We start from the raw sequence: 72,089 nt of genomic DNA, 5'->3' as shown, positions 1-72,089 counted from the left end.
ATTATAAGTTAATGTTTTATGTTTAAAATGCATAAGACTCTACACTAATGTATAATATTGTGTTATTTGTATTGATTTAAATATTTGGTGTTAGACAATATTAGTATTGATTATGGTTATGCTTTAATTTTAGAAAAGAGTTGGTTCTTGTTATATTTTTAAGTGAATTTTACTATGTGAATTGTGAAATAAAGGTTGGAGATTAGGTGATTTTTATATGCTAAAGACCCGGCTTTCACCTGATTTTTACCCGATTTTTACCCGATCCGAATGTGCGTAGATTTCATCAGGTCTAAGATCGAGTTAGAATCCAAATATTAAGTCCGGTCTATATTTTGAATCGAGTCTGGATTAAGCCAAACCCAATGTAGTCCGACCCCTGTACACCCCTACCACCCAACTCCTATGCCATCTTCAATTAGACCTCTTTCAACTGCATCTATTGTTAAGCCTCCCACCTCTAAAATGAAATATCCCAAAAGAAACTTTAAGAAGTTTCCTCATTCATAACCTTTTTCATTTAGGCCACTTCCATCACAACCTTCTTCTCTAAAGCCATCACTAAAAACTAGTCTCATCCTATTGAAATTCTACCGACAATACAAAATGTAAGTAAGGGTGTGTGGTTCAAAGATTAAATTTTATTACTAAGTAATCTCATTTTTAGACATTATATTCCTATGAATGAGATTACTTAGAATATATAATTCTCATATTTGGTTGTAAAATTTAATACATTGGAATATTATGTAATAATTTTAAAAATGACTAAATTTTTGTTTGGTTGAGTTTAAATATCTTGGTCATATTATGTAATATGTCAAAATTATCCTTAATCATTCAAATTAAAATATTAATGAGTAAAAGTTAAATATTTTTTAAATTTACTAAATACCTCTAATAATAAATATTTTTAGTTAAAATTATTATTGATTCTAAATTTTTTTAAATTTACTAAAATACCCCTAATAACAAATATCTTTAGTTAAAATTATTATTGATTTTATTTTTTTTAAATTTACTAAAATATCCCTAATAACAAATATTTTTAGTTAAAATTATTATTGATTCTAAATTTTTTTAAATTTACTAAAATACCCCTAATAATAAACATGTTTAGTTAAATTATTATTGACTCTAAATGTTTTACTAAAATACCCCTAATAACAAATATGTTTAGTTAAATTATTATTGACTCTAAAATTTTTTAAATTTACTAAAATACCCCTAATAACAAATATCTTTAGTTAAAATTATTATTGACTCTAAATTTTCTTAAATGTACTAAAATACCCCTAATATCAAATATCTTTAGTTAAATTATTATTGATTCTAAATTTTTTAAATTTATTAAAATATCCCTAATAACAAATATCTTTAGTTAAATTATTATTGACTCTAAATTTTATCTCTACTAATAAATTTACTATAATATCCCTAATAACAAATGTTTAATTAAAATCAATTTTATCATAATTAAATTAGTGACTATGACAATGTAAAGGGAGCAGTGTTCATCTCAGATGATCCTCAACTAATTGAATAGGGACATCTCTATTCTCTTAACATTGTAATTACTTCCAAAGATGCAAAATCTGTGATCAATTATGCACAAAGCAACAAAAATCCAAAAGCCACCATCAATTTTCAACAAATATTTTTTGGAATTAAGCCATCACCAGTTGCTGCACATTATAGTTCAAGAGGAACTTTAGTTTTCCATGGATCTTAAAACCTGATATAATGACACTAGGAACTAGGATTTTAGCTGCTTATATTCTTCACAAAATAACAGCAATAATTGGCACAAATGTCTTCCTATCAAGTCACTATAATATTCAATAAAAATTCAAAAATAGCAATATTTAAAGCAATTTCTTCAAAAATAGCAAAAGTTCCTCTGGTTGAAGTTGGAACACCATGTCGATCAGATTATTGTCCCTTAAAATGCTAAGGTCAGCCTTCATTCTATCATCACCGCTAAAACCAGGAACATCTATCAATAGTGCCATTAGCTTCATTCTGCGCTTAACTCATTCTTTCTCATGTTTAAAACAAGAAACCATATCTACTAAAACAACTGTGTGTTCTTGATAAGCACCTTTCATATCTCTCATTGATTCTACTACTATGTCAATCACTTCCTCACTTTTGCTCTCTCTTTTTCGTTTATTCCTTTCTATATATGAAGCACTAGGAGCAGCAGAAGCACTAGGAGCAGCAGAAACACCGGGAGCAGCAGGAACACCAGGAGTTTGAGGCTCCTAAAAATTGAAAGCAACACCAGCAGAAACACCAGAAGATTATCCAATAATGATAGAAATGAAGAACAAGTAGCTTAACTGATTATACATGCTCTACGTTTGTATATACAAGCATTATCTTTACCTTGGCTAGCAAGACTAACAACATTAACTAACTAAACAGAACCTAATAGAATATTAATTATCCTGATTCTAATTCTGTTTGCATGATTACATTCATATCCTTTTTTTTCTTTGTTATTATACTCCACAAAAATGAAGATCAATATTTCTATCTAAATGCTCAACATGATGGGAATAGTTAAGGCTAGTCACAGGAACAGGTTAAAGTAAATGAACTAATGAAGAATCACTCCAAAATCCAAGAAAATACACAGCAGCAGGATCAACAATAAGTGAATTTATGTACATGAATTAGAGTCAAGTGCTTACGTACTTGAGAATCAGCTTCATATTCAATTTCGGTCTCTTCCAAATTTACTTGGGTGTTTTCATTCACTTGCCGATCACTCAAGGTTGCTTCGCGCTCAGCCTCCATTGTAGCAACTGCTTGAGTTACATTTTTTACATTGCCTCCTTGAGCCCTATCTCTACCAAATGTTATTTTCAACTCTTCAAAATGTGGAAATGGTTTATTATAGAGGCCATTAGCATTAGGATGGGACTAAAATTAAAAAAAAAGCAATTAATATTAAAAAGCTAAGATAAATAAACTTGTATTAAGAAAGTTATTTAGAATTTACACTCTTTCATTCATTGAAAATTTGTCGCTCCACTACAATCATTTTATCTTTGTCGTTCCAATCAAATCCACTCCCAGCCGTGTCCATCATTTCAACTATTGCAAAATATTGTCTTTTTAGCAATTTCACCCTTGATTCAATGTGTGGATTAGCCTAAACATAGCAAAATAATTTAGAATTATTACTACTCTGTATATGACACCACAATTCATCCAAATATAACTAAATATAGTGAATGTATGGAACAGTAATAATCATTTAGTTTTTGAATAACAACTTATTATAAATAAGGTAAAGTTTATATGTAAGTTGAATATAAAATTTCTTTATTTAATTCAACACTGCAATTTTAAGACTATATATATGAACCAATTCATAATAACACAACAACCCAACAACATAAAGATCACCAAAGTGCATCTATGAATTAAAATTATGCATTTATAAAAAAGTTGATGATCATATAATTTGAATCTAAATCAATGATGATAATATAATATAGTCGCATTCATAAATCATGCATGGTATCTAGTTCTGTAGGCATCCTTCTTAACATATCCTTGATTTTTCAATTTTGTCTAAATTATAATTTTTATATATTCAAACTAAATTCTTTCTGGTCCTTTCATCTCTATCCCATCATCATTTTAAAAATAAATGAGAGCACAATAGTAAAGCATCTCAATATAGAAGCATAAATATTTTGTAAATTATACAATTATAACACAAATATAAAATTATAAACAAAGAAAATAAGTATTATGTAAAAAAACTGTACCTTAAGATCACATCCAGGGATCTTTTTATGCAGCATTTTTTCTAAATATTTTCCATAATCGGATTTAAACGTACCATTGTCACACTTCCAAAAAGTAGTTGCAAGTTCTACCAAATACTCAACTAATTTTGCATTTTTGTGTGGCATCCATTGACACTTAGTTTACTTTGAATTAGGTCGAGTATTCTCTTTCATTTTCTATAGAAGCAGAAAATAACACAAGACAATTTTTCATTATCTTAAAACAAGGAATCACACAAGTATGAAAAGAACAGTAATCAAAGGCCAATCACAGAATCACTGCAATCCCATTTTCATCATCTTGAAACAAAGAATCACACAAGTATGAAAAGAACAGTAATTATAAAATAAAATAAAATAAAGATGTACTAGGTGGTCTTGTTTGTAGTATATATATTACATTTAAAGTGAAAATTATAATATTCTACAGTATCTTATAACGAGCATACAATAAATATGAAATGAATGAAGGGGAAAAGGAGAAGGAGGAGTTATGTTGATAATTAATGATGTAGAATATTAGCATAGGATGAATGTACAAGGTATAAGGTTGTCATATAGGACATCAATAACATAAAGAGCATAAAAAGGAGGGGAGAAAATTTGGAAAGTAAAAAATAAAATAAACATAGTTCAAACTTTAACTATTTTATTTTAATAGACAAAATTAATACTCAATGTCAAAATTTGGTAAAAAATTAGACAAATCAATCTCTATCTTTATTTGATATAGACTCTAAAGTTTTAAATATTTCAAACCAATCCTTTCACTTTTAAAATAATTTTGATGTAGGGATTTTGGTGATTAAAATTTGTTAAGAACTGGAATGCGCTACTAAAATTTTCTTATAGACTAATTTGGGATATTTTTCCAGACTAATCTTGCATGTATAATAAAAACCAGAACAAGCTTTTTATATTAACGTTTAAAAATGATTTTTTTTCTCACTTGTTTTAAAAACAGCAGGAAAGAGATACGAGCAATGGCTGCTAACAAATTGTGATACTCAAAAGGAGTTTAAATTCTGAAATTGTTTTGTGGAAACCAGTTATGCAAAAATGTGTACTAAAATAAAGATGCATCAGCAAAAATAAATCAAACAGAAAAACTATCATAAAAAATTGAAGTATATACAAACAGTGAAAATTGAAAAGTATAGAATTCAACCTAGAACACGATATAACAAGCATACATAGACATAGTGCTCCTCTCTTGCAAACAACGAAAATAACTGCACACATGGGAATAGGCCTAAACAGTATCTGCAATCCTCTTTCTCACCAAAAGTTACTACTTACTAAAATAAAGAAGACAAGATACATGAGACAAAGAACTAACTTAGTAAGTGCAAACTCTCTATTCACCAAAAGTTACTATTTACTACCTAATAATTCTATTTCTTCTTTTAGCTATGCTGCAACTTGGACAAATAACAAATATTAACAAATAGTTGTGTCAATTATAAAAGCTTCCAGCAAAACTAAACAATACCACAACCAATAACCTTTTACACCATGGAAACTCAATTTTCAATATGAAACTAATGGCAATGCCATGGCTAATCAAATGTTCTTGAAACATCAAAATAACAAAGATATTAGGCATCAGAACAAGACAAAGAAAGAAACATTAACAAATTTAAAAGATCAAAATTCAGCCATTATTATATAATATAAGATTCAAAGAAAAACAACAACAAATAGAAAGTGATCTTCAAGTTTTGATCAAGAGCTGAAACTATATGCACCACAACAATTTACAGATTAATATATGCTATAACACTATATGCACCACAATAATTAAAAAACCCTCAATTTATTTGAAAAATAAAATAAACATAGTTTAAATCAGAGTTTCAGCAAAAAAAATAAACAGAGTTCAATCCACAAAGTTCAGCAATTTATTTGAGAAATAAAATAAACATAGTTCAAATCACAGAGATAAGCAAATATTACTACTGAAAAAATAAATCAATATCTATATATCATGAAAAAGGAATTAGGATGTATCAATTAAAACAACAATTCAAAAACGTAAATAAACTCATTTTGAATGAACTAGTAGAAACCGAAAACTTCAGAAAATGTTGTAGCAATCGAGCTCAAATGGAGGAGAGAGACCAAACACGAGCACGCGACGCGAAGGATACGGGTAGAGGCACGGCAACGACGATGGCAAGCATACAGTGGCGGTGAACCGACGTGAACTGCGATGATGGAACACAAACGCAAACGAACGATTGAAGTGAATTTCCTTCTAGAATAAGGTGAAGGGTGGTCGTGCAAACTCAAATCGACGGCGAGACGGTGCTGACGCTGGTGGAGCCTCCATGAATTTGGGGAAGAAGCTCGGCTAGGTTTTAGTTTCGATGGAGAGGGGCTCTGCTAGGGTTTGGGTTTCTAGTCAAATGAGGAGTAAAAATCTGAAAAGAAGAGTTGGAGTGAAATTAACAAGGGTATTTTGGTCTTTTCACTTTATTATACACATTCCATTCCCATTGGATTTAAAGATAACCAGGGGGAGATGAGAATGAAATGGGTTGGATTTTGATTCTAGGAAATAAAACATACCCAAGAATAATTTTTTAAATCTTGAACCAAACATGGGAATAAGATATTCCCATATCAAAATTCCTGGGAATATACTTGTATTCCCTCCAACCACACACACCCTAAAAGATTTCAGTCCAAGTATATAGTCACTTCTACGGTTCAGACCACCAACTGCATTAACTTCTTTTATTGCCAACAAGAATAATGGAGGTTCAAGTTGCAATAGCAACTTTACTCCAATCATCTAGATAACGACTGTATATATGAATCTTGTTTAAATTAGATTTGATGTAATGAAAGAAACATATTAAATTTTTTTCTTATTAATATCAGTGGCTAAGAAAAGGGAAATAAATTTTGACTTCTTTTTATTTTATTTGATTAATCTTGGAATTAGATGGAATTTTTTAATTCTATAATGCTGTCTCAGGTGAAAAGTAAGAGATTATTTTATTTTGTCTCATGTCGAAAGAGGAGCCAAAATAGATACGTGCAAGGTGCATTACTGTGAAGTATAGCTAGATAGAATAATCAAGAGATAATTTTATTTTGTCTCCTAAAGTGTAGAGCTAGAAATAGAGAAGAGAAAGAGAAGTGACACAGCCATATATCCTGGTTCAGCTACTCAGTACAATATAACCTACATCCAGTCTTTCATTACAATAATGACAGAGTTTCACTATCTTTGAATAAGATTATACAAACACTAATTTCTATAGGATTCTACCTAATTCTATCTAAGACAAATCCAATTTCTAATCCAAACCATATTTGACTAAGAACTCACACTACCTTTTAAAGGGAATTCCCTCTGGAACATAACAACAAAACAGAAAAACTTACAAAGAATTTCTAAAATAAACATAGGCTTTTCTTCAAGTCTAATTCTCTTGCATTTTTTCACTTAATGACTTTTTTTTACATATCTCACTGTAATGCCTTTTACCATTAAAACAAAGAAAGACTAGACTAAGAAAATAGAATATTCAATAAGAACCATGAAGGAAAAGAATGGTAATAGTTCTATAAGCTATGGGAGCCCAAACGTTGTGCTCTCACTCTTTACTTTAACCCTTGGCCGTTCACCCTTTTAATAGATGAGTAAAGTTTCCAAAACTTGAAACGTTGCTTCAGCACGTTGGTCTTCTTCTCCCAAAAAATCAGTAGCAACAGCGGCATCATAGAGGAGAGATAGAGAAGAAGCAGTGACTTAACCACACATGCATCCATACCCTTTATCTTCTCTTTTATCCTTTTTCATCTAACTTCTTGAATCTGAGCCATGTATTTGAACTTTGGCCCTAATTTTTTTTTCTTTACCCTTGATTCACAGTAGAGCTCCATGATTTTCAAATCTTGAGCTTTTCAATTTGGTGCATACAAGGAGAAGGCTTCTTTACTGATCTTCAATGAAACACAAATGTGGAAACTCCTTTTTGTGATTTGCCTTTCGGATGTGATTTTGCCTTTAGTCCTAATTTCTTTGAGTTTTTCTTTTTGTTTGGGTTTGGTAACTTCTTTTTATTCTTTAATTTTACCCTAACTCAGAGCCTTTTTTTGCTTTTTTCTACTGAACTCTCACGTAGATGATAGAAGAGAGAGAAGAGAGAGTTTGGTTTTGGTGGTGTGGTGTTTAGTTAAAATGGGAATGAATTTCAATTTTCTAATTAGCCATTAAGTTAGAGAAGAAATAGATTTGGATCACCTAGTTGAGTTTGTGATTGTTCTTAAGGCAGATTCTTTTTTTCTTCTTCTTTGTGGACTATATACTCTTTTTTGGATTAAGCATGATGATATGAGTGCTTTGTTTAAAATGAATCAACTTTGAGCTTCATTAGTTTGTTGGGTCTATTTTCTTGATCCTTGGACCAGTGTTTATTAGTTAAATTTTTTGCATGCTAAACATACTAATTATACATATAATTAACTTTTTAATTCAACAACAATGATAATAATAATAATAATAATAATAATAATAATAATAATAATAATAATAATAATAATAATAATAATAATAATAATAATAATAATAATGTTTAGTCATCATCTATAGTATGTTGTTAGTTCTTCAAACTCAATACCTTCTTATTAATATTTTGTAATTTAGGGTGTTGTTAACTTTGTACAACTTGTTTTATCTTTTAATTATATGTTATATTTCTTTTGGTTGTTTCTGATTGTATGCGTACTCTGTAACTTATGACAATCTTGTTTTGAAATATCAATTATGAGATGTTGGTATAATAATGTCTCCAATTTTTAGTCTATTGATTTATTCTGAGTGTGTTGTTGGTTAAAATGCAAACAATTATTGTCAAATCATGATACTTTTATGGCTATTTTTGTCAAATTTTGTAGATAAATATGAGTAGATTTGATAATTTTTAAAATATTGGTGATTAGATTAGTCAAAAAAATTCGACAACACAAGAATTATGAAACTCCTTTAACACAGCAAGACATTTGAACCAAAACAAAAGTTACATGATGATACAAGTTGTTGCTACAAATTATCCACAAAATCGACCATAACTGATAACTAAATCTTCATTACTTGCAACATATTGAACCCTAGACCTTTAAGTAGACAACAAGTCACACCTAAATAGTTCTAATTTTTTTCTGATGAAGTTTTCCTATCTTTATCACAATCTTTTTGTTTGTCTCGCAAATCCCTCCTATATGAATAGTATCATTACGCATAGCACATAATAAATTATCATTGTTTTTTTCAATGAGGGCTCATGCTAAACCCTTCCAACCTCCATTGTCTACATCAGAAAGGAGAAGAATAAGAAAGCCTTTAAATAAGTTTTCATTAAAATAATTCAAAAATAAACATATTTTACATTTCATTAAGGACAATGAATGAATCATATTCCAAAATTTGTTAAGGTTTCAGGTTGTAGCAGTATCATATTCTGTCCACAGAAATATCTCTCAAAATAATTCATCTCTTGGTTTCTCATGGAAGCTTCCATTCGAGGGATAAGAGTTATATCTGTTGTGCTTAGACATGTTAGGATTTTTAATTTGTTATAGGTTGTTTGGTTTTCACACCAATACTTAGCTACCTTTTCTCTTTTCTGAGTGTGTATAAATTTACTGCAGTGTATTATTTATTTAAATAATAATCAAATCACATACTTCACAGTTTTGTTTTCTCTTTTACTCAATGATCTCTTTTCATCTTTCTCTTTATGCTATTTAAAGCCTTACTCTTGCAGACAAATTAATTCTTTATCATTCTTCTTTTCTTTTCTTTTCTTTTCTTTTTTTGTTTTTCATATCATGAACTGTTTAATGCGGTTTCCACAACTACTTGCAAAACTGTTTCTAATTTTGCACCTAGTCATGTTAATGAAAATCAATCACATCCCCTTCATCAATAACAATTGTATTGTTGTACTTGACATCTCTACTAATAATTTTTCAAGTCAGCAGTGTAGGTCATCTACCACTCCTCCTTCTTATACTTCACTTAAGTCTGCTACAAGCAGATCTAAGAATTCAATGACTGATAATCACTACTGATCAAAATCCAAGAGTTTCACACTATAAAACACCTACCTTGTCCACCTTTCACCAATACACATAATATGATAACAAGGTCTAAAACAACAAGTCTCAAACCAAAATCATTTATTACTACTAACACATTGGATTTGTTGACTCAGGTTCCTAAAAATGTGTCTCAAGCTCTCAGTTCTAGTCACTGGAAATCTATTATATATGGACCTTGAGTATAATGTTCTTTTAAAGTGCAACACATGGAATTTGGTTGAACCTCCATCCACAACCACCATAAATGGCTGCATGTGGATTTTTGCAATCAAGAAAAATGTTAAGGGAGAAATCCTTAGATACAAGGTGTTAATATTGTAAATGTGAGAAGTATATGAAGTTTGTCCCACATCAAAGTGAGAAGTTTATAAGATGAGAGACCCATTAACTTACTATCGTAAGGTTTTGAGTTTGATGTGGTGTCTTTTTCTCTTATGTTTGCCTCAAAGGAGTAGACTATGAATGACAAACCCCAATTTGACGGTTTGTTTTGCATTGAATTTAGAGTATTTTGATAACCTTTTGTCACAATTAGCCTAGGAATTAGCATGGTCTTGTTATCTCTCCCATATTTGTGCTTAAGTGTAAAAACATGCTTTTTAAGCCTTATTTTGATGAATTCTAGTTTCTCTTTGATTCCATAAGATGCCTTGATGTGTTTGCTAGTAATCTCAGGTTGAAATAGGCTAGGCATGGATCGAAGGAAGCAAGGAAGAAAGCATGCAAGTGGAGAGAAGCACGAAAAGCCAAAGAATTGATCTAGGCCATGCACGCGCACGCGCACAAGGCGCTCGCGCGCACATTGCGAAACAGGCCAAGGACGTGCACGCGTACCGTGCGCGCACGCGTCGATGAGGGCACATGACCTCACTAATGCAACACGTGCCTGGCGATTTGAGAGGGTTTCTGAACCCATTTTGGCGCCAAATACTAAGGAAGAGGAAGATAAGGATGGAGGATTAAGGGGAAGGCATCAAGGAATCAATTAGGCAATTTTACACACACATTAGGATTAGTTTAGAAGTAGTTTCTAGAGAGAGAAGCTCTCACTTCTCTCTAGGATTAGGATTAGTCCTTAGATCTAGGTTTTAATCTTTGCTTTCTTCTACTTCTATCCTCTTAATTCCTTGTTGTTACATTGATCTTCCTCTATTTTTTTTGTTGTAATTTCCTTTATGTTGTTCTTATACTTTGTTGTAGATCCACTTTTGTTCCTTCCTTTCTCTTTCAATTGAATTCAAAGTAAATCATAATAATTGTGTTTCTTTTGATTGTGTTGTTAATTCCTTTCAATAATTGTTGTTAGATTTTGCTCTTGTTGTTGATTTACTATGTTTCCCTTTTATGCTTACCAAGTGTTTGATGAAATGCTTGGTTGGATTTTAGTGTAGCTTTTGTTCCTCTTGGTCTAGGTATAGTAATTAGTGACTCTTGAGTTATCTAATTCCTTTGTTGATTGATAATTAGAAGTTGCTAATTGATTTGAATGCCTCTAAAGCTAGTCTTCCCTTTAGGAGTTGATTAGGACTTGAGGAATCAAATTGATTCATCCACTTGACTTTCCTCCATGGTTAGAGGTTAACTAAGTGGGAGCAATATACAATTTTCATCACCATTGAGAAGGATAACTAGGATAGGATTTCTAGTTCTCATATCTTGCCAAGAGTTTTATAGTTATTAGTTTACTTTCATTGCCATTTACTTTCATGCCTCTTATCAAAACCCCAAAACAACTCAAACCAATAACAAGACACTTTATTGTAATTCCTAGGGAGAACGACCCGAGGTCCAATACTTCGGTTTATAAATTTTAGGGGTTTGTACTAGTGACAAACAACTTTTTGTATGAAAGGATTTTTGTTTGGTTTAGAAACTATACTTTACAACGAGAATTCATTAGTGAAATTCTAACCGTCAAAAATTCAATCGTCAAAATGGCGCCGTTGCCGGGGATTGCAATGGTATTATGTTATTGGTTATTGTACATATGTGAATAGTGTAAATAGTTTGTCTTTTGCTTGTTTTCTAGATTTTGTTAGTTTTATTTTTGCTTTTCCACCATGAATTCTCACTTTGGCTATGAGTGTGACTTCAACTATGTTGTAGGAAATGAGAGCCACAATGAGGATGTGTATCAAGGATGGGACAATCAAAGGTGGAAGGAGCCATATGCATATGATCAATCTTCATGGCAACAACCTCCAACCATGCACTATGAAGAAGAGCCATTCTATGATGCATATCAATCCAACGGCTATGGTGAATCACCTTGTGACTTCCAAGAACCACCACCATATGCCTATGAATCCTATCCTCAACATGAACCTCAACCATACTCACAAGCCTTTCCATACCAAGCACCTTCCTATGATCCCTAGCCCTCATATAACCAATCAACCATACCATACTCCTATAACCATTATGAGCAAGAACCGTTAGAACCACCACAATTCCAAGATTACCACTACCAAAAACCACCTCAATACACACAATCTCCACAACCTTACCAAAAAGAACCACCTTCCTATTATGAACCCTCCCTCCAAAATGATGAACCTTCCTACCCACCACAAGCCCCAATAGACGATTCTCTCACTTTGTTACTTCAAGGACAAGAGGCCATGAAGCGGGATACACTTGAGTTTGTGACCAACTTGACCAAGGTAGTGTCTACCTTAGCCTACCAATGCTTGAATACTCAAGGTACTTCCGTGACCACATGTGAAAGGTCAAAAGAAGAACAAGGCATGATGGAGAAATTAGAAAGTTCGGTGGAAAAGGAGGGGTCGAATTTTGTGTTGGAACAATTGGAGAAGCCTATGATCATTGAAGAAAGGGAAGAAGTGGTTGAAGATTTAGGAGATGTTGAAAGTCCATGGGAATGTAGCATCATGGAGCACTCTTCCAAGAAGCTTGATATTGATGTTGAGGAGGGTGCGCAACCTCCAAGGCATATCATCGTTGGAGACTTGGAAGAGGCTTATCAAGAGATGGATTCAATCATGGATGAATTTCTCTCTACAATGGAATCCTCACCCATTGGACATGGAGTTGAAATTATAGAAGAGTGTGCACAACCTCCCAAGGAAAGCGAAAATGGCGTGGTGTATATCGAAATTGAAGAATACGAAGAGGTTGATCAAGAAATGAACTCATTCATCAATGAATTTCTATCCAAAATTGAATCAACCTCCATTGGGCAAGATGACATTCTTGAAGACAACACCAAGCCAAGAGAAAAAGGGGAAGAAGCTTGTGAAGAGGTGAAAACAATCAAAGAGGAGCACAGGGAAGTGGACCTTGCATTGTCTAAGTGTGGGGAAGCCCCCCTTCCCAAGTTACCATCCAATACAGCATTTAAGTGGGTAAAATCTCTATCCCTAAGCTCTAATTTCTCACTTGAATATAGTTTGATTGAAAATGATGGTCAACTTAGAACTCTTTGTGGAATTAAAAGTAAGAATGAGTTGTGTAGTGGTTGGAAAGTAGGTGTTAAGCTAATCAAGGTCAAGGCCTCATGGTATAGGGATGATGTTGGGACAAGGATCACTTTGTATGGATCTAGAAGGAAGCATTGGTGGAGTAAAGAGAATTCTGTGTGTCTGCCACATTTATGTCAACCACCCATCCGACAAAATCATGAAACTTAACTAACGGATGGATGTGAAAATAAGATATGGGATCCCGGTTCACTATGTGAAGACCAAATAAGGGGACTCGTATCTTGGGTAGAACTTTGCCCAAGCTTAATAAAAATGGTTGAAAATTCTGTCAACCAATTGAGAAGTATGGATCCTTGGAGATTCAAGGAGGAGTACAAACATAAGCCACCATGACAACAAGCATCTCAAAATGTCCAACTTAAGGACTTAAACTAAAAGTGCTAGGTGGGAGACACCCCACCATGGTAAACTCTTTCCACTCTTTTAAATTTACTTAATAAGTGATTTGAGTTACCATTGTAGGTAGATGTTTCATACAAATTTGTTTGTACAACTTAATTGTTAGCTTAGTCACATGCATGTTGTGTTTAGTAGTAGATGAATAATATCAAAAATTGCATTTTTGTGAATTGTATGATGGTTGAGTGAATAAGAGTTGTGAACACTAAGGGGAGCACCCAGCAATTTGTTTTCTGAAAAAAAAAGGGGTGGAAGCGCGCGCACAACGTACACGTACGCGTCCCGGTGCGCATGCACCACGAGCCACACTCCCGAGAGTTGGGCTTCTCTTGGGCAAACATTGTGCCCTGAGCCCAACCTGACCCACGCGGACGCGCACTACGTGCGTGCGCGCCGACTATTAGAACATGGAAGTTCGCGCGGACGCGCACTTGCCGCGTCCGCGCCGATTTGCTGCTGCAAATGATTGAGCCAATCCCCAGAGAGTTGTGCCATTTCTGGGCTAGCTTTAAGCCCCAGGCCCAACTCAATCTGCGCAGGCGCGCACTTGCCGCGTGCGCGCCCATATGCCCAAGAATGAATGGACGCTAGCGCACGCATTGCGCTAGTGCGCCATTTCACAGTTCGTCAACATACGCGGACGCGCACTTGCCGCGCGCGCGTCCTTGCCTGCTGCCACCAATCTAGGCTTCTAACCCGAGAGTTGGGCGTGCCTCAAGCCCATTCTAAGCCTCAGGCCCAACCTCATGTACGCGTGCGCGCACTGTACGCGCACGCGCCCCTGCCTAATATGCCGTCCCACGCTAGAGCGCACTGCACGCTTGCGCATGATTCACTATTTTCCCAATGCGCGCGGACGCGTACATGCCGCGTGCGCGCAGCTTTGGTAGCGCGACTTCCAGGCCATTCTCCAGAGAGTTAGGCCTGAGTTGGGCCAACTCTAAGCCCATAGCCCAACTCCATGTACGCGTGCGCACAATGTACGCGCACGCGTCCTTTCCCATTTTGCTCATCCACGCTTAAGCGCGCTGTACGCGCACGCGTAGGTTCCAAGTTTCCTCAACGGACGCGGACGCGCAAGATGCGCGTGCGCGCCGATTCAAAAATTGGGATAACCCTAGCACGCGAAGCACACTGCGCAGTCGCGCACCCTTCCAACCCCCCTCTTCATCTTCCTCTTCCCTTTTGCCATAACCGCCGGCAACCATCACCACCGCGGCCGCCTCTGCTATCACCATACACCCTTCTCGTCCTCCCTTTCTCGCTCTCCTTCCATCACCTACCCACCCGTCTCACCCTTCCACACATCGTCCGCGGCAGCAGCGTCGCAGCCTCCTCTACGCCGCCGCCGTCCCACACCGGCGACGTTCTCACCCCCCCATCTCACACTCTCCCATCACGTTCCTTCTGTCACATAGTCAACCCTCTTCCCTCAGTTTCTCATCCCTCCGCGACACCACCGCCGGCCACTCCCTGCCACCGTTCACGGCGGCGCGATTTCTGATTTTGTTGCCCCACTCCTCATTTTCCATTCCATTATTAGTTCCCCTGCTCCCAGGTTCCTGCTCCATTTCTGTTTGTTTTTTCTGTTTTTCCTTTCTATTTGTTCATTTATGCTAGTTACCAGAATTGCATGTTAGTTAGCTGAATTCAAATTTTGTATGTTAGGTTAGATAGACATACTTGCTGTTAGGTAGCTAGGGCTGGATAGAGGATTCTAGGTCTGATAAGTGCTCCGTTTGTGCATAATTTGCTGTCTGCTTATTTGGATGCTGTATGCTGATTTTGGAGTGTTTTTATGCACTTCTTGTTGCCCGCATGCTATACCGCCGCTGCTGTGCCTAATTGATGTTGTTTTCTATGATATTTGTGCTAATTTTCTATCCGGGAACGTCCAATTTTAAGCCGGAATGCTGCCCGATTTTCAAGGAAATGAGTTTCATTTTGGTCTTTATTTCAATTTTGGGCAAATTTTCGTTTCTTTTTTTGACTCCCCGGATTTGTACAATCATTGTGAACATGAACCGCAACTTCTCGTTTAATTGAGCCTATATATCATCATATCACTAACCTACTTTTCTTACTCACTAATTCCTTTAACCATCTAACTTCCACTCACCTTTAACCCTCTTTAACCATTATTTCAAAAATATGATGATACTTTTGCCTTTTGAATAAGAGTTGTTGACTTTAATGCATCTTACTTTCTTGGTTTACATGTTCACTTTTGCATTTTCATTGCAACATCATGATTGTTTTTTTGTCAATTGTATCCTGAACATGCCCTCTTTGTTACATGCTAAATGTTTTATATATTCAATCATATTTTTTTCAGGATGTCGGATAAAGGCAAAGCCATAGCCACTGCCTCCAAGAAAAGAAAACTCTCTACACCTTCTATCCCTTCCATCTACAAGCATTATGCTAAGAATCCATTGAATGATGAGGAAAAAGAAAATCAGCAGTTGCCTTCTACCAATCCAGACAAATTCCCTAACCTCTACTGTGAGCTTCGATTTTCAAAATATCGAACAACAAAGCTGAATATTGAGAAGAAATTGCTCCTACCTAATGATGTGAGACGGTCGATTACCAGTCGCATCCTCGAGCTAGGCATAGACTTTGTTGACCGAGATTTGGGAGATATAAATATATCTTGGGTAAAGGAATTTTACTGCAACTTCTTCCATCCGACCTTGGATTCGGTTCAGGTGCGGGGTAGAGAGATTATGATCACTGAGACCGCCATTGGGGAGGCGTTACAGTGTCGGCACATTCCTGATGACATGTGTGCCCATCAGCAGGCTGAGATAGCCATCCATACCATGACTTTTGATTATGAGGCGCTTCGGCGCGTGATTGGGATACCGGATGCTACATGGGTTATGGATGCGGGCAACACCAAGCCTAAGGGGATGTTGTTTACTCATTTGACTAGGGAGGCCAGGACTTGGCAGATGATCTTCGCCCACTACGTCCTGCCTACCACCCACTTCTCTGAGATCCCCATGGAGATGCTCCTGCTGATTGGATGCGTCATGGAGGGGAAGGATGTCTCTTTCCCTAGACTTATCAGACAGTGCATGTGGCGGGCGCATATTCGTGGCCTACTTCCATTTCCTACATTGGTCACGAGTATGGCGGCCCTAGCTGAGGTCCCATGGCTGGACGATGATGTGCGACCCCCACCCCCTGATGCAGATGACAGGGAGGTTACTATCCCCTGGGGTGGTTGGGTGCACGAGAGACCACCTGCTAGACGCCGCTCTCAGGCGAGAGCTGTTGTGGGGACACCTTCACCATCAGCCCCTACAGCAGCCCCGTCATCCTCTACAGCCGCAGCTCCCTCATCATCTACAGATCCACCAGCAGCACCTGAGCCTACCTATCTCCTGGTCCAGCGTCTTTTCCGGTTTTTAGAGCGCGAGAGACGCCATGTCAGACGCCGTTTAGATCGGATGGACCAGGCACTTATTTCTTTGGGTGCTGAGCTACCTCCGCTTCCTGATTCTCCGGCCTCCGATGAGCAGGATCATCAGGAGGAGGATGCGGAGGCACCGGCCCAGCAGGATGCCCCTGACACTACTGAGCCACCACAGACTTATGAGGAGATGGTCCCACAGCCAGAGCCAGAGCCAGAGCCTATCGTTGTACCTCCCACTGATCCTCCGGTTTAGCATCGAGGACGATGCTTGGTTTTAAGTGTGGGGAGGGCACCGGTAGCATTATTTGGGAACCGGTGAACTTTTCGGCCTAGTTATCTCATTTTGCACATCTTTGTATATATTTTGATGCATTTCTAGTTTGCTTTGGATACTTTTATTGCTTATTTTGGATTTTAGATATTTTGATGCTTATGGATATTTTTAGATGTTTTGGATGATAGATTCCGTACTTTTAGTTGGATTTTTCTTTATACATTTTTGTTTATCCTTATTTTTAGTTGTGGTTGTGATTAGAAATCATACTTTGAATTGCAAATACTTAGTCACCCTTTTTGCATAAGAAATTGGTTTTAAGTGAAAAAGGAAAGGGTGAACTAAGAAAATTTTTTTTTTTGAATTTTTCAATCACAACAATGCTTAGTCAAACATTGAAATTTTCCAAGAGATTTAAATATAGGGCATTAACCCAATTGATTGAAAGAAAAAAATTTTGGTGAAACTTGCTTGAATTTCATACTTTGTGAAGCATGTATTGAACTAAGAACACAAGCTTGTGAGACTTGAGCCTATTGATGTGGTTACATTTTATAACCACTTATTTTCCATTCTTGTGTGAAATTGTTCTCTTTCTATGATTATGATCCTTGATTTGCTTGATTCTATATGTCCATTTATTTCTTGTATTTATGCATTTGTATGATTGAGGCCATCACTTCATTAGCCCACTTATCCAAATGGCCAACCTTTTTTATATTCCTTTGTTAGCCAATTTGAGCCTATGATTAACCAACTTATTTCCATTTTAGCACATTACAAGCCTAAGGCGGAAAACCAATGAAAAGTCCTTGTTTGGATCTTTGATTGACCTAGGCTAGTGAGAGTGTTTTATTATTCAAAGTTGGTGAGGCTTGGGAACATTGGATGGGATAAAAAGGGGCAGTACACTTTTATGTTTAGGAATTGGGCACATATTCATGTATTGATTAAATGTAAAGACCTTATGCATTGATGTTCTTGTATTTAGTTTGAAAGAAGAAAAAGAAAAAATATATATATATAAAGAAAAGAAAAAATGATGAAAAGAAAAGAAAAAAAATGAAAAAATGATTATGGAAAAGAAAAAAATAATACAATAAAGAAGGGACAAAATGCCCCAAAGTGAAGTCAATAAAAAGGGAATCAATGCATAAGTGTTATGAACCAAAAAGAATGCATGAGTATGTAAGAAAAAGTGAAGAATGGGTAGTTAGAATAGCTTGCATTTGTATAGGTCATTAAATAGGTTAGGAGGGAAAGTCTATGTTAATCAAAGATTTAATCCTAGTCCACTTAACCATAAATGATCCTACCTTGACCCTAACCCCATTACAACCTAGATGAAAGACCTCATGATGAATGTATGCACGCATGGAATAAGTGTTGATTGTTAGAAGAAAATCAGATTTTGGAAAGCATGACTAGAAGAGAATTGAGTGGATTAACCCTTAAACACTTGAGCGAATAGAGCGGATACACATCCGGTGAGGGTTCAAAAGTTCAATCACATGGGTTCACCCATATTATCTATATTCTTGCAAGTTTGAACTCCTTTTGATAATTCAATACAATTGTGGTTTGGACTTAATTCCTATTGCCTAGCCCTTGTGCCTACGCATGTCTCTTGAGAATTGATTTGTTTGAACTAAACATTTCCAATTGCTTTAGGTAGTTGCATTTAGATAGGACTCATATAGTTTAGTTGCATTCAATAAATGTCATAACCCTTAGTTCCTTTTTATTTTAGCATGAGGACATGCTAAGGTTTAAGTGTGGGGAGGTTGACAAACCCCAATTTGACGGTTTGTTTTGCATTGAATTTAGAGTATTTTGATAACCTTTTGTCACAATCAGCCTAGGAATTAGCATGGTTTTGTTATCTATCCCATATTTGTGCTTAAGTGTAAAAACATGCTTTTTAAGCCTTATTTTGATGAATTCTAGTTTCTCTTTGATTCCATAAGATGCCTTGATGTGTTTGCTAGTAATCTCAGGTTGAAATAGGCTAGGCATGGATCGAAGGAAGCAAGGAAGAAAGCATGCAAGTGGAGAGAAGCACGAAAAGCCAAAGAATTGATCTAGGCCATGCACGCGCACGCGCACAAGGCGCTCGCGCGCACATTGCGAAACAGGCCAAGGACGCGCACGCGTACCGTGCGCGCACGCGTTGATGAGGGCACATGACCTCACTAATGCAACACGTGCCTGGCGATTTGAGAGGGTTTCTAAACCCATTTTGGCGCCAAATGCTAAGGAAGAGGAATATAAGGATGGAGGATTAAGGGGAAGGCATCAAGGAATCAATTAGGCAATTTTACACACACATTAGGATTAGTTTAGAAGTAGTTTCTAGAGAGAGAAGCTCTCACTTCTCTCTAGGATTAGGATTAGTCCTTAGATCTAGGTTTTAATCTTTGCTTTCTTCTACTTCTATCCTCTTAATTCCTTGTTGTTACATTGATCTTCCTCTATTTTTTTTGTTGTAATTTCCTTTATGTTGTTCTTATACTTTGTTGTAGATCCACTTTTGTTCCTTCCTTTCTCTTTCAATTGAATTCAAAGTAAATCATAATAATTGTGTTTCTTTTGATTGTGTTGTTAATTCCTTTCAATAATTGTTGTTAGATTTTGCTCTTGTTGTTGATTTACTATGTTTCCCTTTTATGCTTACCAAGTGTTTGATGAAATGCTTGGTTGGATTTTAGTGTAGCTTTTGTTCCTCTTGGTCTAGGTATAGTAATTAGTGACTCTTGAGTTATCTAATTCCTTTGTTGATTGATAATTAGAAGTTGCTAATTGATTTGAATGCCTCTAAAGCTAGTCTTCCCTTTAGGAGTTGATTAGGACTTGAGGAATCAAATTGATTCATCCACTTGACTTTCCTCCATGGTTAGAGGTTAACTAAGTAGGAGCAATATACAACTCTCATCACCATTGAGAAGGATAACTAGGATAGGATTTCTAGTTCTCATATCTTGCCAAGAGTTTTATAGTTATTAGTTTACTTTCATTGCCATTTACTTTCATGCCTCTTATCAAAACCCCAAAACAACTCAAACCAATAACAAGACACTTTATTGTAATTCCTAGGGAGAACGACCCGAGGTCCAATACTTCGGTTTATAAATTTTAGGGGTTTGTACTAGTGACAAACAACTTTTTGTATGAAAGGATTTTTGTTTGGTTTAGAAACTATACTTTACAACGAGAATTCATTAGTGAAATTCTAACCCGTCAAGAATCCAATCGTCAATGAACAAGTGTTCATATTGCATGGCTTCTGTTGATGTGATATCGTTGTAACAGACTAACAGGTATGGAAGTGTGTTTTTGTCACAACAAAATTATGCTGAGGAAATATTGCAACCAGCAAAAATGCAGGATGCTAATCTAATGGCCACACCGATGGTTGCCACGAGACCAGATTTTATATACTTCGTAAATAGAATTTTGCAATTCATGCATAATCCAACATTACAACAATAGAAGGCTGTCAAATGAGTGCTGAGGTTTTTAAAAAGTACAATTGATCATGGAATTATTTTCAATTACTAATTATTGTTTGTTGGCTTTTGCTGATGCAGATTGGAAAAGTGACCTAGATGGTCGCAAATTAATCATGGGGTACTACATATACATGGCTATAATCTGGTGTCATGGAGGTGTCTCAAACAAAGCAAAGTTATTACAGAGCCATGGCATCTGCTCAATTAGAAATGACCTCCATCTAACAGTTGTTGGTAGAGTTAAATGTGAAGTAACAGCTGTTGGTCGAGTTGAATGTGAAGTAATCGAGTGACAACCGGAGTGCATGTCTTTTAGCTCAGAATCTAGTTCTACACAGTAGATGCAAGCATATGAAACTCGATCTTTATAGTTTAAGGGAGCATGTTAATAACAAGGAACTATTTGTGAGTGATCTCTTAATGAAACCCTTGTCCATAAAACTATTTGACGAGGGTGTGTTAAGGGAATAAGTGAGAAGGGTAAAGGTTGTTGGTTTTCACACTAATGCCTACCTACCTTTTCTCTTTTTGAATGTGTATAAATTCACCAGAAATTATTTTTCTTATGGATGCAGGGATGGTGTATTGGCCGGATATTGGCCAAGGAGGGGTATTGCTGAAGTATGGAACCCACGGTCAACACGACGGGGGCGTGGTGTCTGAGCAGGTGGCGACGTGATGGCACTCTTTCAACACGCTGGGGGCGTGCTTCCTGCGACGTGGTGGCACTCCTTTACCACGCCAGGGGCGTGCTGACTCACCACGCAGGGGGCATGGTGCCTGGAGACCCGTGAAGCGCAGCAGAGTTTCGCGCGGAGTTCCAATGCTGCTGCTGCACCACGCGAGGGGCGTATTGCAGGCTGCCTGCATGCAGGGGACAGCCCCCTCTCCAGGAACCAGCAAGCTCTCTCCTTCTTCTATATATATGCATTCTTTGTTGCCATTGTTAATGAAATGGCTGCTAAATCAAAGAAATTAGAGAGAAGGAAAGAAGTGTGGGCTGTTTCGATGTATAGGTTTAGGGTGAGAAGAGTGTAGTGAGTAGTAGTCAGCAGTAGTGAATTAAAAGTTTACGGTGAAAAAAACTTAGTTTTAGGGATTTAAAAAAAATGGTACGTAATTATATGGCGCCTTAAGAGCATATTATCAACTATTTGGATCATCCTATTTATGTAAGTTGGCAAATTTTTAATTTTTTTTCTGTATTTAAAGTTTATTTTTTATGTATTTATATTTTTTAATGTATATATATATTTTGTAATGAGAATATTATTTTGTGTATTTTATACATATTTTAACAATATAATAATAGTTTTTATAAAATAAACGTTAGTAATAGCAATAGTATGTAATTTTTTAATAATTTTTTTAAATTTTTGTTGTTATGAATATATTGAAGAATAAAAAAATATTTTGACTTTTTTAACATAAATATGTTGCGTATATTAATAAATTAAATATGTAAAATGTATAAAATAGATTTAATAAATAAATATTATAATAAATAAAAAATTTAAATTTTTAATAAATAAATAAATAAATAGATCAGCTATGTTAAATATTTTAATATAAGATATTAAAATAAATATGTGAATGTTTATTAAAATATTTATAAGGATTATTATTTAATTAATGTAACATATATCTTTGTTGATGCAGCCTAACAGGAATTTGTTGGTGCATAAACTGGATCCGCCACAGACGTGGAATACGATGGTGGAGAACTACTTACGCACCACAGGATTCTACCACGTCTCTAGAATTTGAGTCATAAGAGAATTTCACCCCATGTTAGCTGCTCTGGTTGAAAGGTGGAGGCCGAAAACCCACACCTTTGTATTGTTGGTCGGTGATGTTACAGTGACATTAGAGGATGTCGCTCATATATTCGGCCTACCCATTAATGAAGAGCCTGTCAGTGGATGGACAGATAGTAGTACCGACTTCGTTCAAAGTCAGGGCATAGCAATATTCGGTCGTGAGCCATCAGTCAGTCATAATTCGAAGTCCTATATAAAGTTGGGTTGGGTTCGACGTATCAGAGACGCAGAGCCGTTGGACACTGAGGAGTCCATCAGGAGATACGTCAGATATCAGATCTTCTGTTTGTTAGGGTCGACCCTATTCACTAAGTTAATGCACTCGACAAGGTTCGTTGTCATATGGCCCCATCGATGTCCCTCATCGAATGCCAATACTCAATGTCTGAGTCCAATGGCATCGCACCACCTGGCATATGCCTCGCCTGACTCTTGCAACCTCTTGTAGTTGATATTGTACTCCTCCAACGTTCCTGAATACCCTATGTTGACCACAAGCTTTTGCAAGTGAGGGACTTTAAATGCCCTTAAGAAGTTACTGCCGATGTGCCTTATACAAAACATCCACCATGCTCTTGGAGGTTTCTAATCACCACCGGAACGATTTACTGCTGCACATATTGACTCATGCCGGTCTGAGATCATACCCACACCATCTTTTCTAACAACCTACATTCGCAGATTCCTGAGAAAGAAGTGCCACGCATCAGCTGTCTCCCCTTCCACCAAGGCAAAGGCGATAGGCACAATATTCTGGTTCCCATCTTGTACAACAGCGACTAGAAGTGTACCTTTGTATTTTCCGTATAGGTGTGTGCCGTCAACCTGAACCAGGGGCTTGCAATGCCTGAATGCTCTAATGCATGGATTGAAATTCCAAAATACATGATGAAGTATTTTTACACCTTGCACCTCCTCATTCCCGTTGTACAGTGATCGTGTTTCTATTTGGACAACTGAACCAGGCATCTTCTGCACCATGACCGAGAGCCACCATGGCAAGGCTTGGTAAGAATCCTCCCAACCACTGAAAACTTTGGCTATGGACTTCTACTTTGCCAACCAAGCCTTTTGGTAACTGATGGTATAGTTAAATATTGACTGGACTTCCGCAATTATAGATTTCACCTTGATGGAGGGGTCCGTCTCGACCAATGGCCTTATAGCCTCAGCAACTGTATCCGAGTCCAACTTGGAATGATCTTATGAAATCGTTTCGATCGTGCACGTGTGCCTACCGTTGTGTCTACGTATCTCCCAACAACCTTTTTTTTCGTATTAAGCTGGCTCGGATAAACCAGTCACATCCAAGCCCGTACATCTTGCATTTTGCATAGAACGTCTGTGGCTCAGACTCATACACATCATAATCAACTCCTCTAGATATAGTGAAACTTCTAATTGCTGCGACGATCGAATTTCTAGAACTGTATTCCATTCCAATCTGGAACTCTCCGTCCTCAGGATCAGCAACGCCTACAAAAAGCCGAAATAATTGTTTATTGATCCATCCAAAGTATAAACTAACAAAAACTTATTATTTAGTCAACACGTACCTATGTTTGCATATTCTGGAAACTCAGGGGCATGCATGGCGTCGAGATTCAACTCACGTATAAAAGGTGGAACGTACATCGGTTGACTGCTCGAGGGATGAACCACTACATTCTCTGCTGTTGCCTCAACTCCCACATCACCATCCTCATCTCCGTCGCCGGCTTCATAAGTGGCTTCGAAGTCCTCTTCGCTTTCACTATCCATTCTTTCGTACATTGCAGCTCTATCATCATCTATATCTATATCATTTTGAACCGCTACTGCCTCTACAGCTTCAAACTCAACGTACAACTCAATCTGTGAGTGTCACATTTGAGTCTGCCGATGAATTTGAAACATATTCTGCATACTCACTTCATCAGTGATCGGCATGGTATCAAACTGTATTAGACCACCGAAAACTATAACCGGATTCCGGTATAGAATTCTGCTCACTCTCATTAACGTACCATTCTCCATGCTTTGACAGAGGCCGTTCTGCAGTTTCATTAACGTCATCGTGCATGGAACCACAAACGAAAACGGATTCTGGGACACAAACTTCACTCCCTCATGAGTATTATGTATTATCTCACCGTTGCGATACACCACCAAATTTGCGGTGCTCTCCATTACACTAACAACAGCCCCAAAGAACACTGAAAATACACTCAAATCTTATTCAGTATGCAAAACACTATCGAGCTCTGCCTTATATAGAGGGTTGCACTTAACAGTTAACACGCCCCCACGTGCTGCTTGCCTCAGCCAATCACACTTTGACACGTATCAGAACACCCCCGCGTGCTGACTCAGCACGCCCCCCACGTGCTGCATACTTGGACCAATCAATCTTCGCCACGTCAGCACGCCCCCCCACATCCTGCCCCTCATAGTCAATCAGCCTTAGCCACGTCAGCACGTCCCCTGCATGCTGACTAAGCACGCCCCCCGCGTGCTGCCTACTTGGCTCACCCACACCATGCCACCTAACTTCCACGTCTCCTACCTGATTCAGGCAATATACCCCCTGCGTGTTGTGTTTTCATCTGACACGTCCACCTATGTGTAATACACATAGTGTCTCCATTTTCAACCAATACACCACAATATTTTCCATATCTAAATTATTCGGCCTAAATTCACTGCAGTGTATTATTTCTTTACATAATAATTAAAGCACATACTTCACAGCTTTTTTTTTCTTTTACTCAATCATCTATTTTCATCTTTCTTCTCATATCAATAACGGGGACAAATGAAAGAGAACGAAAACATAAACAGTAACTAGGGCAATTGACACATCATGCCACTAAAATAACCCACCTTGAAATTAATGTGCCACATGGATTTTCAATTAACATCGTTGACGTCTGAGTAATTTTGAAAAATTACATATGGATAATTTTGTTTCATAATTAAAAAATTTGTTTCATTCTTACACATGGATAATTTTGTCAGTTTTTATAACTTATATGGATAAATTTGATAATTTATTTCTATAATAAGTGATGACTAATTTATGCTTGTTTGACTAGTATATATCACGTTGAAATAATATATTTTCTTTGAATTATATGAAAATAGTGATTTTATGTTGTATAATTATTAAAGTGCATGTAAGATGGTTATTTGTATTATTTGATTTAATAATTGAGATCAATTAAGCATAATCATTACCACTGTAAAAAAATAACATTTTCTATTTATAATTATAACTTTCAAAATATTATTTTTTAATCTAAAATTTTTTGAGTATTAATTTGGATATTGTTTATATATACCTGGATAGAACTTTCTGTAGGTAGTTCTATAAATTGTTCCTTATTGCTTATAATTAACAATGTTGAATGGATAGGTACGTCCCAATTCCCATGCTTTAATTGTTGGCACTGAAAACATTAACGATGGTTTCTACTTTGGAAACAACCGTCCAAATATTGTTTCAAACACACTGTTCGAACTCACAGAAGTTTTCAAAATCATTGCTACAATGGCATCCTTCAAGAAGAGGATGATGATAACATCAAAACTATAGCTATATGTTATAGAAATAATTCAAGTGGGGTGAATGATAACATCATTATGACACTACTATAACTATAGCTATGTGTTATAGAAATAATGCTATTTGATGTATAAGTGACGCATCTCTTATTTTAAGACTTGGTTAGTATGAATCAGAGATCAGAGAAATGTTATTAGAATGAGAAATAGGGACACCATCAACTTTTTTGGTCTTCTTCCTCTCTTCCTCATTTCTTGTTCTTAATTTAATTTTGTTTGATTTTATTTATTTACTGGTAGGATGTGCCTAATTTTTTGAGATGGAAGAAGATTGCATTGTGTGTAATTCATGGTAATAATTAATTGGTGTGTTTTTTTATATTATTTTTTTATTTTAAATAATAAATTAGACTTTTAGATATCTGAAAAATATATAATAAAATTTGTAGAGAAATATGAGAGTCAAATTTTTTAAATTCATAAATCGGAGAGTCAAATTTATATTAAAATAATTTTTTTCATCACAAAGTAAATCAGAAGGTCCAATTTGCACATTTAAAATTTTTTTGATACTATATAAATATGATGGTGAAATTTATATGTTTAAAAAATTTAAAATAAAAAAATAAATCTGTCTTTTAGATTTATATTTTAAAAAAAAAAATATAAGTCACAATTTTGAATTTTAGATTTGTACTCTCTACATAAAAAAAAACACATCAAGTCTCCATATTATATTATTTGAAAACACTATTAAAAATCCAACACCAAAATTAAAAAGCCCTATAATCTCTAGGTTAAAAAAATAAAAAACGCTCAACTTATCCACACTAATAAATAACAATATCATATTTGTAGGGGTGGCAAACGAGTCTAAACTCGTCGGATCGACCCGCATAACCTGCCAAAAAAGACGAACCGGATTAAAAAATTGGGACCGCCCAAATAGCAAAAGTTCGTCTAACCCGCACCGCTTAAATGGCGGATTTTGGCGGGGCGGGGCGGGCTTCCTCGCCGGGTTTAGTTTTTTTTTTGTGAGGGAGTATTTTTTTAATTTTTTTTACCAAAACCTAACTTCCCCCCAACCTAACTTACAAGAGTATGAAGATAAAAATTGAGTGTTTTAGATTATGTTTATATTACTTTGAAGACAATATTTATAATTATGTTTGGATTATGTTTATTTTGTTTTGAAGAGAATATTTATACTTATATTTTGGATGAAAACTTGGTTTATAATTGTATTTATTAGATATTTTATAATTACAAAAACTTTAATATTTGTAAATATAAAAAATATAATTTTCATACTTTTAGAAATTATAAATTTATTAATATTGTGAAATTATATATATTATTTAGTAGTTAATAATAAAAAAAAGAGCTTTGACGGGTTTAGCCCGCCAATCCGCAGTTAAGCAAAATAAGACAGACTTCTGACGGAACGGAGCGAATTTTCCCACTTACCATCCTACATATTTGTCCATTTCAAAAAAAATTAGTCTTAGTATTCTGTTTCTTTTCTTAAAACAGCCGTATTTTGTTTTTTTAATTTATAGACATCTTTCCTTTTCAACGCTATCAAGGTCCAGCTTTTAGAAAAATAAATACACATCGGATAGAAGCAGCCCTGTGCCCATTGGATCTTCTATTTTTCGAAAAAAAAAATCTTGAATTTTGATAAAATAAATAATAAAAAAAAAGAGACGAGTATGAAAAGGCATAGCAGAAACGGAATCAATAGAAAAAAGAATTTTTTTATTAAACTTCTAAAAAATTTATTTTTAGTAACTTAGATCATTAAAAAAAAAATTTATTAGACCTTTAAATAATTTGTCCTTCACAACCTAAATTAAAAGACAAAAAATTAAAAAAACTAATATTAAAGAATTAGCTTAAGTTAGATTTTTCAAATTTCTTCGTACAACAAGCAAAGCAAATTATTTAGGGATGACAAACGGGTCTAAACTTGTCGAGCCGACCCGCATAATTTGTTAAAAAAGACGGGCTGGACTAAAAAATTGAGACCGCCAAAGAACAAAAACTCGCCTAATCCGCACCGCTTAAATCGCGGGCTTTTGCGTGCCTTGACGGTGCGGGGGACTTTCCCGCCGGACTTAGTTTTTTTGGCAAAAGGGTATTTTTGTAATTTTTTAGCCAAAACTCAACTTCTTCCAACCCAACTTACAAGAGTATGAAAATAAAAATTGAGTGTTTTGGATTATGTTTATGTTGCTTTAGAGACAATATTTATAATTATATTTTGAATTATATTTATTTTGCTTTGAAGACAATATTTATAATTACAAAGACTTTAATGTTTATGAATATAAAAAATATAATTTTTTATGCCTTTAGAAATTATAAATTTATTAACATGGTTGTGAAATTATATATATTATTTAGTTGTTAATAATAAAAAAAAGAAAGAATAGCTTTGGTGGGTTTAGCCTGCTAGCCCACTAGCCCGCAATTAGACGAATATGATGGAATTCTAAGATCGTCTCACTAAACGGAACAGAAAGCCTGCCAAAAGACAGATTTTTAGCGGAGTGGGACGGACTTCCTCACTTGCCACCTCTAAAATCATTCACCCCATTTGAATACACATTAAAAAAACGTGCATAATAGTAATCATAAAATTTCTTCATAAAAAATCAACTTGTTATATGATCTTTTTTCCGCTTTATTTTACTTTATTTTTTTTCTCGTAAAGCATGAATAGATCATCTGTATATATATAAAGAGATCAACATTTTGTCCCTCTTTTATGTGATACTACCATAGATTTTTGGCAGTTTCATATTTGTTAATTTCCTTTGTACAATGTTATGCGTTATCATCATGTGAGAACTACCTCAATCCATCTTGAACGAGAAGGACTATTATTGCATGTCTACGTTGCTTAATTGTGTTTTATGTAAAAGCTTCAATTTGCTCCTTTGTGAATCTATTTCATATCAACTATGTTAAGTATAAATTAAAATTATATATTGAAAATAAATTAAATCATATATGTATTTATACACAAATACATAGATAATTAATTTTAGTAACTGATTTTAGTGTACAAATAGTATTTTTAATTTTCCTATTCAATTGCCCCAAATTTTTAGGATATATATTTTCTTTTTTGTCTAGTGAAAGCAAACAGTCATTGGATTAAAAGTTTGTATACATTTCAATAATTAAAAAAAAAGTGAATTGTTTAATTATTTCCTAACATCGAACTTATAATTCATTTTAGAATTTAATTTTGATGCACTGTGTAAAGTAGTTTTACATATGCATCCAATTATGTAACGATACATCAGAAAAAATAACTACCTTTTATATTGACCATGTGATTGCACGATTGTGTAAACCATTAGTACATCAAAATTAAACTCAAATTTAACAAATACTTTTCTTTGAATCAGCAGGTCATTCAAGGAGCAAAGTGCTCATATTACCCTGCTAGTTACCAGATGTCCGGGAAAGAGCTCAATAGAGTAGGTCAGTGCAGTGCCTCTATAGTTCTATTTTCCTGTCAATTATTCATTTATTTATTTTAGGAAAAACTACCAAAAGTACCCATGAAGTTTATAGACGCTAACAAAAGTACCCATAAACTAAGGAAATTAACGATGTACCTATGGAAGATGAGTTCCGTATGACAAAAGTATCCAAACCCTAATTTTTTGTTGATTTTTTTAATAAAATTCCCAAACTATCCCCACCCTCAATCTCAACTCACTTTTTTAATCTTCCATAACTCAACATGCACCTTTAAAATTTGCCATGGAGTTCAAAACTACTCCTACAACAGATGAAATGAATTTTTTATGGTGAAAATTTTGGATAATAATGCAACAGAGGATTGCAGCGCCGAGATTAACAAAAGAATCAATCAATACCGATGAAGAATCAGAGAAAGAATCATAAAGGAATAGTTTTTAATCGTTTCATTTGTTTTTTCCTTTTTTTCTTAATTTGAGAGCTTTCTTTGTGTGAAGGGATTGGCAAAAAAAATAGAAAAGAGTTCACCATACTAAATTTATCTGCTTGGAATCGGTCGAAGTCCTCTATCACCACCACCATTGATTTTGGCCTGGTCTATTATAAGAGTAGTTTTGGACTCCATGACAAAGGTTTTAAAGGTACAAGTTAGGTTATGGAAGGTTGAAAAAGTGGGTTGAGGTTGAGAGGGAGGGTAGTTTTGAAATTTTATTAAAAATTAACAAAAAAATTAGAGTTTGGATACTTTTGTCATACGAAACCTATCTTCCATGGGTACATAACTCCTCTAGAAAGTTTACATTCTAAAGAATGGGTTGTGATAACATATTGTCAAAACATAGTGAACATAAAATGAAAAGACACCACATCCAATTCAAAACCTTAAAGTGTCAAGTTAAAGTGTCAGGTTAATGGGTCTCTCATCTTATAAACTCCTCACTCTTCCATGCTTTCTTTAATGTGGGACTAACTTCAATACTCCTCACACTTGCAACATTAACAGATAGTTGGAGTGGTTTACCTTTCTCAAATGTATGCCAGCTAAAGCTCCTCATTTTAGATTTATAGTGAAAGCTCCAATTCTCACTATATATATCAAGGAATGATTAAGAATTCTATTTTTCATCATCTATTACATTTTTAACAGTTATTTTAACACCATTGCTGTTGAGATGATGTCAATGAATCCAAGCATACCGCAGAACTTCTTAACAGAGTAGGCAGGACAAGTATCCATTTTTTAAGTTTGACAGAGCACATGTGAGCAAGGAGAAAGCAATAAGTATCCAATCGGCACTGGAATCTGAAGCTGACAACACAAAATAATTTCATTAATGACGAGCATAGAAAATATTACAATATATCTAGCCAAGCCTCAACACAAGTATCAAACACCAGAATATAAATTGGAATCAACAATGAATTATCAATGTTATCCTGGCAGGATCAAATTGACCACTTTCAAGGTTAATTGATACATGTCATGCAGGAAAACTATTTTTTGGAAAATGCATCAAATTTCTTTCTCTTTTTTTTCCGTTATCTTTTATTTATTTATTTATTTTGGTTTTTGGGATTGTTTTAAACGAGGAATTTCTTAGCAGCTAAATTGGGCAATAAAACAAGGCTTTAATACAAATGGAATCTAATGATCGAAACTAAAATACCAAATAGCATAACTATTCATAATTTTATTAGGTATAACCTAGTATGATAAAAGAATAGAACAAAGTAGACGAAATTGAAGATTAAGCTATTTTATAAAAAAAAAACAAAACGTAAATATGATGAAACATTGAATTAAGCATGATAAATAATTCAAGAACTTTATTGGCAATCAGAAAATATCAGTGCCATATATTGGTGATAGCTTCACTTCATTTACATCATGTGTCCTCCAAAGATTGTGACCTATATTCTATTATCGACATCAAAATTCAAAATGCAGGTAATAAAAAATGTGTGGTTAAAAAAAATGAGCTACTAATCAAACATTAGTAGTCAAAGTTCTAAAGCAGATAGAAATAAAGAAACATAACCTAATCATAATAAAGACAGCTTGGAAACTTACAAGAATTGAAACTAAGTTGACATTGGTACTCCCCAATCCATGGCCTGCAGATTTTCTCCTTCCCACTATAATGAATCTGAAAATCTGAATGTTTCTAGTTATGCTTGCAAATCTCATGATATGCGGCAGCAACGAAAAATTCAAAACATTGCCAAGCTCAAGTGTTTCCCTCCAAGTCTCCAACCCATTATTTAAAAATCCCTATAACCTCGATAAATTACACACCCACTTTATACATTTGTCCCATAATATTCAAACTAAAATAAAAAAAAAGAAAAGCCATCACAGACAAACTCAAATACAACCTCCAAATGCTCACCTTACAAAAGAATTGTTGTTGGGAAGAAGAATAGTGTCCTATGCTATGGCAGCAGGCACTTCCTCTTCCTCTGAGAAGGAGAACAATGTAAGATGATGTCCATGTGCAGTTCAAAGTTGCTTTTTTCTTTTCTTTTTTCTGTTTCAGATTTTTCTTTTCTTGAAATCTTGAATGTCTTGCTTACACACCCAACGTGCTCCGGATCTTTGTACTAGGATATTATAATCGGGATTACTGGGAAATAACATTTGGAAGAGATTCTCTTGGCATAATAGGCTACTAAAACAGTAACCAGTCAAGTAGACAATAAACAAATGCGGAGAAACTCTACCGAAAAACACCTGAAATAAACTCCGGTTGATGAATTCTTGACCGTTGCAGATTACTAAAGGCCGTAGTTTATTGCGTGTTGGACCATGTAATAGGAAGCAGAGAGCAAGTGCGATGGTTTCAGTTGAAGGACAATTATGTAGGAATGGGACTGATACAGCATTACCTTGTTCCTGATGGTCAAACCATGCCGGAATTTCCTCCTTTGGGATCAACACTTGAAAGAAGTCTTCACAATCTTGTCTAGCTGATTCTACAAAGACACGACACATCTTTGATATAACATCATTGACATAAGATGCATCTAGTGATGTACAACATGATGCATCTAATTCTCTTAGACTTGATGGAAGCTCTGGCAAAACCTCCAGATTCTGGCAAAGATATAGCTGCAGACATGTAAGCCGGGGAAGTTCATGGATACTTAATGGAACCCTTGCAAATTGATTCGACGATAAGCGGCCGAGACTGTAGTAAAGGGCTGATTCTGCAGGAAAACATCCCCATAATTTCAGACTGCTCAAAGAGGTCAGACCAGACACAGAACATAAAACTCCAACAATATTTGGAACACTTCTAAGCTTGCTATATCCACTTATGTCCAACTCAGACAAGCCAACCAAATTCCCTAGCGTTGTGGGTAGCTCTTCTATGCCTGTAGCACCCAAATTAAGAATCGATAACTGTTTCATGCACTTCCCAAATTCTGGGAGCTTTCTCAAACTGCCGCACATCGATAGATCTAGTTCCTTGAGTGAACTCATCTCCATTTTATCTCCAAGTGTTTCCAGATTGCTACAACTCTGTAAGTTCAATATAACAATGCCCTTGTGGTGTAGGAGAGATGGGTGAATATCATTCAGATTTCCACAAGCCTTAAGATCAAGTGATTGCAGATTGGGAGTCCCAGAAAGATCCGGAGTTTGCTTCAGATTGGAGCACCATGACAGATTTAAGTACTTTAACTTTTCTAGAAGCTGAACAATGCAAAGAATATCAGAGAATTACTATTTTTATTGTAAATGTTCATGTAATATCTTTTGATAGAGCTCTTGATGAAAAAGTCTACCTTTTTTCCCTTCCATGGCATTACAATGCTGCTCCGACACAAATCAATTTCAACAAGTTCATAGTGTTGATCCGTAAGGGGCAGAGTTTCCATTGGACAACCTCTCCATTGCAAAACTCTTAAGGAACTTGGAATATTGTTTAGAATGGGAGCTTTCACATCATCTAAAATGAGGAGCTTTAGCTGGCATATATTTGAGAAAGATAAATCTCTCCAACGCACGCAGTCTTATAAAGTACCATACCATGTAGAACGATGCTATGTGTTGTTTTACTTTCCTATACAAAAAACCAATGGAAACATTTATCAAATTCATGTCTTAATTCCATAAATTTTTTAATTGTGGAAGAAACCAGCACTTACTTTGTGTTGTTTGAGTACAAGATCGATATCATCTTCACACCACAACCTGCTACGCTTGCTACGATTATCTGGAGACTCTTGAATTACAATAAATTTCCCCATTTCTTCAAGCAAATCATGCATCCCCACTGTAACCTCCCCAAAGATATTCTGCCCTAATGTGATCAATGATCTATTAATCAAAATATCAATACCAATTTCAGCATCATGACCACATCCTTCTAATATCTTTGTTACATAATCTTTTTCATGTCCTTTAAAGAAACAAGCAATTTCTAGAAAAATGTCCTTTTCCTTAGAACCTAAACCATCATAGCTTATTTTCAGTACATCAATAATTTCAGAATGTGAAGGATTTTTTATTTTTTCAATAGCACTGTGCCAAACCTTAATGGATCTACCATAAAGATGGGAACCCAGTAGTTTAAGTGCCAATGGAAGACCACTACTGTATGTAACCACTTCTTTGGACAAATCCAAAAACCCTTCTGTAGGTTTTGGCAGTTTAAAAGCTTTCAAACAGAAGAGGTTAAAGGCTTCACTTTCTAGTAACCCTTCAACCTTATAAGTTTCATGCACCTCTTGTTCCATTAGCAGATGTATATCTCTAGTTGTGATTATTATTCTGCTTCCAGGACCAAACCAATCTTGCTTCCCAGCCAAATTCTCTAGTTGCTTTTCATGATTTACATCATCAAGAACAAGAAGAACCTTTTTGTGATGTAAAGAGTTTTGAATTATTGTACGCCCATCATATTCACTATAAACAGCAGTTGAACTAATATTCATTTGGTCAAGAAGTTGTTTTTGCATGTGAGCAATATCTTTTTTCTCACATTGATTCCTTACGTCGGCAAGAAAGCAAGTAACTTCAAATCTACTTCGAATGGTTTCGAAGACCGCTCTAGCAATAGTTGTCTTACCCATCCCACCCATTCCCCATATGCCTATATAGCGAACATCATTCAATCCAAGGCCTATTTGACTAATCACTTGGTTCACTCTTGAATTAATCCCCACAAGATTCTTCATTGAAGATGGCAACTTTGGAATCAATATTTCATGTATATGTTTAGAAATGCTTTCCACAAGTGCTGCCTCATTCCTATTCAGGGAAAGATATTTCTTTGTAAGTCTAGCAAGATACAGAACCAAAATAAAGCAACAACTTTTTATTTATAGTAAGAGAAAGATAGACAATGCAAACTACAAAGAAGTTTTCACGAGTCCAATTAAGGGTGTGTTTGGGATTCACGTTGAGGAAGAGAGAAGTTCGTTTGAGCGTCTTGAACGTTCCACTTTTATGTTTGGCAATCTTTTAGAACTCTCAACCTAGAAGTGCTTATACCTCTAAACGTACGTTTATCAGAAGCAAAAATTTTTAGCTTATGCGTTCACATTGGAAAAGTTTGGTTATCATTAAGAAATTAGATGAGATTTTTTTTCCTTTTTTACCAACTTTATCCTTTGTTTTCTTCTATAAAAAAAATGCAAGTAACCATATAACTTTTACAACAGTTCTTTATGTATGTTTTTCGTTCCAATTTTTTTTCATGCAAATTTATTTCAATCACGGTCCAGATAAAAAAATTTATTATTTTTTATTTATATAAATTTTTTTTTCTATTCTTTATTGTACTATATTTATGTTGTGTATAAATTTTTTTATTTTTTATTTGATTTTATTCGTATGAATTTTATTTACTTTTTATTATATTTTTTTATATAATATATGTTGTTGATCGTAATTATTATATACGATGTTTGCAAGTTTTTTTTCGTTTTTATTGTACTTCTGACTGTACTTTATTTTCGTCTTTATTATATACTAATTATAAGTAACAAAAGAGTCATAAATAATAAAAATTTATAGTCTAAAATGATACTAAATTAAAGAGTACTAACGGTACTAAAAAATTTATAGAACATTTTCTTTTTCTTTGACATTATAAAATGTATAATACTATCTTTCATATTTTTATTTTTTATTGTATTTATTTTATTTATATGATAAATATTTTTTATATTATTTTTTTAATGTTCTGTTTTTTCATGTATATTATTATTTTTAATTGTTTTTTAGTTCATATGAATTTTTTTTATTATATGAATTTTTTATGATATCTCGTATTATTTTTTATGTATTTTATTAGTGTTTTATCATGTCTCTTAATAAGATCTATTCAAATATCTAAAGTAAAATAATAGAATAATATAAAAAATTATTTAAATTGATGTCTCTTTTAGTAATTTTTCATCTAAAAGTGATTTTGAGTAGTATAATCCAAACAACATTTATTTTACTATAATCCATTTTGATATAAAGATTGCCAAACATAAATCACGTTAACACAAACTTACTTTTCATCAAAAGCAAGTTTGCAAAATCAATTTTATACAAACTATAGTTTGCAAACTGTAATCCAAACACACATTACAAGTGGTGTTGTTCTTCGCTCATATTACCAAACTGAGCTTCACCTTATTATCCAAAATTACCCGAGTTTTACTCAGGAAAAATGAAGTTATAACGAAAGAAATGCTTAAATTAAATTATTTTTTGAAAATATCATCGTAATTCTATGTACATTATATTGTTACACATTTTTAATTCTTTATATTTGATTTCCTTAAATAACCTCTATTAAATGTAACTTTTATGTTATGTTCTCAAATCCTAAAATTCAAACTTGTTATCAAAGCTTTAGAAGGGAACAAAAAAAAAAAAAACAACCTGTAGTCAATAATTTGCACAAAAATTAAGTAAAAAAGATGATCAAGGAAAAAGTAAATTACATGTCTGCTAAAATAAATTTGTTGGTTATATATTGACTCAAAATATTTTATCACTTAGATTTTTCCTTTACAATCTGTAAGTACACAAAACCTTTTAGTTCATATGTGCATCACTCGAATATATTTTATAAGAAAAAACTTAGTATAAAAAACAGTATTGAAGTATTGGGGGAAAAAACAGCTGATTCCAAGAATTTCTATTAAAGAATAATTTATCTAAACCATCAAAAGTTTCTCCAATAGATAGTAAAACTTTTTTTCCCCCAGATTTATTACATATTACATTAAACATATTACACAAAAATTAGTATTTAATTAAGACTGTTCAGGAGAGAGCATTTTCACATCACAAAACAAAAACTTGGAACATGTATAGCACATCATAATTTGACTACAACAACAAAACAAGAAGTGAAGGATTCCTTAGCTTACTGATTTTTGGTGTGCCAACCAGAATAAGCAGTAACTTGTGTTAACGCCTGTCTCCATCTTTTAACGTTCTCACTCTCTTCTCCGAATCTGTGTTGGTGTTTCCTGAAAGCATCTTGGAAGGTTCCTTTCTGGTGCCTCACATCAGAAGGGTCCACGCCGTAGAACACCGGCACGACGTGTTGGGGAAGGTCGTTGTTGCAGTGAAGGATCTTGCAGAGCTCATCCAAGCACCATGTGGAGGAAGCGTAGTTGGGTGAGAGGACTATGACTGCAAACATAGACTCTTCAATTGCTGTGAGGAGTTCATCTGAAATAAGATCGCCTTTGCGAAGGTTGTTGTCATCGATGTAGGTTGTGATTCCGTTCCTGTTTAGGGCCAGTGCGAGTGTCCTCTCCTCTGAAACTCAAGAACACGTGATAGGTGTATGATCTTTGTGGTGGGATCATTGAAGTAGAATAAGAGGCGGATGCCATATGTTACAATATTCAACAACTGGATCTATGCGCAGTGCACACAAGAGACAAGACTAAAGAGTGGATAAGAGAAAGCGCGCCAGAGTTTGTTAGTGTAAGGCTGGGTTTTGGCGTAGCTGTACACCAAGGTTGAGCCGATCAATTGGGAACGGTGTAGTTGCTTATTGGGTTCCGTAACTTAGATGTGTCATATACTCATGCTCCAAAGAAAAAATACCATGAGACAATGAAAATATAAATAATATGTATTGTGATAAGATCTTATGTGATGTCTATTTCTAATGTAGCTTGGTTTATCAAGGATTATTTTATTTATTGTAGTTTGAAAAATGTCATCATATGCACTTATAAATAGAAGCTCAAGCATCTGAATAAAAATACACAGCAATAATAAACATTCTTTTCTTTCTTTTTATACTATTAATATCTTTTTTTATATTTCTTTATTTTATATTTGCTACTTTTTTCTTATTTATTTATTTAGTTATTTCACAACACGTTATCAGCACAAAACTCTAACAATATCTTAGAAAGACTTCAGGTAACAAATTTTTATTATGTCAAAACTCTTTCATCTTGAATATAATGCTTTTGATATATCTGGAAACAATTATTTATCATTGATACTATATGCTAAAATCCATCTTGATTTAATGGATCTTGGAGATACCATTAAGGCTGAAAATAATATATTACAGAAGGATAAAGCCAAAGCTATGATTTTCCTTCATCGTCATCTTGACGTATGATTGAAAAATGAATATCCCACATTAAAAGATCCTGTAGATCTGTGGAAAGACCTTGAAGAAAGGTACAATCATCAAAAGACGGTGATACCTCCTCAAGCCCAATATGTTAGAGAAAATTTTTTCGACTTTTCATGTCTCGAATGTGCTCCTGCAGTAGCAATCGAGAAAAATGATTTAAAAATATTCTGAACTAATTTCTTGCTTTTTTGTTGTTGAACGCAACAATGAGTTGCTCTTAAAAAATCATGAAGCGCGCCCAGCTGGCGCCGTCCCATTTCCTGAAGCAAATGTGGCAACTTATAACCCCGAAAGAGGTAAATGGCAAGATTTTGATAACAAAAAAAATTATGGAAGGAAAAGAAATTATGTTCACAAGAAAGGATCTCACCTAAAGTGGGATAAAGAAAGAAACAATGGACAAAGTAAATTAATTGAGGATAAATGCTTCCGTTGTGGTAGAAAAGGCCATTGGTCACGTACCTGTCGTACCCCAAGGCACCTAGTTGATCTTTTTCAAGCATCCTTGAAAAGGGATGACAAAGGAAAAGAAACAAATTTTGTTTCAAATAATGAAAATTCCACCACTCATTATGATGTATCTAATTTCTTTAAGGATTTTGAAGGAAATATTGGCTATTTGATCAATGATGGAATAGTTTGATATGTGTATGTGTTTGTTAAGTATTCATGTGAATAATTTTACTGTGAATGTACTTCTACTCATTTTATTATTATTATTATCATTTGTCTTTGAAGAAAAATGGTAAGGACATATTCTGAAGATATTTACCTTGCGGATAGTGTAAGTTCGCACACTATTCTTAAAAGTGATATATATTTTACCCATCTTGTGTCAAAAGAATAATATGTTAATACTATTATTGCCTCAGGCAATGTGATAGAAGGCTCCGGAAGAGCTATAATTTTGTTTCCTGGAGGATGATAAACGAAATTTTGCATGTCGATTTAGAATTCAAAGATGAATATGGTTGCGAGTATAGTCTAATCGACACTTAAATTTCGTACCAAAAAAATCCTACAATCTATAACCAAGAGTACTAGTCTCCCGAGTCGTCCTCCCTTGGAATTGCCAAAGTGTGCATCTTATTGATTAGAAAGTCTTGTTAGGATTCTTTGAAGGTTTTAGCAAAGTAATAGGAAACAAACAATCAATCATTAAAAGACTTGGCTTAGGGTTGGCATTAGAAATTTCTATCCTTATAGTTCCTTCAATGATGACAACAATTAGGCCTTACCTCATTTAGTTATCCCCTAGGTATAGAGGAAAGTCAAATGAGAATAATCAACTTGAGTCACAAGTCCTAACTTCACCTCATGGGAATCTAGCTTTAGTACACTCCAAGTCAATTAGCAATTCCTAATTCCAAATCAACAATTGACACAACTATTCAACTTCTTCTAATGGCCCAAATCCTATGCCAAGTAAGAAATTTCTACTCCATAACTAATGTTGACATTTTATCGAACATTTGATGAGCAAGAATGAAAGTCATAGTAAAATGAGAGAGAAGTAGAATTAAAAGTATTGCAACACAAGGAACTAACAACAATTATCAAAGAACAACAATGAAAATCAAATTCTCAAGGTATTGATAAAATCCAAAACTACAAAGTTGAATTCTAGATCTATGAGAATTGAGCAATTACAACCACTACTTGAAATTGGAGAAGAAGATCTATGACATGAACAAAATGAAGTGAGAATTGCAATGGATCTCACCAAGGAGTGATTGAAAATTCAGAAATTGGATGAAGATTAACCCCAGTGAAAGCTTGGAATCTCTCTCTTCTTCTCCAAGAGTGTAACTAACTATCCCTCAAAAATATCTAAAATCTAGAAAATGAACTAAAAGTCCTTAACCCTTGCTCCTTTGGTCTTCTTAAGCTTTTCCCGCCAAGGCATTTCCCCAAAAATGGGATTCCCAACTGCCTCCACGCCTAAGTCACGTGGCTTCTTAAAAAATCATATTCGAACATCGGCGCGCACGCGCAAGGTACGCGCGCGCACCACCGAGGCATCTTGTAATGTGCGCGGAGGCGTGATGCACGCGTGCGCGCCCATGAAGATCATGGCTTAGCCGCTACGTAAGCCGGCTCGTGGCTTGGCTCTTGGCTTCGACTTCTAATTGCTCTATCCACGCGGACGCGTCAAGTGCGCGCACGCGCCCATGCTGAGATTTCCAAGGCTCAATTCTCATGCTCCCTTCCTTTGCACCCATCCTCCTTCTCTCTTCCGGTCCATCCCTGCCCTATATTCTGAAACCACTTAACACACAGGTCACGGTATCGAATGGCGTCAAGAGAAGATTAGAAATGTATCTATTTTAGTGCAAAATAAGCATGTTTTCATCCATGGGGCAAAATTAGGAAAGGAACACAAAATCTTGTATTTTCATATAGAAAGTGTGTGGAATCATTGATAAAACCCCTGAAATCGGCACAAGATAAACTCTCAAAATGGGGTTTATCAGAGGAACAAAATTTATAATAAATAATGTACTATTATCTACCAAGTCTCTGAGGAACTTGTTGAGTTTCAAAGATATTCGCCGAAATGGATATCATATTGAAACAATGAATGAGAAAAATCATGAATATTTATGTATCACAACTCATGATTTAAATAAAAAGGTTATATTAAAAAAGTTACCCTCACTTTCATATGGGTTGTATTATATCAAAATTAGTGCAATTGAATCATATGCCACTGTAAACTAGAAGTTTACTAGCCCAAATGAATTAATAACTTGGCATGATAGATTGGGTCATCTGGGAACAACCATGATGAGGAGAATTATTGAAAACTCTCATGGACATTCACTAAAGAACTAGAAGATTCTTAAATCTAGTAAATTTTGTTGTACTGCATGTTCTCAGGAAAAGTTAATTTTAAGGCCATCACCAGTAAAGATTGGATTTGAGTCCCCTAAATTCCTAGAAAGGATTCAAGGTGATATATGTGGACTTATTCATCCACCATGTGGATCTTTTATGTATTTTATGGTGCTAATAGACGCATCTTCGAGATGGTCACGTGTGTGCTTATTATCTTATCGCAACCTGGCGTTTGCGAGATTACTGGCTCAAATTATTCGATTAAAAGCACAATTTCCAGAAAATCCAATTAAAGCAATTCGTCTTAATAATGCTGGTGAATTTACTTCCCAAGCTTTTGATGCTTATTGTATGGCTAATGGAATAAGTGTTGAACATCCATTAGCTTATGTTCAGACACAAAATAGGTTAGTAGAATCACTTATTAAACGCCTCCAATTAATTGCTAGACCCTTACTTATGAGAACAAATCTCCCAACTTCGGTTTGGGGGCATGCTATTTTACATGCCGCAACACTTATTCGTTTGAGGCCAACGAGTTACCATCAGTTCTCTCCTATGCAATTAGCTTTTGGCCAGCAGCCAAATATTTCCCATTTAAGAATATTCGGGTGTGTGATATATGTTCCCATTGCACCACCTAATCGCACCAAAATGAGACCCCAAAGGAAATTGGGGATATATGTTGGATATGATTCTCCCTCTATAATGAGGTATCTTGAGATACAAACTGGAGATGTATTTAAAGCCCGGTTTGCAGATTGTCATTTTGATGAATCAAAATTTCCAACATTAGGGGGAGAGAATAAGTTTCCTGAAAAAGAACTTAATTGGAATGCATCATCCATGATGTATTTAGATCCTCGATCAGTGCAATATGAACTAGAAGTTCAAAAGATTATATATTTGCAAAGAATAGTAAATGAATTACCTGATGCATTTTCCGATACAAATAGAATAACCAAATCTTATATACCAGCGGAAAATGTCCCAATTTGAATTGATGTCTCAGTAGGACAAGTAGCCACTGAAGCAAATTCACGCTAGAAGCGTGGCAGGCCTGTCAGTTCCAAAGACAAAAATCCTCAAAAGCGAAAAGAAGTGAATACTATTCCTGTTGAAAAAGACATAGTAAAGACAGCTGCAGTTCTCCAAAATTCTGATATAGTTTTAACGCCAGAAGACGTTCAAGTACCTGAAAATTGTGAAAATGATGATATCTCAATAAATTATGTCTTTATAGGAGACAAATGGGACCGAAATAAGACAATTGTCAATGAAATATTTGCATATAATGTGGCATTAAAAATCATGCATGAAAGTAAGGATCTTGAGCCAAGATTAGTCGAAGAATGTCGACAAAGGAATGATTGGCCCAAATGGAAAGAAGCCATGAATGCTGAGTTAGACTCACTTGCAAAACGTGAAGTCTTTGGACCTGTAGTCCGTACACCAGAAGATGTAAAACCCGTTGGATACAGATGGGTATTTGTGAGAAAACAAAATGAGAAAAATGAAGTTGTGCGCTACAAAGCCCGACTTGTGGAACAAGGTTTTTCACAAAGGCCCGGTATAGATTATGAAGAAATGTATTCCCCTGTAGTGGATGCGATAACATTGCGTTATTTGGTCAGTTTATCTGCATACATAAACTGCATATGCATTTAATGGATGTGGTAACAGCCTATTTATACGGCTCATTAGATCGGAATATCTATATGAAAGTCCCTAAAGGACTAAAGATATCTAAACCATCCAATGAAAATTCGCCGAGGTTATACTCAGTTAAATTGCAAAGATCTTTATATGGTCTAAAGCAATCTGGACGAATATGGTATAATCATCTTACTGAGTATCTGGCAAAAATGGATTCAAGAATGATGATATCTGTCCATGTGTTTTCATAAAGAAATCTGCATCTGGATTCATTATAATTGCTGTGTACGTTGATGATTTAAATATCATTGGAACTCCTGAAGAGATTCCAACAATTATAAAAACTCTAAAAGAAGAGTTTGAGATGAAAGATCTTAGAAGAACTAATTTTGTCTCGACCTGCAGATCGAGCATATAAAAAATGGGATCTTTATTCATCAAACAACATACACAGAGAAGATCTTGAAAAGATTTTATATGGATAAGTCACATCCCTTGAGTACTCCAATGATCGTAAGATCTTTGGATGTGGAAAAGGATCAATTCCGTCCTAAAGAAGAGAATGAAGATATCCTTGATCCTGAAGTACCATATTTTAGTGCCATTGGAGCATTGATGTATCTTACTAATAATACGTGACCTGACATATCATTCGCGGTGAATTTACTAGCAAGGTATAGTTCCTCTCCAACCAGAAGACATTGGAATGGAATCAAGCAAATCTTTCGATATCTTTATGGGATGGTTGATATGGGATTGTTTTATCCCTATAGATCCAAGTTACAATTAGTTGGCTATGCAGATGCTGGATACTTGTCTGATCCACATAAAGGGAGATCTCAAATAGGATACTTGTTCACATATGGTGGTACAACTATATCATGGAGGTCCACGAAACAGACGATTGCAGCAACATCCTCTAATCATGCTGAAATACTAGCAATACATGAAGTTAGTCGCAAGTGTTTTTGGCTGAGGAGTGTGATCCAATATATTCTGTCATCATGTGGATTGATTGATCAGAAGATAGCTCCAACTGTCCTGTTTGAAGATAATACAGCATGTATTGCTCAACTTAAAGGCGAATACATCAAAGGTGATAGAATAAAGTATATTTCTCCCAAATTCTTCTTCACTCATGATCTTCAAAATCAAGGGACAATTGATGTCCAACAGATCCGCTCAAGTGATAATCTGGCAGATTTATTCACAAAGTTACTCCCAAAATCCTCCTTTGAAAGATTGGTACATGAGATTGGGATGTGCTGATTTCGAGACATTAAATGATGTCGGCAAGAGGGTGAGACTGTACTCTTTTTTCCTTGGTCAGATTTTTTTCCATTGGATTTTCTTGACAAGGTTTTTAATGAGGCAGTCTCCATCACTAAAAGATATTGTACTCTTTTTTCTTCACTAAGATTTTTTTCCACTGGATTTTTCTTTAGTAAGGTTTTAACGAGACAATAATTCTAAATGGTCATCAAATGGGGAGTGTTGTGATAAGATCTTATGTGGATGCCCATTTCCAATGTAGCTTGGTTTATCAAGGATGACTCCATTTATTGTAGTTTGAAAAATGTCATCATATGCACCTATAAATAGAGGCTCAAGCATCTGAATAAAAACACATAGCAACAATAAACATTCTCTTCTTTCTTTCAACACTATTAATATCTCTCTCTTTGACTCTTTATATTTTTTATTTTATATTTATTACATTTTCCTTATTTATTTATTTAGTTATTTCACAACAATATGTTTAATTTAATAAGTAATTAAATATGCAGATATTTTGATTATTTTTAATTAGATGGTTATTTCTTTTAATTCGATTTATTCATGTACAGTTAATAATAATTGAATGATCAATTTATTAAGTGTGCAAATAATTATTTTAATATTAAAATTTATGAAATAATTTAAAATAAAATATTTTTTACTTTATTAAATCAATTTTAGAATCTATTATCCACGTTATTTATAAAAATTATTATCAAGCTAGTAAAATTTAAAAATATAGAAAACACAATTGTGAGCTTGTTGGTGGACTTGTTATAAGTGAGTTGGATGGTAGGATACAGCTTTTTAACTTTGGTGTTGGGCTTCCAATGATATTTTCAATTAATATGGAGACTTGATGTAATTTTTTTATATTAAGAACACAAATTTGACTTTTAGTTTTGTGATTTTTATTAATTTTAATATGTAAATTTAATTTATTTTTTTATATTTTAAATTTTTTTAGACATATAAATTTTACAGATTTTTTATTTCAATAAATAAATTAATCAAAATAAATAATTTTAAAAATATTTATCGAAATAAATATTTCTCTTTTATCTCGTTTACACTATAAACGAGATAATTTTGCATGTATCTTATTTATAGTGTAAACGAGATAAGAGAAGTGGATGCAAAACATGTATATTAATGTAAACAACATGTATTTTTTTTAAAAAATTTAAAAATAATAAAAAGTATTAATATTATCAATAACCCAAACTTTTAACATACAATTAGTACATAAAAAGATTAATAGAAGAGATTAAAATGGATATATTTGATCAATTAGTACTCAAAAAGGTTGATAAGATAGTAGGAAGATAATTGAAAAAATACATGCAAAATTATCAAACTTTTATTATTTTAATTTTTTTTTTAAAAAATACATGTTGTAAATGAGATATCTCATTTATAGAACAAGATACATACAAAATTACGATAAACGAGATAAGAGAAAAATATTTATTTCAGTAAATATTTTTAAAATTTTTTATTTCGGTAATTATTATAATTAATTTATTTATTAAAATAAAAAATCCTAAATCTCACTCTCAACTTTATATTTTAGTATTCAAAAAATTTTTTAGATATATAAATTTTTAATTTGTAATTTAGTATTAATTTTTTTTATAAGAGTTCGATTTTTTATTTAAAATTAAAAAAATAAAATAAAATATGTATAAAAAAAACTACACTAATTAATTATTACGATAAATTACACATAATTTTTTTTATTTCTAAAAAAATTAGTAGTAGGATGTTGTGAAATACATATATAGAAAATCGAATATAATTAAATTCTTTACTTTATAAAATAAGTCTCCCTTGATCTAAATGTCATTAACCATGATGTTTACAGTTAAATGCAACTTCAAATTTTGCTGCAAATTCATCTGAACAAACAATAAATTTAACTCAAATTAGTGTTTCAAACTTATTTAAAATATCCAAATTAATCCAATACACAATTATAAAACACTAATTCTCAAATTTTTATCTTCGTTTATTTGTTCCTCCCCTGTTCTGTGGTGTCTAGCTATCTGAAAGGGCTTTCTTCCTCTATGTTCCAATCGAGAGCAGAAGGGGGAGGACCCACCTTTGGCACCGGTGTTCCTTTCTTGGCGTCATTGGACGGGTTGTACGTGAAAAAGTGGAAGAAGGGGATCCCTGGACTTAGGAAGGAGTTCCATCGGAGAAGCCTCTCGTAGATGAAGCGGCCTTAGATGATGCCCATGCTGAACTTCGTCCAGATAAAGGAAGATCCATCGGAGATTGAAGGAGAGAGCGGGGCTGCAGCGGCGGAGGTGAGGAAGGGCGAGAGCAATGTACAGTGGGCGCTGGGGAGCGCAAGGGTGGATCGTGTGCACGTGGTGGTGTCAGAGGAGCGGGGTTGGTTGTTTGTGAGGATCTACGATGCCTTCAACGGCTCCGACGCGCCGGAGTACTTGATGTGTCATCTCTACCATTGCTGTTCACAATGAGCTTTAGGGGTCGTTTTGGAAAGTCGAATTTCTTGCCTTAAATTTTGTTCTTGATTCTGTACACAAGAGTGTCGCCTTTAATAGTGATAATACAACTTCTTCACAAGTCAGCAACCGTTTCAATGCTGTTGAAGTTAGCTCTTTGCTGAAAATTTCTACGTGCAACCCTTCTTCTGAAGTCTGAACAAGGTTGGTTTGAACTATATAGATCCTGCTCCCCAAAGAACCATGGAAAAGTGAATGCTCCATTTATGCTTGAAATTCTTGAAAGAGACCAAAAAAGAGCAAGTTTGATGGCGTTGAGATAGCGCTTTGGCAAGAACCAAGTTCAATTCAGATGATGAAGATGAAGAGAAAGACAACATAGAACAAGGAAAGAACAAATGAGGAAAATGAAGATTTAAGAGTTAGAATTTTATAATTGTGTATGGGCTAATTTGGATATTTTAAACAAACTTTGAATACTAATTTGAGTTAAATTCATTGTTTATCCATGTGGCACTTAACTATACACATAAGCAACGTTAAAATGGCTAATGATATTTGAACTAACGGGTGAGGAGTACATTTGGTCATTTTATAAAGTAAGGACTTAATTGAAACGAATTGGGAATTTCGAAAACCATTTAGGGCATTACCTTACCTCTATTATACATATAGCATGCTCTGAATTAGCTACCAAACTAACTCCAAGTGTCATCCAGCTCTAACTAACTTCTTACCCTTCTAACTGCTATACTAACTAAATCTGTGATACACATAGCTTACTAACAAGGTCACAGTATAACCCATGAATAGATGAAAGGGAAAAGGGGCTAACCAGTGAAGGCCATCTTTCAATTGATAATTTATCAGGGAAACAATGTTCCGTAAATCAAAATGTAAATGTAAAAATGGTCCCAAAGTTGGTTACCATTTCAAAACAATCATCACAAGTTTTCCTAACTACATCTTCGATCTCTCACTATGAATACATGGGTGCCTTATGATAACAAAATAAGACAAAAAAGCTATAAATTACTGGAGCACCAGGACCATTCTTGTTCTCCAAAAGGAACCCAAATTAACAGGGAAATAGCAATTACTAATAACCCATGCCACCCATTCCCCCCATTCCACCCATGCCACCAGCCATTGGAGTAGCCTCATCTTCCTTTGGGAGTTCAGCAATAACAGCCTCAGTCGTTGTCATCAAAGAGGATACACTGCATAAAATTGTGATGAGCATGTGTATATAAAATAAACATATACACTATATCAAATAGATTTATATCCTAGGCGATTTTCTTAATATGCTTTACCTGGCTGCATCAACCAAGGCGGTTCTGATCACCTTCAATGGATCAATAATTCCGGATTTAACCATATCAACATATTCACCTGATCATGAGGTGAGGAAAAAAATGGTGGAACAAGTTAATGATCACGGAGGGGCTTATCTTTCAACCCGTAAGCAGCACTTATAAAGAAAGCAATCAACACTGACCTTTTGCTGCATCGTATCCAAGATCAGGATTGTCCTGTTCCAATAGTTTTCCAACAACGACAGCACCCTCAACTCCAGCATTTGATGCAATTGTGTGGACAGGTGTCTGGATAGTTTGTCAAAACCGTTAGCATAAAGTGATCAAATAAGTGTGAAATTCATGTTTTTTTTTTGTTTGGATTAAAAAAAGCAAAATTCATGTTAGAGCAAATTCATGTTAAATTCATCTCTTGTTTAGGGCAGCGAGTGGCGTTCAAATTGCTGTGGATGAAGAATGATACAAACCAAAAAATAAGTGCAAAAGCTGGGAAAAATAATTCAAACCTTCAAGGCATTTTGGATAATTTGTACGCCTATCTTTTGATCAAAGTTGGCAGTTGGAAGCTTATCTAATTCGTTTGATGCATAAAGAAGAGCAACACCGCCACCTGTGGGAACATAACGTATTGTAATGTAGGTCTAATTTAGGTTGTAAAATTGAGCAAATCAGCAAGCGCTATTGTGCTAATAACTTACCGGGTACTATGCCCTCCTCTACAGCAGCCTTGGTTGCATTCAAGGCATCTGTCACTCTGTCCTTCTTCTCACCAACTTCAGCTTCACTGGCTCCTCCAATCTGTAAATTGCAAGTTTGTTATATTGATCTTATCATTATAGAAACTTAACAAGTTCACCAATATAATGAAATCACTCAGAAACAAGATCAACAAAAAATAAACTTACCTTAAGCACTGCAACACCCCCAGAAAGTTTGGCCAGGCGTTCCTGCAACTTTTCCTTGTCATAATCTGAAGTGCTATTTTCAATTGCTGACCTAATCTGCAAGTCGAAGCTCATTACACAAAACAAGTCAGAAAAAGATAAGCTAGTATTAACAAAGAAAGGTAAAGCCAAATTTATGAGGAAATTCACTCAGACCTGATCACATCTTTCCTCAATTGCTTTCTTGTCACCAGCGCCATCAAGAATGACAGTGTCATCTTTAGAAATTGTTACCTAAAACATTAAGAACCTTAGTTGTTAACATCAACTAAAATTGACCCAAGGAAAATTTATTGAGTAAACACTAGTTTTAGAATGTGTTTAAATTCACCGCCAAAAAACTATCATGTATATTAAATTTATATCACAAGTACAGCTAAAATGTTACCTTTTTACAGGTGCCAAGCATCTCCAAATCCACTTTTTCAAGATTCAAACCTAGCTCTTCAGTGATAAGCTAAATGATAGAGAAATGTATCATTCAGATGTTTGTAACATAAGATTTTTAGTCTATGTTAATAATATTAGCAACACAATCCACTTACATCACCTCCCGTAAGAACAGCAAGATCCTGAAGACCAGATTTCCTATTTTCACCAAAACCAGGGGCTTTGATGGCACATACCTGAGGCAATCCAACAAACCCACATTAGCAAAAACAGGGATCCAATAATTGAGGTAAACAACAAAAATTTAATTTATAGAATGAAACAAACCTTGATCCCAGCACGAAGTTTATTTAGAATAAGAGTTGCAAGGGCATCACTTTCCACATCTTCGGCAACAATCAACAAAGGTCTTTGTCTCTGATGACAGAAATGTCAATTGTATGAACATTTTAAAAGCCAATCCGAAAATAAATACAATTAAAAAAAGCTAATGATATTGCACACCTTTAAAGCCAACTCTAATACTTTGACTATAGCATTTATACTTGAGATTTTCTTCTCATGGATTAGAATGAGTGGATCCTCAAGTTCCTGTAGCCACAATAACACTACATTGTTACAAATAACATTAAAAAAGGGCATATTTTAGTAGCTATAAAGTAAAGAGGTAGAGAGGGAACATACACATTTCTGGTTCTTCTGGTTAGTTATGAAATATGGAGAAATGTAGCCCCTATCAAGCTTCATTCCTTCAACAACTTCTAACTCGTTATACAGTGTCTTACCATCCTAGAACAATTTAAATTTAGAGCTGATCAGATGCAGAAAATTATGGACACTAAAAATTTGGAGGCTCCCCTGGTGATTCGTGAAGAAACTAAAATCCAAGCAAAAAAAAAAATTTACAAGTTGGAAATAAAACAACTTACTGAGATAGTGATTACACCCTCTTTGCCAACTTTCTCCATAGCCTTTGCAATTAACTCACCAATTTCTCTTTCCCCATTAGCTGATATTGTCCCAACCTATCATCCCAAATGTAGAAATAGGTTCAATTTAATGTCAAAATCTTCTTGCAGCTGAGATAATATCCCATCATAAGCTCTAACAAAACCTGAAACACAAACCTGAGCTATTTCTTCAGAAGTACTAATCATCCTTGCTCTGCTTTTCAGGTTTGTCACCACAGCATCAACAGCCATATTTATACCTCGCCTCAGGTCCATTGCATTCATTCCAGCAGCAACTGACTTACACCCTTCCGTGAAAATTGCTCGAGTAAGAACTGTCGCACATGTAGTACCTGCAAAAATTCACTACATCATTATTAGGTTCTGTAACAATATTAAGATAATAACTGAACAACATCAGCATAGCAATTGTAACAGTATTTGGCGGTCAAACATAGAGAAACCAATTTCCAACCACCAGAGAACCACAAAATCACATATTTCTTAAAAACAAAAGAGTAGCCAATAGTGAAGAATTAACAACTTACCATCACCAGCGACATCATTGGTTGCATTTGCAACCTGCTTTACAAGACTAGCACCTACATTTTTTACTTTATCCTTGAATTCAATGCTCTTGGCTACAGTGACACCATCTTTTGTCACTTTAGGGGCACCAAAACTTTGCTCAATCACCACATTACGCCCCTAATAACAGAAGATACTTTGCATCAACAATCAAGACTGATGAACCAATAAATCTGTTGGACTCAAATTGATATCTTCAATTCATGCTTCATTGTGGTAACCATAGATTCATATGAAAAGTTTCACTTGCTCTACCAACCTATATCAATCACAGTTTGATAGAACATAAGTTATGTATTACCTTAGGACCCATTGTAACTTTCACAGCATCAGCAAGCTCTTCAACACCCTTAAGCATCGCAGCCCGAGCCTCCACGCCAAATCGAATATCCTTGGCCGCATAATTCCTGCTCCAACTCAACCTGCTTCCAATCTGTATCACACAACATTAAACAATAACAATTATCAGAGGAAAAAAGGGATCATTTTTAGTCCATACATTTTCTCCATTAACGAAGATAATTCACCTGTTGACTGCTGTTCCTGGCAATCCTGCAACAAATAAAAATAACAAAAATTCAGTGACAATGAATCAAAAGCAGTGAAACATTGCATCAAAATACGACACGATACTCATACTCAAAATATGAAAAAAGAAATGAGAATATGCACGAGGAGACACTGCCATGGGTGATGTACCTGGCTTTAGAGGCTAGGGAAGTGGCAAAGCGATACATGGCGGCTGCTGATTGAATTGAGTAAAGAAATTGCAGAGACTAGTGGTGAAGATGAAGATTGAAGCACGGTTGCTTTTGAAGTGGTGCGAGAAGGCTCTAGAAGAAGTAGCTACCACTACTAGGGTTTATGGGTTTATGTCTTGTTATTTTATGAGAACTTTTTTTTTTCCTTCATTTTCATTTTCTTCAATATTTAGTTTTATTTATTTATTTATTTATGTCCTGTGTTTAAAGATAAGCTACTACCTTCCTTGTTTTGCGGCTATTTCGGATTTAGTCCCTGCATTTATAAGTTTTGTCACTTTAACCCCTTTAATTTGGATAACTGAGACTGCTATGATAAAACTCTGAAACAACAATCGTCAAGAAGACATCATCACATCAACAACATGGAATTCAGATTAAAAAAAAAAATCACTTGAGACTTGATAGTTGAGAACATGCAATTTGCTTCACATGTCTAGGAAAAGGAAAAGGAAAAGGAAAAGTAAAAAAGAAATCTCTTAATTAAAACAAATGATTATAATTTATAAATAGAATAGATAATAAATAAATAAATAATTAAAAAAAAAACACAAAACCCTAAACCCTGCAGGTAGCTGCTGCTTCTAGAGGCTTCTGTTACCGTCTCAAAAGGAAGTGTGCTCCATTGTTCATCTCAACCATTAATCCCTTCAATTTCTCGGTGCTTTTCTCAGTTCCACTTTGCTAAATTCAATCCACCACCATGTACCGCTTTGCCGCTTCTCTTGCCTCAAAAGCTAAGTAAGACACCAATGACAGTCTCTCCTTTTTCAACTCACAAAGCTTTTGAATCTTGCTAGTTGCTACATTTATGTGTTTTCTATATTCATTTCTTGAGTATTGTTCACAGATAGATCCTGCAATGTTAATTACTGTGTACATGTATTTTGATTTGATGTAATGTCTCACTGTTTTTGAATGATTATTCTGTTGCAGGATTGCTAGGAGCAGCAGTCAACAGGTGATTTTCTTTACTTTAATGGAATTTCAATTTTTTTTTTCGTGTTTTTTTTTTTTTTTTTTGCTGATTGGTGTTGTGTACCGTTGTGCGATACAGATTGGAAGTAGGTTGAACTGGAACAGGAACTATGCGGCAAAGGACATTAGATTCGGCGTGGAAGCTCGCGCTGTGATGCTTAAGGGTGTTGAAGAGCTTGCCGACGCTGTCAAAGTTACAATGGGTCCTAAGGTAATTTATAAGCGGATTATTTGTTTGATTGTTTCAATGGGATTAGTATAGATTGGTAGAATCAGTGGAAGGGGTTTGGAATGAAACTTAAACATGTATAAATGAATGCTGATCCGGGACTTTTTATTCAATCAATATTTGTTCTCTTGCAAAGGAACTGCTTTTTGAAGTAGGAATGGAAGATATCAATTGTCGTCTCTTCATTTTATATGATTACAAGCTATGATTCATGGTCATGGATACTTCAACGTTGCTATATGTACCTATACTAATATTTGTATTTTGCTCTGGATTCTTATTTGTTTTTATTAAATATTCCTACAATGGAAGTTCATTAGTTGAAGTATTTAAGATAAATTTGTCTAGACTACTTATTTTCTTTAATTGTATCTTTATTTCATTTTTATATTTTTATGAATATGCCGTTAAAGTTTATCTTTTCGTACGTAGTTATAGCATTTTTATTTAATGTATATTTCTGTTCTGTTTCTTAAATTTATTCAAATTGTCGTATTTGTATTTATTGTTTTCAATATTCATATTGATTGTTGATATGAAGTATCTTCTGATGTTAGGGGCGTAATGTGGTGATTGAGCAAAGTTTTGGTGCCCCAAAAGTAACAAAAGATGGAGTAACCGTTGCAAAGAGCATTGAATTCAAGGATAAGGTCAAGAATATTGGTGCTAGTCTTGTGAAACAGGTTGCAAATGCAACTAATGATGTTGCTGGTGATGGTAAGTGAAGTCTTCATTCATGGTTATGCATGGATTTTTGACAGTTGGTAACTGGTTTGTCTTTTATTCCTAGGACATGGCACATTTTCAAGATACTGTTACATTTCTTATGCTGATGTTGTGCAGTTATTTTGGTAATGTTGCTATTGTAACATAATAACAAGGGCTATTCCTTTTGGCAGGAACCACATGTGCTACTGTTCTTACTCGAGCCATTTTTACGGAAGGGTGCAAGTCAGTTGCAGCTGGAATGAATGCAATGGACCTGAGGCGAGGTATAAATATGGCTGTTGATGCTGTGGTGACAAATCTGAAAAGCAGAGCAAGGATGATTAGTACTTCTGAAGAAATAGCCCAGGTTTGTGTTTGAGGTTTCGTTAGAACTTATGATGGGGATATTGTTGCAGCAGCAGCAAATATTTTGAGACTGAACTTTCCATTTTAAAATTTATGATGATAGGTTGGGACAATATCAGCAAATGGGGAGAGAGAAATTGGTGAGCTAATTGCAAAAGCTATGGAGAAAGTTGGCAAAGAGGGTGTAATCACAATATCAGTAAGTTTTTATACTTGCAACTTGGGTACTGTATTTTTTCTTTGGTTTCTAGTTTCTCTGTGTCTGATGGTTTTGGATATTTATGCCCATGATACTGCATCTGTTCAGCTCTAACTTTAACCTGTTTCAGGACGGCAAGACTTTGTACAATGAGTTAGAAGTTGTTGAAGGAATGAAGCTTGACAGGGGATACATATCTCCATATTTCATAACTAACCAGAAGAACCAGAAATGTGTATGTTCCCTCTCTACCTCTTTACTTTTAAGATTATAGAATGGCCTCTTTTTAACATGTTATATGTAAATTACGACTACAGGAACTTGAGGATCCACTGATTCTAATCCATGAGAAGAAAATCTCGAGTATTAATGCTATAGTCAAAGTACTAGAGTTGGCTTTAAAGGTAAGCAACAACAATTTCCTTTCGGTATTCCTTTTTTTTTTTTTTTTAAGTATCAGCTTTTGTAGTATGTAATTGGTTGACATTTCTTTGTTATCAGAAACAAAGACCTCTGTTGATTGTTGCAGAGGATGTGGAAAGTGATGCCCTTGCAACTCTCATTCTAAACAAGCTTCGTGCTGGAATAAAGGTTTGTTACACTAGCCGAGAGATTTACCTTTTGTGTTCAAGTCAGATTTAGGATCCTTTTATGCTTATCTTGTGTGGTATTTGTTGCATTGGCTCAGGTATGTGCCATCAAAGCCCCTGGTTTTGGTGAAAATAGGAAGTCAGGCCTCCATGATCTTGCTGTTCTTACAGGAGGTGAAGTAAGTGTTCTGTTACTGAGGTTATTACTTATTACTATTAAGTAAAATCCTATGTTAAAAAGCTTATGAATGATACACCTTTTATATCTTTTTAGCTTATCACTGAAGAGCTTGGCATGAATCTTGAAAAAGTGCATTCGGAAATGCTTGGCACTTGCAAAAAGGTAACCTTTCTTTCTTGCTGGATTTGTTATATAATTTAATGGACAATAGAGTTTTGTTAGAGCATGTACACCATAATTCAGAAGCTAGTGTTTAAGCTCAAAATAAAGTCTTTGGCTTAATTTTAATTGATTTTGACAACTAAAGTTCTTAATAATCTAGGTGACAATTTCTAAAGATGATACTGTCATTCTTGATGGAGCTGGTGACAAGAAAGCAATTGAAGAAAGATGTGATCAGGTTTGAGTGGATCTCTTCTTAAATTTGGTGCTACCTTTGATGGTGTTTAAATTACTCACATTGTATTTTTTTTGTTTTCCTGACTTGATTCTTGTGATCTTTTCAACAAGCAGATTAGGTCAGCAATTGAAAATAGCACTTCAGATTATGACAAGGAAAAGTTGCAGGAAAGACTGGCCAAGCTTTCTGGGGGTGTTGCAGTTCTTAAGGTGGGATTATTAAGTTGATCCAGATTCTCAGTGGTCTCTTACCTGGTAACATGTTAAGGTTCCACACTGATAATATTAACATAAGAAACTTGCCTTTCATAGATTGGAGGAGCTAGTGAGGTTGAAGTTGGTGAGAAGAAGGATAGAGTGACAGATGCCTTGAATGCAACCAAGGCCGCTGTAGAGGAGGGCATAGTACCTGGTAAGTTATTAGCACTTGCAGTTGTATACTCAGTTTCACATCCTAAATCAGACCTGACATAACTACATATTATGTTCTGCACAGGTGGTGGTGTTGCTCTTCTTTATGCATCAAGTGAGTTAGATAAGCTTCCAACTGCCAACTTTGATCAAAAGATAGGTGTACAAATTATCCAAAATGCTTTAAAGGTTAGATCAACCCCAACCCCTCCCCCCCCCCCCCCCCCCCCCTTTTCTTCCCCTTTTTCTCTTTTTCTGCTGCACTGTCCTTAAACAAATTGCTCGTCTTTATCGTAACTTACTGTTTCGTTTGAGGCCTCCTCCTCCATTACTTCGGGATGTAGTATGTTTTATCACAAGTTCCACTCTTATTTACTTGCTATACTATTAACTGAATTGAAAAACATTCCAGACTCCTGTGCACACAATTGCGACCAATGCGGGAGTTGAGGGTGCTGTTGTTGTTGGCAAACTTTTGGAACAGAACAACCCTGATCTTGGATATGATGCAGCAAAAGGTTAGTGTTCCTTGCGTTATTTTTAATTGATGTTTACATGTCAAAAGATAAGGCCAAGCAGCATCACTGATTTTCCTATTAACTTCTTATTCTCATGATCAGGTGAATACGTTGATATGGTTAAAGCTGGAATTATTGATCCACTGAAGGTTATTAGAACCGCCTTGGTTGACGCAGCCAGGTAAAAGATGCTAAGAAATCCAACCTGGATATAAATCTGTTTTTGTTTATGTTTAATTGTTTATTATATACTTTTGCTTATCAAAATTTTTGTGCAGTGTATCATCTTTGATGACAACAACTGAGGCTGTTGTTTCTGAACTCCCAAAGGATGACGAGGCTCCTTCAATGGCTGGTGGCATGGGTGGTATGGGTGGTATGGGTGGCATGGATTATTAGTTTGGCTTCCTTTTGATTATTAATACTTGAAAAAGAATGGTGCTTCACTAATTTATAGCCTGTCTTATTTGTTATCACAAAGCATCCGTGTGTATTCATAGTGAGAGATCAAATAGATAGTTAGGAAGGGTTTTTTTTGTTGTTGCAATGATAACAAATAAGATATTTGGGACATTTTTACAGTGTGATCTACAGAACGTTGTTTCCCTGTGAAATTGTCAATTGAAGGAGGTCTCTACTAATTTGACGGTTAAAGTTAACCCCTTTAGCTTTACATGTACTAAATAATTGTTTTTACCATGAATTTAAATAATTTGATATGTCCAAAAGTGACAAATTTTGTAATAATGTTTCTTCTATTCTTTTCGTATTCATCATGTTTTTGCTAATACAAATGTTCTTCCTGAGTAAAATTGATTCTTACAAAATATTTTGTATAGTCAGATTGCTTACATCTCTTCCACTAGTGTATACAATATAGGGATTTTTTTTATAAAATAAAGAAATTAATTACTGATGTATGTTCTTTCAAGATATTTAGAGTTTTTTTTTTTTGGTTAACAAGGTATTTAGATTTTATTATTTATTTTATTGACAATGTCAACACGATACGTACTCATTTTTTGTCACGGTCAATAAGATATATAAAATAATTAAGTGTTAGCGATAAGAATAATGAGTATGTGGATGTTATTTATTATGGGCCGCTCATATTTTTAAGGATGAGTGCATTAAAGAAATTTGAAAATGTAAATCTTCGTTCGCCTATAAATAGAGAAGCAACTAAGGGACAATTGTATACATCAATAAAACAATTCTTTCTTTTTATGTTGCAATATTTCTTTTTCTCTTTTTATATTTATTTATTTTATATTTGTTACCTCTTCTTTATTTATTTATTTAGTTATTTTATTACACGTTATTAGCACGAAACTCTAACGAAATTTTAGGAAGATTTCAGGTAACAAATTTTTATTATGTCGAAGTTCTTTCATCTTGAATATAATGTTTTTGCTATATCTGGAAACAATTATTTATCATGGATATTATATGCTAAAATCCATCTTAATTCAATGGATCTTAGAGATACCATTAAGGCTAAAAATAATACATCCCAAAAGGATAAAGCCAAAGCTATGATTTTCCTTCATCGTCATCTTGACATATGATTGAAAAATGAATATCTCACATTAAAAGATCCTGCAGATCTGTGGAAAGACCTTGGAAAAAGGTACAATCATCAAAAGACGGTAATACTTCCTCAAGCCCGATATGTTAGAGAAAATTTTTTCGACCTTCCATATCTCGAATGTGCTCCTACAGCAGCAGTATCGAGAAAAATAATTTAAAAAATATTTTGAGTTAATTTCTTGCTTTCTTGTTACTAAACGCAACAATGAGTTACTTTTGAGAAATCATGAAGCGCGCCCAGATAGCGCCGCCCCATTTTCTGAAGCAAATGCGGCAAATTATAACCCCAAAAGAAGTAAATGGCAAGATTTTTATAACAAGAAAAATTATGGAAGAAAAAGAAATTATATTCACAAGAAAGGATCTCACCAGAAGTGGGATAAAGAAAGAAACAATGGGCAAAGTATATCAATTGAGGATAAATGCTTCCGTTGTGATGGAAAGGGTCATTGGTCACGTACCTATCATACCCCAAGGCACCTAGTTGATCATTATCAAGCATTCTTGAAAAAGGATGACAAAGTAAAGGTAACAAATTTTGTTTCAAATGATGAAAATTCCACCACTCATAATGATGTATCTACTTTCTTTAAGGATTCTGAAGAAAATATTGGCTATTTGATCAATGATGGAATAGTTTAATATGTGTGTTTGCTAAGTATTCATATGAATAATTTTACTGTGCATGTACTTTTACTTATTTTATTATGATTATTATTTGTTTTTGAAGAAAAATAGCAAGGACATATTCTGAAGATATTTGCCTTGCGAATAGTGCAAGTTCGCACACTATTCTTAAAAGTAATATATATTTTACCCATCTTGTGCCAAAAGAAGAAAACATTAATACTATTATTGGCTCAGGCAATGTGATAGAAGGCTCCGGAAGAGCTATAATTTTGTTTCCTGCAGGAACAAAATTTATAATAAATAATGCACTATTGTCTACCAATTCTCGAAGAAACTTGTTGAGCTTTAAAGATATTCGCCGAAATGGATATCATATTGAGACTATGAATGATGAAAATCATGAGTACTTATGTATCACAACTCATGATTCAAATAAGAAAGTTATATTAGAAAAGTTGCACTCACTTTCATCTGGGTTATATTATACCAAGATTTGTGTAATTGAATCACATACCATTGTAAACTAGAAGTTTACTAGCCCAAATGAATTCATAACTTGGCATGATAGATTGGGTCATCCGGGAACAACCATGATGAGGAGAATTATTGAAAACTCTCATGGACATTCACTAAAGAACCAGAAGATTCTTAAAACTAGTGAATTTTGTTGTGCTGCATGTTCTCATGGAAAGTTAACTTTAAGGCCATCACCAGTAAAGATTGTATTTGAGTCCCCTGAATTCCTAGAAAGGATTCAAGGTGATATATGTGGACCTATTCATCCACCATGTAGATCTTTTAGATATTTTATGGTCCTGATAGATGCATCTTCGAGATGGTCACATGTGTACTTATTATCTTCTAACAACCTGGAGTTTGCGAGATTACTGGCTCAAATTATTCGATTAAAAGCACAATTTCCAGAAAATCCAATCAAAGCAATTCGTCTTGATAATGCTGGTGAATTTACTTCCCAAGCTTTTGATGCTTATTGTACGGCTAATGGAATAAGTGTTGAACATCCAGTAGCTTATGTTCACACACAAAATAGGTTAGCAGAATCACTTATTAAACGCCTCCAATTGATTGCTAGACCTTTGTTTATGAGAACAAATCTCCCAACCTCGGTTTGGGGGCATGCTGTTTTACATGCCGCAGCACTTATTCGTTTGAGGCCAACGAGTTACCATTAGTTCTCTCCTATGCAACTAGCTTTTGGCCAGCAGCCAAAATTTTCTCATTTAAGAATATTTAGGTGTGCGTTATATGTTTCCATTGCACCACCTAATCACACCAAAATGGGACCCCAAAGAAAATTGGGGATATATGTTGGATATGATTCTCCCTCTATAGTGAGGTATCTTGAGATACAAACGGGAGATGTATTTAAAGCCCGGTTTGCATATTGTCATTTTGATGAATCAAAATTCCAACATTAGGGGGAGAGAATAAGCTTCCTAAAAAGGAACTTAATTGGAATGCATCATTGTTGATGCATTTAGATCCTCGATCAGGGCAATGTGAACTAGAAGTTCAAAAGATTATACATTTGCAAAGAATAGCAAATGAATTGCTTGATGCATTTTTCGATACAAAGAAGATAACCAAATCTTATATACCAGCGGAAAATGTCCCAATTCGAATTGATGTCTCAATAGGACAAGTAGCCACTGAAGCAAATTCACGCCAGAAGCGTGGCAGGGTGGAAAATGCCCCAATTCAAATTGATGTCCCAGTAGGACAAATAGCCACTGAAGCAAATACACGCCAGAAGCGTGGCAGGTCTGTCGGTTCCAAAGATAAAAATCCTTGAAAGAGAAAAGAGGTAAATACTATTTCTGTTGAAAAAGACATAGTAGAGACACCTGCAATTGTCCAAAATTCTGATATAATTATAACGCCAAAAGACATTCAGGTACCTGAAAATTGTGAAAATGACGAGATCTCGATAAATTATTTCTTTACAGGAGAGAAATTGGACCGAAATAAGACAATTATCAATGAAATATTTGCATATAATGTGGCATTAAATATCATGCATGAAAGTCAGGATCTTGAGCCAAGATCAGTCGAAGAATGTCGACAAAGGAATGATTGGCTAAAATGGAAAGAAGCCATGAAGGCTAAGTTAGACTCCCTTGCAAAACGTGAAGTCTTTGGACCTGTAGTCCGTACACCAGAAGATGTAAAACCTGTTGGATACCGGTGGGTATTTGTGAGAAAACGAAATGAGAAAAATAAAGTGGTGCGCTATAAAGCTCGACTTGTGGCACAAGGTTTTTCACAAAGGCCCGTTATAGATTATGAAGAAACGTATTCCCGTGTAGTGGATGCGACAACATTGTGTTATTTGGTCAGTTTATCTGCATGTCATAAACTGCATATGCATTTAATGGATGTGGTAATAGCCTATTTGTACGGCTCATTAGATCGGGATATCTATATGAAAGTCCCTAAAGGACTAAAGATATCTAAACCATCCAGTGAATATTCACAAGGGTTATACTCAGTTAAATTGCAAAGATCTTTATATGGTCTAAAGTAATCTGGACGAATGTGGTATAATCGTCTTACTTAGTATTTGGCCAAAAACGGATTCAAGAATGATGATATCTGTCCATGTGTTTTCATAAAGAAAACTGCATCTGGATTCATTATAATTGCTGTGTATGTTGATGATTTAAATATCATTGGGACTCCTGAAGAGATTCCAACAATTATAAAAACTCTGAAAGAAGAGTTTGAGATGAAAGATCTTGGAAGGACTAAATTTTGTCTCGGCCTGCAGATCGAGCATACAAAAAATGGGATCTTTATTCATCAAGCGACATACACAGAGAAGATCTTGAAAATATTTTATATGGATAAGTCACATCCATTAAGTACCCCAATGATCGTAAGGTCTTTGGACGTGGAAAAGGATTAATTCCTTCCTAAAGAAGAAAATAAAGATATCCTTGGTCCTGAAGTACCATATCTTAGTGCCATTGGAGTGCTAATGTATCTTGCTAATAATACGCGACCTGACATATCATTCGCGGTGAATTTACTAGCAAGGTATAGTTCTTCTCCAACCAGAAGACATTGGAGTGGAATCAAACAAATCTTTCGATATCTTCATGGAACGGTTGATATGGGATTGTTTTATCCCTATGGATCCAAGTCACAACTAGTTGGCTATGCAGATGTCGGATACTTGTCTGATCCACATAAAGGGAGATCTCAAACAGGATACCTGTTTACATATGGTGGTACAGCTATATCATGGAGGTCCACGAAACAGACAATAGCAACAATCTCCTTTAATCATGCCGAAATACTAGCGATTCATGAAGCAAGTTGCGAGTATTTTTGGCTCAGGAGTTTGATCCAATATATTCTGTCATCATGTGGATTGATTGATCATAAGATAGCTCCAACTGTCCTGTTTGAAGATAATAAAGCATGCATTGCTCAACTTAAAGGTGGATACATCAAATATCTGTTCAAGTGATGATCTGGCAGATTTATTTATAAAGTCACTCTCAAATTTTTCATTTGAAAAATTAGTACATCATATTGAGATGTGTCGATTTCGAGATGTTAAATGATGTCGACAAGAGGGGGAGACTGTACTCTTTTTTCCTTGGTTAGGTTTTTTTCCATTGGATTTTTCTTGACAAGGTTTTTAATGAGGCAGTTCCCGTCACAAAGGATTTTGTACTCTTTTTCCTTCACTAAAGTTTTTTTCCATTGGGTTTTCTTTAGTAAGGTTTTAACGATGCATAATCCTAAATGGCATCCAAGGAAGAGTGTTGTGATAAGAATGAGTATGTGGATGCCATTTATTATGGGCGGTTCATGTTCTCAAGGATGAATACATTAAAGAAATTTGAAAATGTAAATCTTCCTTCGCCTATAAATAGGGAAGCCAACTGAGGGACAATTGCATACATCAATAAAACAATTCTCTCTCTTTATGTTGCAATACTTCTTTCTCTCTCTTTATATTTCTTTATTTTATATTTGTTACATCTTTTTTATTTATTTATTTAGTTATTTTATTACATTAAGCGTATTATTTTTAATGCTTTACAAGTTATTTTTAGTTAGTGCAAGTATTGATTTTAAAATAAATTATTAACGTAATCTTTTCACATTAATTCTGAGAGCAAACTAATAAGAAAACCAATCTCACAGGTTGAAAGGAAATATAAGGAGAGGATATCGCTAGAAAATCAACAAGAAAAGAAAAACATTTTGCAGCACTTAAATTTAATGTTATACAACATCATAGGCAGCAAAACCAATCAAGCTATACCAATATTTCAATATTATATTCAATACCTAGCTGGTTTATATACATGATATGATGATATGATATTATAAGTAAAGAATTATACCTTGAGATAAACGGTAACAAGATGCAATGTTACGTTTTTTTATGGCGTTTAATCTAATGATATAATCTTTGTTCGATTATGATGATTTATATAGTGTAAAATAATAATTAATTTTTTGTGATACTTAAATATATATTATTTTATTAGTTATTCATCTCAAAATCATAATTTTTCATTTTATCCAGGTATAAAATTTTATTAATATTTAGGTATATACATTTAGTATTTATTCACGGAAATTTTATGTATTTGGATTTTTTTTTTTTTTGAGGTCCAAATAAATATCGATAAAATCAGACTTTATTTGATTGATCATTTTGGAATGTTTATTCCGATTTAAAATGTCTTAAAGAATTAATATAAATAATACTGAAATATAAGATTATCTATAAATTATTTTATATGACAAAATAGATCCAATTAAATATAAGTTAAACTATTTCTAATAATAATAATAATAATTGTTATTATTATTATTATTATTGTTGTGACATTTTGATTGCTATCTATACCTTGCCTTGCATTCATGCTATCTTATTGATTTATACTAGGGGTGGCAAGCGGGGAAGCCCGCCCCGCCCCGCCCCGCCCCGCCAGAAGCCCGCCCTTAGGCGGGCTGGCCCGCCCCGCCCCGCCTAGTGAGGCGGTCCCAGAATCCCAGCCCGCCCCGCCTAACGGCGGGCTGGCGGGCTGTTTTATTTTTAACTATTATAATTTCTAAAAGTATAAATATATTATAATTTTTATATTCACAAACATTAAAGTCTTTGTAATTATAAATATCTAATAAATATAATTATAAACTAAGTTTTCATCCAAAACATAATTATAAATATTGTTCCCAAAGCAAAATAAACATAATCCAAAACATAATTATAAATATTGTCTCTAAAACAAAATAAACATAATCCAAAACACTCAATTTTCATCTTCATTCTCTTGTAAGTTGGGTTGGGAGAAGTTGGGTTTTGGTAAAAAATATTGTAAAAATACCCCCTTACTAAAAAATACTAAGCCCGGCGGGGAAGCCCGCCCCGCCCCGCCAAAGCCCGCCAAACTCCGTGGTTTAAGCGGTGCGGATTAAGCGGGCTTTTGCTATTTGGCGGTCCCAATTTTCCAGCCCAGCCCGCCTTTTTTGGCGGGTTACGCGGGCCGGCCCGGCGGGTTCAGGCCCGTTTGCCACCCCTAATTTATACATATCAACCAAACTTTGGATACTGGGGTTAAATTAGTCCGTAATCCGTGAGAACTTTCAGGGAGAAAAAAAAATATTTTTTTTTTATTTTTGAGATTGTAACACAAGCCCTAATTTATAGAGGAAAACTATTTAGAGTTGTTTAGTTTAGCATTGGAGCATCAGACATGTTTAGTCTTTTTGAAAGCTCTTCACTCTTGTTTTGGTTTTTTTTTTTTTGTTCTTAAAGTAAACGTAATTCTACCCTTTAATCCATATTAATTTAAAACTAAAAATTTTAATTTTTCATTCATTTTTTTCTATTAGATTAAAATTTATTTTTTATCTACTAATTTTATCTTTTATTATTTATATGATAAATTTTATTTTTTATAATATTTTTCTATAATATTCTCTCATACATATTTGTTCATACTCTGACTCAACACTAGAGCTCAGGTCCAAATAAACTAAAAAGATCCAATCCAAAGATTAGTCTTCACTACCCACCGACCTTCTTATAAGAGGTCGGATCGAATACAGACTCCACTCCAAAGAAGTCGGGATCGAAGGATAGCTGGCAGATAACACTTATTCAAATAAGTAACTGCCCTTAAAATCTCTCAACCCACTTCCAGAAGCCATATTTCAACTACCCTAAGATAAAGGGACGGTTATCCTCCTTAAAAGATAGAACTACTCCAACAGTGGTTATTGGTTCACCAATATAAATACACTGACACCCCTCAAGTATCACTAAGTTCCAATACTCTCCAAACCTGCTAAACCCTTTGTTGACTTAGGCATTGGAGTGTCTTTGCAAATACCACCACCCATTCCATCACACATACAAGTCGGAAGGCAGCTCCCAGACGGAAACCAAGTCAGAGACCACCTCCTCTTGACGTTCGGGCCAACCAAACAAGCCCAGTTCATTAATCTCCAGTTACCCATCGTAACATTGGCGTCGTTGCTGGGGACCCGAGAGATCAACCAATGATGGCGGATGACTTGAACGAGGATGGAAACACAGTGTCTGATCCTGAGCAAGAGAATCAGGATGTTGGTAACGACGACAGAGCCATAGTCACTCACCAAGGGGTGACTAACCAGCACAGAGAAGGCACCTCAGGGGTGAAGGACACGAAGGAAAACTCATCCGAAGGGCGCGAACCAGGAAAAGAGGGACAACCTCATGCAACTGACTTCATGGGGTTGTTCCACGGCCACCAGGGGCGCCTGGAGCAATTGGAGCAAGAGCTGGAATGACAGCGAGAGGCAGAGAAAAATTTGAGGAGCGAGATCAAGCAACGAAAAGAGCTTGAAGAAAAGCTCTCAAGATTAGAATCTGCTTTCCGAGGCAGAAACTCTTGCAGCGATCGAGAAGATTCTCCCTTGGGAGGGGAAGATCATTTCAGTGAGGACATAATGAGGGCAAAAGTTCCAAAGAACTTCAAAAGTCCTGATATAGACCTCTATGACGGAACCACTGACCCAAAGCATCACTTAAGCAATTTTAAAAGTTAGATGTATCTAGCCGACGCTTCTTATGCTACTCACTGCAAGGCTTTCCCAATAACCTTGACGAAAGCAGCGATGAAATGGTTCGATAGTCTCCCCCCAAGGTCGGTCACCAGCTTTGACGACCTCTCGCGGAAGTTCCTTATGCGATTCTCCATCCAGAAGGACAAAGTGAAGCACGCACCGAGTCTCCTGTGAGTAAAACAGGAGGTCAGAGAACCTTTGAGAGACTACATGAAAAGGTTCAATAAAGCGTGTTTGAAAATTCAAGACCTGCCCACGGAGACAGTGATAATGGGCCTAGTAAATGGATTCCAAGAAGGCCCCTTCTCCCAGTCCATCTCGAAAAGACATCCGACCTCTCTGAGTGATGTACAGGAGAGAGCTAAGAAGTACATCAACATGGAGAAAAATGCCAAACTGCGAGAGCCGAACTGGTGACCTGGGCACTCTCACTCATCAAAAGAGAAAGAAAGAGAACCCAGGAAAAAAGAGGAAGTCGACCCTGAAAAGCCCAGAAGGTATCACTCCTATACTCCTCTACGAGTTTTTCTAGTTGATGTCTACAGAAAAATTTGTCATACTGAAAAACTACCTCCCCCTAGGCCCATCAAAAACAAAAGGGGGGGAGTTGTAGCGACTACTGTGAGTACCATAAAATATATGGTCACTCGACAAATAATTGTTATGACCTAAAGAATGTGATAGAAAAGCTGGCCACAGAAGGTCGGCTTGACAGATATCTCATGGAAAGGTCGGACCATCATGGCAAGAGAAAGCGAGATAATGAGGACCGAAGAGACCCGTCACCACAAACCCCAGAAAGACATATACACATGATCTCAAGAGGGTTTGCTGGAGGTGGTCTCACAAAGTCATCTCGCAAAAGACACCTGAAGGAAGTCTTCCAAGTCGGGAACGAAGCTCCCGACCTCCCAACCATCTATTTCACTAAAAAAGATGGGCAAGGCATCATTCTTGGACACGACGATCCAGTTGTGATAACCATGATCCTTGTCAATGCCCATCTACACAAAATCCTGGTGGATCAGGGGAACTCAGCTGATATCCTGTTCAAGTCAGCATTTGATAAGCTGGGACTGGATGAAAAGGAGTTAAGTGCTTACTCTGATACCCTATATGGGTTGGGGGATACGCCAATTTAGCCACTAGGATTCATGCCCCTACACACAACTTTTGGAAAAGGGGCAAAGTCCAAAACTCTGAGCATCGACTTCATAGTCGTCGATCTGGGTTCCGCCTACAATGCTCTAATAGGCAGAACAACCCTAAATCGGCTCGGAGCAGTGGTATCCACCTCCACCTTTGCATGAAATTTCCAACACCAGAGGGAATTGCAACCATTAGGGGAGATCAGAAGCTAGCAAGAAAATGCTACAATGAAAGCCTGAACCTAAGAGGAAAGAGCAATGAGGTGCAGACAATTGAGTTCGGAGGAGTTAGAGCTAAAGAAGAGTTACGACCACAACCCAGGGGAAAAACTGAAGAGGAACAAGTCGGATAAGAGGAAGGAAAAATACCAACATATGAGCCAATCTGAAAGAAGATTTGAAGCAGAAGCTTATAAGGCTCCTACAAGAGAATGCCGGCCTCTTTGCCTGGAAAGCCTCTGACATGCCAGGGATAGATCCTGAACTCATGTCGCATAAATTTTCAGTATACCCCGGATCGCGACCTGTTCAGCAAAGGAGACAGACGCTCGGACCTGAACGGGCCCAAGTGGTAGAAGAGCAAGTACAAGCCCTCCTAGAAGCCGTCTTCATCAAAGAGGTTAAATATCCGGCGTGGCTGGCAAATGTGGTGCTAGTCAAAAAGCAAAACAGCAAATGGAGAATGTGCGTCGATTACACTGACCTAAACAAGGCGTGTCCCAAAGACCTATATCCACTTTCAAACATTGATACCTTAGTAGACTTCAGTTCGGGATATCAATACTTGTCGTTCATGGACACATACTCGGGATATAATCAAATTTTGATGTATAAGTCGGATCAAGAAAAGAAATCTTTCATCACGCTAAGAGCAAACTATTGCTATGTGGTCATGCCTTTTGGGTTAAAAAATACATGAGCCACATATCAAAGGTTGATGAATAAGGTGTTTGCACCTCACCTTGGGAGTCTAATGGAAGTCTATGTAGACGACATGTTAGTAAAAACCAAGGATGAGACCGACCTCTTAACTGTCATCTCGCAAGTCTTCAACACCATTAGGATGCATGGGATGAGGTTGAATCCCGCAAAGTGCACCTTTGCGGTGGAGACAGGAAAATTTTTGAGATTTATGCTAACACAAAGGGGGATTAAAGTCAACCCCGACAAGTGCAAAGAAGTCCTAGAAATGAAAAGTCTGACTTACTTAAGGGAGGTCCAGCAGTTGAATGGCCGACTTGCAGCTCTCTCTAGGTTCTTGGCAGGATCAGCGTTAAGATCCTTACCACTCTTTTCTCTACTAAGAAAAGGATGCCAGTTCGAATGGACTCCTGAGTGCGAAGAAGCATTCTAGGAGTTCAAAAGGTTTTTAAACCAACCTCCCATTCTGACCCGACCCAAAGTCGGGAAAGAACTCGTCCTGTATTTGTCCGTAGCCGACAAAGCTGTAGCATCAGCTCTAATATGGGAAGACGAGATCGGGAAGCATCTTGTATACTTCACCAGCAAAGTTCTACAAGGCCCTGAATTAAGGTACCACAAACTTAAGAAATTTGCACACGCCTTGATTGTAGTCTCTCGAAGGCTACGGCCTTATATTCAAGCCCACACAATAAGAGTTCGAACGAACCAACCCATGAAGAAAATCCTTCAGAAAATAGATATTGCGGGTAGAATGGTTCAATGGGCCATAGAGCTATCCGAGTTCGACCTTAAGTACGAAACTCGGACAGCAATTAAAGCCCAGTGTCTCATCAACTTTGTGGCAGAATATGCAGGGGATCAAGAGGAAGCCTCCACTACATGGGAGCTATACGCGGACAGATCCTCCAACAAATTCGAAAGTGGTATAGGCATAATATTAGTCAACCAAGAGGGAACCCAAGTAGAAGTCTCCCTCAAATTTGAATTTCCAGCTTCTAACAATCAGGCAGAATATGAAGCCTTGATTGCAGGGTTAAAACTGGCTGAGGAAGTCAGAGCGACCAAAGTAGCCGTATTCAGCGACTCTCAGGTGATGACCTCCCAAATAAATGGAAAGTATCAGGCTAAAGACCCCAATATGAAGAAGTATTTAGACAAAACTTTGGAGTATCTTAAGCGTTTTGCAGAGACTGAGGTCAAACACATAACTCGAGATCTCAACAGCAAAGCAGATGCCCTCTCCAAACTAGCAAGTACCAAGCCAGGAGGGAATAATAGAAGCCTGATCCAAGAAACTCTCCAAGAACCCTCAGTTACAAAAATAGAGGGCAGAGAAGACATCCTTGAAGTATCTGGATTGGACCTCGGGTGGATAAACCCACTAATCGAATATATGAAATTTGACATCCTACCCAAAGATGAAAAAGAGGCCAAGAAAATTTGAAGGGAAGCACAGAACTACATCTTGGTGAAAAATATCCTCCATAAAAGAGGAATATCCACACCACTATTGAAGTGTGTCCCGACCTCAAGGATGACGGAAGTACTGGAGGAGGTCTACAATTGTATCTGCGAAAATCATCTCGGAGCAAGGTCGTTGGCTAAGAAAGTCATCCGAGCCGGGTTCTACTGGCCGACCTTGCAGAAAGATTCGATTGAGTTCGTGAAGAAGTGTCAGCCATGCCAAATGTATGCAAACTTTCATGTCGCTCCTCCCGAGGAGCTCATTAACATAACTTCTCCATGGCCTTTTGCAAAATGGGAATTGGGCCTATTGGGACCCTTTTCCCAAGCGCCTGGACAAGTAAAGTACCTAATAGTAGGAGTAGACTACTTCACGAAATGGATCGAAGCAGAACCATTGGCCACCATCACCGCCCAGAGAAGTCGGAAGTTCCTCTACAAGAACATTATCACAAGGTATGAAGTCCCCCACTCCATTACCACTAATAATAGAACTCAGTTCATCGACTCCACCTTCAGAAATCTAGTATCCAGTATGAAGATCAAGCATCAGTTCACCTCGATAGAACACCCGCAAGCAAACGGGCAGGCTGAGGCAGCTAACAAAGTCATACTGGCTGAGTTGAAGAAAAGGTTGCAAGATGCAAAGGGAGCATGGGCCGAAGAACTCCCTCAAGTGCTTTGGGCATATAGGACCACACCTTAGTCTGCCACAGGAGAAACACCCTCCCGACTTGCTTATGGCATAGAAGCCATAATACCAGTAGAAATCAATGGGCAAAGTCCAATGGTGAACTTCTACAACGAGGTTGGCAACATACAAGGGCACAAAGAAGAGCTCAAGCTACTCCTTGAAGTCTGAGAGCAAGCTCAGATAAGGGAAGTAGCGTTGAAGCAAAGCATGACGAACATATATACAACAAGAAAGTCATTCGGAGAAGTTTCACTCCAGACGACATGGTCTTAATCAGAAATGACATTGGAGTTAACAAGTCTGGGGAGGGAAAACTTGCTGATAATTGGAAAGGGCCATATAAGATAGGTGAAGTCTTAGGAAAGGGGTACTACAAGGTAACTGACTTGAACGGTACCAAGCTACCAAGGTCATGGCATGTTTGTAATATGAAAATGTACTATAGTTAAAAGCGAACTCCACTCCCTGGTGTACTCTTTTTCCCGGCCTCATGGTTTTTTCCCAAAAAGAAGGATTTTCCTGAAGGGGGTTTTAACGAGGCATCAAAGTGGAGACTAAGGGGCAATAATTTTTAACCCTTAGTAGCAAAAAGTACCTTCATCAATAAATAAAGATCTTTTTCTATATCTCTTTGTAAATTCCATTAGTTATTGTCATTTTCCTACAAAACGCGCCGACTTAAACTCGACAAAATATAAAAATCCCATGACCGACCTAAGTGGTCGTCAGGATGAAATGACGAGGTACAAGTCGGAGTAAAGAGGTTATAAAAGCAGATCATGATAACTCAGAAATGTTACGACCAACAAGTCGAAGAAACTGAGAAGAATTGAAATGCATCGCAAAAATAACCTAAGTTATGAACAATTCAAATAAGAAAATTTGAATTTATGAGGAATACGAAAAAGAGATAAAGGAAATCCATCAAAAATAAAGGCATAAGCTGTCTCGAGTCTTTGAAAAATCCAAATAACCCAGACAAAACACAGCCTGCCAAAATAAAAGATTTTTCCAAAACAAAAAGATCAAAGGGGTTTCCTATAAAAAACCTAAGAAAAAATTGCAGAAATCATGCACACACCAAATATATCATAAAACCCTTATCCAAAAAAGGGGCAAAAATTAAGCGCATTTTTTGTTAACGGCCGTAAGAGGCCAAATGAGTCATGGAACCACCACAAGCAACAACAAAAATAAAATTGTTCAAAAAAAGGCCCACAAGCCGGGTCTCAAATAGCTCAAATCAATTAGGGAAAGGATGGGAATCACCAATAGGAAGAGAGGTCGGATCAGCGGCAGGGGAGGACAGAGCAGTCTCTCGGCAACAGGGGTCGGAGCATCTGAAGATGTCGGCTGAGATCCCTCTTGTTGATCCTCACGAAGAGGAGATTCTATAAGTCTTTGACCACGGGTCTTCAGCTCAGAATCCGTCTCAGGTCGGTGAGGAGAAACAATAGCCCCATTCACAACAATCTTATCAGGATCAAAAGGGGAAAGGTCCAGTTCAGGAGCGATAACTCCGACCTGCTCTTTGAAATCCTCCAGGCCTCCTCCGAACTCTCTGTCACGGAGTCCTCCAAATCCTGATAAGCCTCTCGACCTTTCTCCAACTCCCACTGAAGGTTAATATTTTCAGAGAAGACCCTGACATAGTTCTGCTTCGCCTTCTCCTTTAGGCCCTCTACCATAGCGCACTGAGCCATTAACTTCTTCTCCCTCTCCTGAAATCGGTTCTGCTCCACCTTCAGCCCTGCAACCTCCTCCTGAAGCCTCTTCTCCTCTGCTTGATAAAGGACAATTCTTCCCTCCAACTCTTCAACCTTTTGGGTAGAGCCCAAAGAGCTAAGGGGAGTTTTGTCCAAAATATCAAGAAGTCTCGTGCATATCCCGGCTGCCCGAACACTCCCCTGAACCATGATATTAAGATGGTTTCGAACGGAAGCATCATCCATACTAATTCGAGTATGGGGGAAGATGTGATTTCGAACGAATTTGGGACCATCGAAATTAGCTTCCCCAGAAAAAGAAGAGCCAGACTCTGAAGTCTTGCGCTTCTTCTTCTCGGGTTCGGGGGAAGGTCGTGCGGGGGGAGGAAGAGAAGAAGCAGAGGCAGAAGTTACCACAATGGGATGAGAAGAGGTCCTCAGATCACGAGGAGGAGGAGGAGGACGAGGAGGACGAGGAGGAAGAGGAGGAGGAGGAGGAGGAGGAGGAGGAGGAAGTGGAGCGCCGGCAGCCCTTGCAGTATCA

General features: G+C 35.7%; 3 protein-coding genes and 1 pseudogene across 3 annotated transcripts in view; 1 reads left to right on the top strand and 3 right to left on the bottom strand.

Moving 5' to 3' along the window:
• Positions 1-30,719: 30,719 nt before the first annotated feature.
• On the bottom strand, positions 30,720-37,954 carry LOC130947514 (TMV resistance protein N-like; annotated as a pseudogene).
• Positions 37,955-47,588: 9,634 nt separating this feature from the next.
• On the bottom strand, positions 47,589-51,873 carry LOC130948475 (chaperonin CPN60-2, mitochondrial). The gene is made up of 18 exons (XM_057877218.1): positions 51,648-51,873; positions 51,476-51,500; positions 51,250-51,381; positions 50,909-51,068; positions 50,538-50,713; positions 50,340-50,435; positions 50,095-50,199; positions 49,915-50,001; positions 49,738-49,827; positions 49,566-49,646; positions 49,409-49,477; positions 49,177-49,254; positions 48,982-49,077; positions 48,775-48,874; positions 48,583-48,686; positions 48,259-48,364; positions 48,074-48,152; positions 47,589-47,977 (listed from the first exon to the last, which is right to left on the bottom strand). Exons 1-18 carry the CDS (start codon positions 51,683-51,685, stop codon positions 47,857-47,859), a joined length of 1,743 nt encoding a protein of 580 aa, XP_057733201.1. The 5' UTR covers positions 51,686-51,873; the 3' UTR covers positions 47,589-47,856.
• A 301-nt stretch (positions 51,874-52,174) lies between these two features.
• Positions 52,175-57,035, top strand: LOC130948476 (chaperonin CPN60-2, mitochondrial-like). Its single transcript, XM_057877219.1, has 18 exons — positions 52,175-52,450; positions 52,646-52,670; positions 52,767-52,898; positions 53,474-53,633; positions 53,816-53,991; positions 54,094-54,189; positions 54,320-54,424; positions 54,507-54,593; positions 54,691-54,780; positions 54,878-54,958; positions 55,054-55,122; positions 55,283-55,360; positions 55,474-55,569; positions 55,672-55,771; positions 55,856-55,959; positions 56,183-56,288; positions 56,391-56,469; positions 56,567-57,035. Exons 1-18 carry the CDS (start codon positions 52,413-52,415, stop codon positions 56,685-56,687), a joined length of 1,743 nt encoding a protein of 580 aa, XP_057733202.1. The 5' UTR covers positions 52,175-52,412; the 3' UTR covers positions 56,688-57,035.
• Positions 57,036-71,302: 14,267 nt separating this feature from the next.
• Positions 71,303-72,089, bottom strand: part of LOC130950031 (uncharacterized) — an 858-nt gene continuing 71 nt past the window's right edge. The window contains exon 1 of the mRNA XM_057878598.1: positions 71,303-72,089. This exon is cut by the window's right edge and continues 71 nt beyond it. Coding sequence (XP_057734581.1) covers positions 71,303-72,089 — 787 coding nt within the window.

The sequence above is a fragment of the Arachis stenosperma genome, chromosome 9, assembly GCF_014773155.1.
Source record: "Arachis stenosperma cultivar V10309 chromosome 9, arast.V10309.gnm1.PFL2, whole genome shotgun sequence".
Lineage (NCBI taxonomy): Eukaryota > Viridiplantae > Streptophyta > Magnoliopsida > Fabales > Fabaceae > Arachis > Arachis stenosperma.
Note: the sequence above shows the minus strand (reverse complement) of the source record. Positions and strands in the feature narration are given on the sequence as shown.

Bases quoted from the DNA above. Each gene is read 5' to 3' on its own strand.
- LOC130948476 (XM_057877219.1), top strand. From the start codon at position 52,413: ATGTACCGCTTTGCCGCTTCTCTTGCCTCAAAAGCTAA. The intron at 52,899-53,473 runs GTAATTTATAAG...TTCTGATGTTAG, and splicing joins AAGTTACAATGGGTCCTAAG to GGGCGTAATGTGGTGATTGA. The intron at 55,361-55,473 runs GTTTGAGTGGAT...TTCAACAAGCAG, and splicing joins TTGAAGAAAGATGTGATCAG to ATTAGGTCAGCAATTGAAAA.
- LOC130948475 (XM_057877218.1), bottom strand. From the start codon at position 51,685: ATGTATCGCTTTGCCACTTCCCTAGCCTCTAAAGCCAG. The intron at 50,002-50,094 runs GTATGTTCCCTC...TTGTGGCTACAG, and splicing joins ACCAGAAGAACCAGAAATGT to GAACTTGAGGATCCACTCAT. The intron at 47,978-48,073 runs GTAAAGCATATT...AATTTTATGCAG, and splicing joins GCCTTGGTTGATGCAGCCAG to TGTATCCTCTTTGATGACAA.